The sequence below is a fragment of the Falco rusticolus genome, chromosome 2, assembly GCF_015220075.1.
Source record: "Falco rusticolus isolate bFalRus1 chromosome 2, bFalRus1.pri, whole genome shotgun sequence".
In the NCBI taxonomy this organism is placed as follows: domain Eukaryota; kingdom Metazoa; phylum Chordata; class Aves; order Falconiformes; family Falconidae; genus Falco; species Falco rusticolus.
In genome coordinates, this window is record NC_051188.1 from 78096939 (window position 1) to 78168316 (window position 71378).

At 42.9% G+C, this 71378-nt stretch overlaps 2 protein-coding genes across 7 annotated transcripts; both read left to right on the forward strand.

Moving 5' to 3' along the window:
- The first annotated feature begins 294 nt into the window (after positions 1 to 294).
- Positions 295 to 15684, forward strand: B3GALT5 (beta-1,3-galactosyltransferase 5). 4 transcript variants are annotated; one of them, XM_037378145.1, is made up of 4 exons: positions 525 to 1124; positions 6299 to 6449; positions 9842 to 10031; positions 10505 to 15684. In XM_037378145.1, exons 3-4 carry the CDS (start codon positions 9861 to 9863, stop codon positions 11456 to 11458), a joined length of 1125 nt encoding a protein of 374 aa, XP_037234042.1. In that variant the 5' UTR covers positions 525 to 1124; positions 6299 to 6449; positions 9842 to 9860; the 3' UTR covers positions 11459 to 15684. The 4 variants fall into 4 exon arrangements, with proteins under 4 accessions (XP_037234044.1, XP_037234042.1, XP_037234045.1 ...); XM_037378147.1 differs by lacking the exons at positions 525 to 1124; positions 6299 to 6449 and adding an exon at positions 295 to 517; XM_037378148.1 differs by lacking the exon at positions 6299 to 6449.
- A 9156-nt stretch (positions 15685 to 24840) lies between these two features.
- Positions 24841 to 59155, forward strand: IGSF5 (immunoglobulin superfamily member 5). 3 transcript variants are annotated; one of them, XM_037376792.1, is made up of 9 exons: positions 24843 to 25125; positions 27854 to 28053; positions 35937 to 36257; positions 37308 to 37616; positions 42698 to 42829; positions 43346 to 43370; positions 46488 to 46600; positions 48488 to 48564; positions 57443 to 59155. In XM_037376792.1, exons 2-9 carry the CDS (start codon positions 27996 to 27998, stop codon positions 57509 to 57511), a joined length of 1104 nt encoding a protein of 367 aa, XP_037232689.1. In that variant the 5' UTR covers positions 24843 to 25125; positions 27854 to 27995; the 3' UTR covers positions 57512 to 59155. The 3 variants fall into 3 exon arrangements, with proteins under 3 accessions (XP_037232690.1, XP_037232689.1, XP_037232691.1); XM_037376793.1 differs by lacking the exon at positions 43346 to 43370 and having other exon boundaries at positions 24841 to 25125; XM_037376794.1 differs by lacking the exon at positions 42698 to 42829.
- The last annotated feature ends 12223 nt before the right edge of the window (positions 59156 to 71378 follow it).

Here is a 71378-nt window from a genome sequence, read left to right on the forward strand (position 1 = left end):
AACTGGGAGCGCGGAGCCGGACCGTCCCAGCGCTGGAAGGGCTGGCTCTGCGCTGACGCTTTCCAGCCCCACGAGCACCGCTCCGGCGCCTGGGAGGCCATTGCCTCCCCCCTGCCAGCCAAAATATCCAAAATAAACCATCTGCGGGCAGTTCCTAACCTTGCCTTCCCTGCCGACGGAGCTTGCCGCGGTACAGTCGGTCCGTTACCTATGGGAGAGAGGGAGGGAGGAGGGAGAGGGAGGGAGGGAGGGAGGAGGAGGAGGAGGAGGAGGGAGAGAGGGAAGGCGGCAGGAGCTCCGGTTACCGCTGCCGCAGCGCTGCCGTCCCTCGCTTCTGGCCCCGGAGGCACAGGCGATCGCGCTGCGCCTCGCTCGGGGTGGCTGGGCTGCGGGGGGACCCGGGGAGACTTCGCAAACTGCAGCCGGCGCCCCGCTCCCGGGGGAAGGGCCGCCCGCCCGCTGCAGCCCCCGCCCAGCACGGCCGGAGCCGCCGGGGGATGCGCCGCGGCCGCCTGAGGTGAGGAGCTGCCCCTGCCCCCAGCTCCAGCGGCAGGTATGGCCGGGGGCACGGGGGTCCCCGCACCTACGGCTGCACCCCTGGACCTGCGCCCCCGGCTTTCTGAGAGTCGCCAGCCGCCGCGGCGGGGTAGGGAGAGTAGGACAATAAAGCGTGGCGGATGCCACCACAGTTGGGAGATGGGATCAAAGTCCAGGGAAGCCGCTCGCCCGGGCCGAGCATCCGGTGGCCCCGTGGCATGTGGGGCTCAGCCGAGGGCTCCGGACCGCAGCGCCCGTCCTCCGGTAAAGCGGGCAGTGATGTGCATCACGGGCGGTGATGTGCATCACGGGCGGTGAGGTGCATCAGGCTATTTGGCGTGAGCGGGGAACACTGATTTGGTGGTAAGAAAGTAGCAAGCAATCTTCTTGTTTGCCGGAGGATTTAGTGTGTGCTATTTAGTGTGTCTTTTAACACAAGGAAATCGTTTGGCAGCCAGCGAACCTGTCCCCAGATAAAAACCAGGATCACTTAGGACAACTACAGGGCAATGTTCTCCTGGCTGTCCAGTGTGTTTGCTGAGACCTTGGATAAGATGCTTAAAAAGAAGAAGATCCGTGCGGTACAGGTAAGTAATTAAAAAGCAGCCCTTGGGCCTGATCCTACAGACATCGCTGTGTATAATCAGCACTTTTAAAGCCAAGTAGTTATTTACAAAGGATTTGCCAGCATGAGGGCCGTGGTACGATTACTGTTCCTCTGCTTTCTGCCTTAGCCTTGCTAATGCAAAGAGGAGCCGGACACCGTCCCTCCCGGTTAGCATTTGGCACAGGGCTGCGGCGGTGCGGGGAGCCTGAGTGGCTGTCCTGGGCTTCCCTGCCCTGGGTGGAAACTGTGTGATGCCCAGTCAATGTTATCCTCCAAAAGTACCAGATTGCTTCTTTCGCAGACATGTAAAGGCAAAGATTTAGTTCAAGTGCTGGGTTGATAGGGGAAGAATAAAGCTCCAAACACTGAAAAATGACTGTGCCAAGAGGCAGCATGAAACAAAAGGGCACAGAATGGCAGGAGCACTGGGCTCACCTACTCTGTGCAAAGTGCTGCCCCGGCTTAAAATAGGAGCAAAAACCATCTGAAAGGTACCATCCTGATAAGTCCTCATCCTACAGTGATATTGTCAGGGCTGAGCAGCACTCTGTTTATGAAAGATTTAGGAGTGATGTTGGAATATCATTATTGGTAATTTTCCCCATTTTGAACATTTATTGTACAATCTGCATGGCTAGCTCTTCTCTGCAGTGCTCTTTTACTTCTTACTTTGTGTATCTTGACATTGCTTCCGAGGGAGACACAGAGGACCCTCATTCTGTCTGAAATACCATTTTCATGTTTATTTTTTTCATTAAGATAAAAAATCCAACATACAGCACTAACTGTAAATGAGGGTGATACTTGATTTGTTTGGGGGAACAACAGACATGTACATACACTTTTTGAAGAATCGTGCTTCTATAGCTCAGAGAACCAGGCTCTTGGAGTACTAGCATTGACAGCAAGAGCTTAAAGAAGAAATTTTGCCATTGCTTTTTTTGTTTATGAAGATAAGAAAGTGGCTGTGAGCTGGATTTTGTTCCTGTTCAGCACAATGAACCACATGGGTTTATACAGGGTAAGGTTGCTCTGATTCATCCCATTGTGGACAATTACTTGTCTTTGGTGAGATCTGCAGTTTAGAACATAGCAATTAAAATAGTTATTGTAATAAATTTGCTGATTCATGAGGCAATTTTTAAAAAAAGTGAAATATGCTCATTAGCATCAGTGATAAATGGAAGATGGGAGTATTGTAGGAACAGAGGGAGCATTTGAAGAAGCAAGTCTATTAGCATTGAAGAGAAACCTGGAAAGGGACATTTGGTACAAGAGGGCAAAGGAAAGAGAGAGAGAATTGGAAGAGTTTTAGTCTGAATGTTTGGAAAAAATGATTACTAAGATGAGAAAAGGTCCGGAGTACCCCAGAGGCGCTGCTGTTTTCTCTGCCTGCAAGAAAGGATGCCTCGTTGCTCATTGCCTGCCAGCTGTGTTTGGATTGACTGTGGAAGTGGATTAAATTAAAACTGTCCAAATATACTCCTGAAAAGTACAAAGAATACCTACACCAGGGGCTGCACTGTAATGGCTGTCCTGCACAGTTTCTCTGCATTGATAGTCTGAAATTTGCAACAGGTTGCTTAACAGCTCATATTGCAGCCTCCACTGTAACATCTCTCTCCTTCCTGGAAAAGGGATCTGGCCTTACTAAATATCCCGGCTGACATTTTGGTGGGCTTTTTAGGGCCAGGATTCACGAGGAGAATTTTGCAGGCAGCTTGGAAAAGCAAAATGATATTTTAAAACAGAAGTAAGCTTTCCTGACTTGGCTAAAGTCCCTGGAAATAAATTTTGTTTTGACTCTTCAGATGCAGCACTTCTTTCCTGTGACATTTATGGGAGCAGCTCCACCTCCTGCCAAACTTTCTGCTGGTTTTGAGAGAAAACCTGCCATTTTGTTCTGAGGCTCTTTGGCTTTTCCAAATGAATGTCATGAGTGACTAGCCATGGTAATGTGGATGAGTTCAAGATGCATCAAGAGCTAATAGCTCTTAATGTTTGGTTGTTTTTTTTTTTAAATAAAGAGGAAGATGTAGCCTCTGGGTCAGAAGATCCCTGTGCCATAAATGCCTTCCTTCTGTGAGAATACACTCACCATGATCTTTGTTCTACTTTAGGCATCAGTTGCCTGGGTAGTTTCAGAGGCAGAACCCAGAGACCACATAGACTTCTGGTCTGGACCAGTGCAACCATTGAGTAATGGAAATTTTCACACCTGAGGTGACACTTCCATATCTGAACTGGAAAGGCTGTGTTTTTGAGTGGATGACACCCTTGTAATAATAAAGTTGTACCTTTTTAATAGGTGAGTGTTGCATGCAAAGCTCCTATGCCTATTCGTTGCCTCTGAGAGAGCTGCTGTGTCAGTTTATATGCGTACGCTGGCATTGTGGTTAACCACCAGTTCATTACCCTCTGTAGTACAAAATCCATGATCTGGAGGAGGAAATGGTGGAAATCTTTCTTTGAAGAGATAAGGTTAAGGAATTACAGTGGGTCAGATGGCTCTTCTGAAACTGTCTCTGTCGTAGCACAGCGGGAAGAGACCTGGGGGGCGGAGGTGAAACTTTCAGGGACTCTTACTCAGTTACTGAATTCTAACCAATTTATGTTTTAAAGTCTACATTTTTTGGTCAGATTTTTTCTTTGATTGCTGGGAAAAAAGTTTCTTTGCCTGTTATAACTGTACCATTGTTTAGGCTGTGTTGGTCATTCTGCTAAAAACAATACACTTGTATGCATATATCTGTATACATCTGTATTATGTATATATGCATGGAATTTCATTGTGATTAATATTAATCTAAAATTTAAGACATCACTCTAATATGTGGGGTTTTTTCCCCTAGAACCATTAAATTAAAAACATGACTTGTTTCTACTCTACATCTTTTTTTTTTTTCCTTATTCTTTTTCTTTTCTTATTAAAACCCAAAGTGGCAAATAAAACCAGTCCAACCTTCTACAAAGAACATTCAATTTCCTGTTAAAGTTACAGGCTCAATCAGCTAAAAGGGTATTAGTGACATAACAACAGAGTATAAGCCAGGCGACATGGTAGGATTTGAAAATTAGTGCCAACAGTGCTCCTTTTCTATCTGTTGTCTAATTGATTGCTTAGGGTTTGGAGATCAGGACTCCTGCCATGGGTCTGTGACCATGGGTGAATGGCTCACCCATTGCCCAGCATTAGCTCCCTGGCTGTAAAACTTCATGGCCTTTCTGGAGAGCCAGGGGCTTATTTTAGGCATCAAAAGCACCCACCCCTCAGAGCCCCTCTCCCCATGCACACCCCATCACAGCAGGCCAACCGTAGTGCAGAGGTGCCTGGAGAGGAGCTGGGAAAGCTAACCCTACTCAGTAGCACTGCAAAAAAAGTGACAAGAAAACCAGAGAAGAAAAAAAAAAAAAAAAAAAAAGGAAAAAAAGAAAGAAAAAAGGGAGAGGATTTGACTGTAAATAAAGTGCCTAGCAACTCAGGGCTTAAATGATAGAAGCTGGTATGTATGAAGCAGAGGAACAATATCTTGCTTTGAGTCACTGATGGGCTGACAAGGAAAGAAATCCTGACAGCAGAAGCTGGTGAGAGGTAGCAGAGGGAAAAAGGTTTTCCATGGTCTGACAGTAAGGGCGGCAGAAGGAGTTTTTCCCTTGTCCTGCACCCTTTCCAGGTTGTCATCCTTCTTGCCTGCCAGTCTTGACATTTGCTTTGGGTGAGGGCATTGTTAATACATGTTGCTGTAAAAACCTCCCTCTGAAAAGTGGCATTTTAAAGTGCCAGGAAGGAGACATTTAGCCTCATCACCTTGGTGGCGCAGTTCTTTTGGTTGGAAGCAGCATCACCGGCTTGGGAGGTTCAGTGGGATGCTGCTATCAAACGCATGGGGCAGGAGAAGCCAGCCAGCGCTCCCAGGGGATGAGGCAGGGTAGTCTGTCCCCATGCAACCCTTTATTTAGGGTAGAGGTTCACCACCACTAGTTTTGGTAGTCCTGTGTGGGACATGAGTAGGCACTGCTGTTCCTGAGAAGGTCTGGTCGGTGTCGGGCCACTTCCCGCTCTGGCAGTGGGGGGACAGCTGAAAACTACTGGGCCAGAGGCAATCCCTCCCCAACTTCAGAGCTTGGGCTACAGGAGAAACCCAGCTACGTGCCTACCTGTAACGGTGGCCAGGCCACTGCTGAACCCACTGCCTTGCCAGAGACATCGTCTTTGAGAGTTCCAGGCTGTCCCCTGCTCCTCTGAAATGCTTGCGCTTAGAAAAAAAAAATAAATGTTTCCTGCTGTATGTGACATTTTCTTATTATCTGTGAATGTTCAATCCCTCCCTGTGTCCTGCTGAGCTTCTGAGAAAGCAATTTAAAGGTTTTATTCTGAGGAAAATCAAAAGTTAGCGGGTATTATTAGTACTTATACCAGGGCACATGTTCTGATTATTAGGGAAGAAAAATGGGAATATTGCTGCTGACTTGAACTGTGCAGTATGTGAGGTCATTAACTCCTGCTTATGCACTTAAATCACGCCAATGCTTTTAGGTCTGCGTTGTCACAGCTGCTTGTGTTTCTGTTTACAAAGCGAGGACTCTTGCAGATAGTCAAAGCACTTCAGCCTTTTGCGGTGCGGGTCGTTCGCTGGCTGGTGTGTGTGACCTCAACACAAAGCTAACACCCATCGTCCACTGAACTCAGTGGCCTGACCGTAGCTTTGCCCCAGAAAAAACTGAGAAAACTTTATTTCTTTAAATTGGTATTTTGAATCTGTTTCTCAGGGGGACACTAGACCTACTTACCTCTCTCTGCCTCGGCCAGATTTCTTTTCCTGATCTATGTGGCAGATAGTCTTGATCTCTTGGTGACGTTTACATAATTATACTCATTAACAGAACTAAAGGAGGTGTCAGATTAATTTTGATGGAATAACTAGACTTTGTCACAAGAGTTACCACGGCCTTATCACTGTGCAACATGAAGGAGTTACACAGGGGTCAGCAGTGTGGACAGAGACCCTAAAGCCAAACTGCCTGCTGCAGCAGAACGCAGGAGGAAGCTCTTGCCGCTGGTGGAAATAGGTACTTGCAAAGTAGAGGGCTGCAGTTTGACTGATTTGGATCACAGACCTTGACTACCTTCTTTTCTCCACGAGCTTGTTTCAGGTGTGTGCGAGAGGAGCACTGGGCTGCAGGCTCCTGTAGTGCGCGTTGCTTGGGTGCCAGGCTGTTGTGCAAACCTCATTTGGATCTGTGCAGAGCCGTGAAACGCTGTGCCAGTCAGTTTTAACAAACCGCTGTTTAGGACGCGAAGCAGGTAATTTTTTGGCAGTGCCCTACATAAAATATTGTGTAGTTGAAACAACAGGAGATAGAAAAAGCTTTGACATAATTACAAAGTGCAATTTCTGACTCAGATCAGAGAGAAAACCCAAGTATAATGTCATGCAAAAAGATTTTCTAGAAAACTGGAAAGATTGGTTTTGATGCAAAAGTACTGGATGCTGTTCAAAATGACCTCTAGAAAAGAGGTTGGCTGCTAATAGGTCTCCATTGCTTTCTGGACCACCTCCTGTAGACTTATTGTTCCTTTCATACTAACATCTCCAGGACTGTTCCACAGAGGTATGTGCATGCAGGCTGGAAATCTTGAATCACAGACTGTACTATTTGTCGGACGCAGGCAAAGGAGGAAAGATACAGTGACAGAGACAGCTTAGAAACCACAAGGTGTTGTCACACCTAACCCACACTCATATCTCTGCTGTAGAGCAAGGTACTTTAGGTTGGGTGGTGATTGTTTTGTTAAATGTGGTGACAGCCATGCTGTCCTGTTGAAACATCACAGAAGCCATTTTTTCCCCATGTGTTCTTCACACGTAGCTGTTCTCTCAGGCAGTGGGGGAGATGGAGCATTTGCTTCACCCAGGAACATAAACCTGCTGTTTGCAAGTGGGATCAGGACGGGATGGGGACCCAGCATCCCAGGGCTAAGGAGCCAATACTAAGGTGATTTAATTCCCTGATAGGCAACTTAAGTGGTCCAAGGAACTGACCTGCCTGTATTAATACAAAATTATTTTAACTTTCAAAATTTTCCCTGTTCACCCAAAACCAAGAGTGAAATCGAAGGTTTTAAAAGAAAAACAGCCTCAGAGACAGGAAGCTGGTCATCTCTGTCACCCTTTCCCTTGGTACTCTTTCAGTAATGCCAACCTTGTAACCAATTGCCAAGCTTGGGTCCTTGGGACACCAAAGCTGTACCTCTGCAAATGTATCTTTTCCAACAGCCCCACCGTTGCATCACAGGCTCCCACTGGCCTTGCGGGCATCTGGGGCAACTCATCCCTTCTTGAGCATCAAGGGGGACAAATTAAAGGTAGGGCTGTCAGGTGAGACACCTGTGTGCACTCTCATCTGTTTGCTGAGTTCACCTGGCGAGGGAAGTTTGGGCAACTGGTGTTATAATGGGGAAAGAATATTGCAAGAGTGAAACAGAGGAAATGGGATTGCAACAAAAATCCTGTATGGACAGGGAGGCTGAGACTCCTCTACTGCATCTGGTCCAGGGGCTTTCGTGGCTCTGCAGGGCTGGGTGTCCCAGTGAGGAGCCGCAGCTCGGGTGAATCCCCAGAGTGGGGTCCAACGTGTTATCTGGATGGCTCCCTCCTACACATGGCTGGGGAGGCAGAGAGAACTGGGACACCAGCCTGGGAGCACCCAAGGTGCTACTGGTGTGATCTGGGCCCTTGCAAGCCCTCTCCCCAGTCCACTCCACAAATATCTCTGTGGGTAACGGCAAACGTTTCATTTGAGGAAAAAAGAACAGCATTCCTACTAGTTCCAGGTAAGCCCAAATTTCCTTTTGGTGATTAAACCAATGGCAAAAACTAGTATTTTCCAGATTTCACATAGTTAGAACCAAATGAGACTTTGCTCCAGGAAGCGTTTATTATCAAGGCCACTGCCTACCCATTGGTGGTGGTCAGTCACCTGCTGTGAAACGATATGTGTACATATGTGTGATCTGCAAAATTTATAAAATATGTTTTACAATGTACATACATTTACAAATGTTTGCATTGCCTCTGTGTGTGTGTGCGTGTGTTTATATAGCTGTATAAGGTATGTTGCTTCATACATGCACTGAAAAGGGAAGACAGCCTGGCTCTGGATAGGCAGTATGGTAAATACATGCCAGAACATACGTTGGGAGGCTGCTCTCCCAGCTGTCCAGAACAGGGACCTTTTTAATTTTTTTCTTGAGATCTGTTACCAGTGCCCAAACATGGAAACAAGAAGTAAATATGGTCAAATCACATTTGTCTGATTCTATTGCAGTCTGGTAAAATTAGTATGTTATATTATGGTTTCTTGCTCTTGAGTATTTCTAAAATACTTCTGAAAGTATTTTAATGGGTTTTAATAGAAAATGGCTCTCAATTACTTTCTTTATTCAGTATTTGAAGGACTTTTGTTTGTACATGTTCTGGAATTCCTGTGACAGAGAAATGTCAAAAACTCTCAGACAGTCTCGTGAGAGCAGGTGACAGGAGCAAACCTCTTCTGCAGCCCTGTTGTCGACCTCAGAACATCATCCTTTCCTAAAAACACTATTTTCAGAATATTAATGTGCTTCCTCCCAGGCCACTGAAGAACATGAGAACAAATGCAGAGCAGATTTTCTTATAATCTTGTGTGTGTGTTTGTGCATATATATATTCTCATACAATTTTACATAAGTATTTAATTAAAGCAATTTTTAAGTTAATCACAAGACTGCTGTGAGCTATACATGCAAGAAAAAACAGATCCAAGGAACACTCTATTTAAAGATAAAGTTAATTTAAATGTAAGTGGCAGAAGAAATGTGAACTTTTGAAATATTTTCAAAATTCATTAGTGAATCATTGCAAAAATGCATTTCACTGTGGGAGGAATTTCAGTAAACCAGGACTCCAGTTCTGCTTGTTTCGTGCTTCTGAGAATACTGACTGAAGTGAATGGGACTGTTCTTATGAGTAAAATGAGCTGGATTTGGTCCCAGGAACACCTGGCTGGACTTTAAGATGAACTTATAACTGCAACGCAAAACCTCTTTTGCTGCTTGGAAAGGGGAATTTGAACAAAAGAGGGCACTGACGTGGTTTTGGGGAGTCTGGGCAGAACATTCCTGATTGGAAGGCAGAGATCAAACTTCTATGAAATCTATAGCTCTGGGGATTGTACATTAGTTTGCTGTACTTTTAGGTGAGATGCCATATCCAATTCCTTGTTAAGAAGCAGGGAAGCAGAAGGGAATGCCCTTCCCCCAGTAAAATTTCCCCCACCCTAGTGCTCTAAAATAGTAACTGGTGGGCCTGCGGCTTAATAGAATGAGCAATTGAAGCATTATACTCTTCTCACCAGGTTAATTTATGGTGATGCATAATTTTTTTGACACTGTGACCTTTTTGGGTTTGCTTAGATAACTTTTCTTTCTCTCGGAATTTATACTAGAATTGTAATCAGATATGCAGCACATTAATCTGTAATAAGAATGAATGAATGAACATTGATGTTATTGTTTTGGATCTCTTTCACCTTGAAAGGAGAAGGAAGTACAGATAACCTCTTCTCACCTCAGCGTGCCCTAGTGAGTTACCTAAACTCTGCAAAAGCTGAAACATCCAAATAACCTGACCCACTGTTGGTTTTTTTTCTGAGCAGGTGACCCGACTTCAAATACATGACTCATGGTCCCTCCAGCAAAAAGATCAGGAGCAGTTTCTGGGTGGGTGCAAGAGCCCCACAGGATGCAAGGAAGCTGAAGATAGGAGGAACCTGGCTGGGTCTACCCACTGGACAGCACTTGCTGGCTCTGGGATACAGGCACTTTACAAACAAATGGAGAAACATGGTATGTAAACCGCTACCCCCCCCCCCCCCCCCCCATCCTTCCCCCCCTTACTGTTGTTATTCTTTCTCACCTGGCATGGGCCCATACCTGCTACTTCTCCACTCTTTGGCTTGTGAGGGCCCCGGTGGGTCTAGGTCATGGTTTGTAAGATGTCAAAGATGGGGAGGAGGTCTGAACAATTAGGCAGGGTAACCTGCTGTCAGTGGACATGCTTGTGTGGATTTCTGAGGAGATGCTGGCTTGGAGGGAGGGAATATTCAAGTAAGCACAAGTGTGAATTTGATTGCCAGCAGGCATCTTGGGGGAACGATACTGAAGGAAATGCATGTGGGCGAGTGCTCTGAAATAGGTAGCTTTCAATTAGAGATGACCTGGCTTTAAATCCCTATGCAGGGACTGGTATACAGCACTAGAAGGAACTAGGTTCTTTTTTTTTCTTTCTTTAATGTGCTGATCCTTCTTGTTTCTTTCAGATGGATTTTGGAAAATTCAGGCTGTTTGTTTGCCTTGTAGGGCTCAGCTGTGCTAGCTTCTGGGTTTTTTACAACAACTTGACTGAATTCTGTATGTTCTGTGAAAACAGCCCAGATTACATATTCCCCATAGAGACTTTTAGGAGGATCGGAGGAAATTTCTTGCAGCTCCCAGATATAGACTGCCATAAGAACCCTCCTTTCCTCGTCCTGCTTGTGACATCCTCGTACCACCAGGTCGATGCCAGAATGGCCATCCGGCAAACCTGGGGGAAGGAGAGAACAGTTGCCGGCAAGCGCCTGGTGACATATTTCCTGCTGGGAAGCACTGTGAATCTCAGCCAGCAGGCTGATATCGCTGCTGAAAGCCAAAAGTACAGAGACATTATTCAAAAGAATTTTACAGACACGTATTACAATTTGACTTTGAAGACCATGATGGGAATTGAATGGATTCACAGATTTTGTTACCAGTCCAGCTTTGTGATGAAAACGGACACAGATGTGTTTGTCAATGTCTTTTACCTCACTGAGCTTCTTCTAAGGAAAAAAAGGACCACTGGATTCTTCACAGGTTTTTTAAAACTGCATGAGTATCCCATACGGAGAAGAGGGAGTAAGTGGTATGTAAGTAGAGAAGAGTATCCAGCAAAGACCTACCCACCATTTTGTTCTGGGACTGGTTATGTTTTATCCACTGACATTGCTAGTCAGATCTATAATGTTTCAGAGAGTGTTTCGTTCATTAAACTGGAAGATGTATTCATAGGATTGTGCCTTGCCAAATTAAAAATTCGTCTGGAGGAGCTTCATTCAGAGCAGACGTTTTTTCCAGAAAGGATTAGGTTCTCTGTTTCTCGCTTTAAGAAAATCGTGATGTGTCATGAAGTAGAACCATCTGAGCAGCTGAGCTACTGGAATCACTTAGCGACAGAAAATCACGGAGTGCTCTAGCACCTTCCCTGCTCGAATTAACAAGATGAAACCCTCTGCATTTACAGGGCTACTCTTGACTCCAGCAGAACTCCCAATTAACTCTAAATGCATCATGTTAAGGACTTTTTAAATGGTTATTTCTGCCCAAGAACATGCAAACCTCTTTCTCTCCCACTCACTCTTACCTCTTTGCATCCCTTCTCTACACAAGTTACAATTATTATTTTTTCCTGAAAGATGCAGGACTGCAAACTTGCCCTCCAAATCTTGCTGCTACAAGACTGGCAACATTTCTGCAGTGCCAAACTAAAAGTCAAAGTACTTTTGTTCAGAGAAGAAATCTGCGCCCTCTTGCTGGTCTGCCTTGATAGATTACTTCATTTGCACCCATCTGTGTAGGCATTTAAGAAAAGGTGTTTGCATTCCCTTCCTGGTATAGGGCGCTGCAGCCCTGCCCTTCCAGCCAGCTCTGTGTGGGAAGAACTGTGTAGTGGCACAGATCACTCCTTCAGTTCTACAGACTTTTTGCAGAGATGGAAGAATTTGCCTATGCAGGGCACTTGGGGCAACCTTAGGTACTGCAGGTCACCTGGTGAATGTGTAAGGCTAGTGCATCTCTTTCCTATACATGTCTCCTGCCGAAAATAATATGTCATAGAGCCAGATCCGTGGTCAGTGGGGAGTGGCCTGATCTTTCTACTAAAATAGACCCTGGAGACATCTTCCACATTTCTGTCTTATTTTGATTGCTTGAAACCTACTGTGAATGGTTTGCCAAGGCTGAACTAGAGTCACTTACAGTGAGCTAAACAGTATGTCTGATTTAGACATTTTTCCCGATGAGAAACTGGGTGTGTAAGGGAGAAGACAGGAGGATTTTTCTCATTTAAACAAGACCTAGTGCGAAGATGTGCCCAAGTAATCATTCAGGCTAGGAGCCTCATTTCTTATTTTGTTACCAAGCAAAGATTCATTAAATCACTAAGATGTTTGTAGGTTTCAGAGATAAAGAATTGGATCTTTACGGTAGATGCTGTGAAAAATACATTTGGGCTATGGGGAGGAGAAAGGAGTTAATAAAATCACTCCTTATGCAGTATTCCTATTTTTATTTACTTTCATGCAAAAAAAAGTTTTACCAGCAAGGAAGTATCATATGCCTATATTCTGTGTGAAATTTTTTTTTTTCAGAGAGCAGTAAAAGTGGGGCTGCTCCCTAGGAGAAGATGAGCCAGCAGCTAAGGGGGTCCAACAGCTGGCAGGGCTCAGCCCTACACACCCATGCCAGGGAGCAGGACAGACCCACAGACAGTGGCCAGGTCCAACCGAGAGTGCCGATCGTAAGGCAGGATCACGGTGATGAGGTAGGTCTGAGGTCAAGCCAGTAACGGCTGGGCCCTGGTGATGACAGGCGCGGGTCAGGAACACTGCCCCAGGATGGCAGGGCAGGGCCCTGGGGATGGGGACGTATACTGAGTGTGGTGAGAAGCATGGAGGAAATACAGGGAAAGGTATTTTACTACTTAGGGATTATATATTTTTATTGTTTCTTTTTTTTTTTTTTTACTGAAGTTTGTGAGGACTGTCTCTTTTTTACTTGCTTGTGCCTGAAGAGCAGGATAAATATTTTCAGCAGGAGTATGCCCCATCCTGAAAAGTGTTTAATAATGATAATAATATATTATTTATTTCCCTCTGATCTAGACTAACTTGAGCTCATGTACTTATTATTGACAATTGATGATGAAATAAATAATGTTTATTTATTTGGTAGAAGAATGATTTTCTTTGTTTTAAGTTTCCTATTCAGAAAATATCTGCATATACAGTGTTTGCAGGGATATGTCTGCCCACGTGGTCAGGTGGGTGACCAGGGAGGTGTTTGCCTTTCCCTAGTGCATACCCTGTGCCAGGGGATGGGCAGCCCAGCTCTGGGTTGAACCACACCTCTCTGCCTCCCATCCCAACTTTGCAGGTGTATCTGCCCTTAAACTCAAAGCCCTGTTGTAGCACATCTAATTTTGCTGCTGCCTTCAGTAGGTGTGACGAGTCAGACTGATAAAGCCTAGCAACAGCATTTCAATCACTATTCTTTCCATGTAACCTGCAGAAATGTCTTTTTGCCATTCATTGCTATTGTACCCAAGGTGTAAGCTGCTATTGCTTTAATTTATGGAAAAATGTTGAGCATAAAGGAGCACTACCTGGCCTCTCCTAGCTCCCTTTCTTGTGTGGTAAAGGGTCTGTGAGCTGGGACAGAACAATGCAGCCAAGTGTTCACCCTGGCCTCTTCTTGTTCTCAGACAAATAATCCTGCAGTCCCTTGAGGGTGTCACTTGCACTTTTGTGCCTGGTGCCAACCTTATCCCAGCTGGCACGACCAGTCCAACTGGGCGGTCCCAAGGACCCTGTATCTCAGCAGAATAACTATTAGTTTACATAAGGATGTGTTGACTTCACCTCCACTAGGTGTTGAGATCCGAGAAGTACGGTGGCACCCGGCTCCTGGGATGGTGGTGCTGCTGCTGGTGGTCTTCTGTAAGGCTGAGTTCATGGCCAAAGGGTAAAATCTCCTGTTAGGAGACAGTATTTTGGGTTGCTTCCCTGAATTTGTGATGCTTGTGAGTGGCATTAAAATATGTCTTACCTGAGCAGTTTGTGGCTTTGTGTCATCATAAAAAAAAGTTACACTTGAGGGCCAAGTTCTGCTAGGCTTCTTGATGGTGGCTTTTATTTCAGTTCAGGAGTTTTCCAAATTACTTGAATATAGCTGCTAACTGGGAAGATGGTGCTATTCTCCATTAATTGCACTTTCAGATGCTAACATTATATTCTGGGGGCTAAATTCATAGCTACCATGCTGTTTGGAATAAGGTCCTTAGGCATGTTTTAAGAAACCAACCCATTCTGCATACTGTTTCCAGGGAGTCTATTTGTAATTTTGAGTGACCCGTGCAAGATGCCCCTCCTTATTACTGCATTTGAAATATTTTGTCCCCGCTGAATATATATTGTTAAGCATCTAATGGCCTGCCTATCTGACACATTTAGCTTATCACTGATGAGGAACAAATGAGTACAGGTTGAAATATTATGGTTTCAGATAGCCTGTTACTCTCCCTTTTGCAAAGTAGCTTCCCAAGCAAATGCTTTAGGTTGCTGTACTTTATTTTCCTCAACATACAATTTTCTTTGTGCTTGCATAAATTAGAAACTGATTTCATAATTCTCTCTATTCAGTATGCTGCTTTGGATAAGAATAGAGTAAATGAATTATTAATTACTTAAAATATAAGGCTATCCTGCTGAAAAAGGTGATTTAAGAAAAGTAGATGATTGCATGTAAGGCAAACTTTTTAAACAAAGTCGCTGGGCTAGTCAGTTTATAAGTATCAGCTAAATGAAGTTAGCTTTTGCAGCATAGGCCTCAGATCATGATTTTTAACACAATCAAAACAGTGTTAGTGGCCTTTTGCCAATTTATGTTTATTTCCCTATGAAACAGCATCACAAAAAGATCAGAAATATAACTAGAACTGTAAATACAATTCTGCAGTGTACATACGCTTATTTTTTAGATTTTGTATAGGCTAATAAAAGAATTTAGACAATTTTGGGGCAGTTTATCTGTAAAAGTAGTGTGCTATCCTAACATTTTTATGCTTTCTGGGTCAGATGATTATTTTATCAGTTTTTTATGAATAGTTTTGAAAAGTTACTCTGAAAAGTTACTCCATTGCTTCTCATTTAGTAGGAAGGAGTGTAAAAATCAGCTGAGCTCATAGTGTCTAAAAGTTGTTTAGATCTGTGCATTTCAGCATACTCTATTTCTTCAAACACAAGGTCAGTTTTTGAATACAGAAAAATGAGTAAGTTATTCACAACTCTTATGTCACAAGTCATAGTTCTTAGTTTAAGTTAGGATTTTCAAAAGTGTCCATGAAGGATTTGGTCACACATCTCATCTCCTTCAGTATTTCTGAAGAGGTATAACCCTTCTAGGCACTTCTGAGAATACAAAGTAAATTTTTGTAATGAAACATTTGCCTTACGTAAAAGCTGAATGGAACAGAAGAGATAACTGTCTGTAATGGATCTGACAGGAATGCTGCTCTTCTTGGATGTGTGGGGGTTACTATATAATGTTAATATACAATGTGTGACAATGTTTGCATTATTTGTATAGAACATGAGAACATTGAGCTAACTATTCAATGTATGATATTTTAGTAAAATATTTTGTTACCACAGTTTTGTGTGTTCACTTATCTTTTCAGTTGTGTATGTATTAACATTTTGGGGTGTAGTGAGGTTAGGAGGCTTGCTCTTTTTCCAGTTAAAACAAATGGAATTGTAGAATCGTTTAGGTTAGAAAAGACCTTTAAGATCATCAAGTCCAACCATTAACTTAGCACTGCCAAATCCACCACTAAACCATGTCCCTGAGCGCCATGTCTACGTCTTTTAAATAACTCCTGGGACTGTGACTCCACCACTTCCCTGGGCAGCCCGTTTCAATGTTTGACCACCCTTTCAGTAAAGGAATTTTTCCTAATATCCAACCTAAACCTTCCCTGGTGCAGCTTGAGGCCGTTTCCTCTTGCCCTATTGCTTGTTACTTGGCAAAGAGACTGACCCCCACCTCACCACAGCCTCCTGCCAGGCAGTTGTAGGGAGCAGTAAGGTCTCCCCTGAGCCTCCTTCTCTCCAGGCTAAACAACCCCAGTTCCCTCAACCGCTCCTCTTAAGACTCGTGCTCTAGACCCTTCACCAGCTTCATTGCCCTTCTCTTGACACGCTCCAGCACTTCAGTCTTTCTCATAGTGAGGGGCCCAACTCTGAACACAGCATTCGAGGTGCGGCCTCGCCCATGCCAAGTACAGGGGGACGATCCCTTCCCTAGTCCTGGTGTCCACCCTGTTTCTGATACAAGCCAGGATGCTGTTGGCCTTCTTGGCCACCTGGGCACACTGCTGGCTCATGTTCAGCCGGCTGTCAGCCAGCACCCCCAGGTCCTTTCCCACCAGGCAGCTTCCCAGCCACTCTGCCCCAGGTCTGTAGTGCTGCGTGGGGTTGTTGTGACCCAAGTGCAGGACTCGGCACTTGGTCTTGTTGAATCTGAACCTGAATCTGTTGAATTTTCTCCCCTTCTCTAAAATGCCTTAATATGTACATACTAAAATAATGGTTTGGTTCCTCTTCCTAAGGCAAATACATAATTCCCATAAAAGAGAAAAAGATTAAGAAATGGAGTGCTTTCCCAAGTATTAAGCATGTCACATCAGCCATTCTTGCCATTAAAGGTCTACAGATGATAAACCTTAAAGTCAAAGGCACCTTAAACCAAAACCTTATATACAGGCTATGATCTGAATTCAGAACATTTTTTCCAAATGATAAGAGTGTAAAGTGCACGATTGTTAAAAACGTAGCAAGGGAATTGATAAAAGACAATTTTAACCACAGCTGGTACCTTTTGGAACACCAAGATCCAGCGTGAAATCGTTTTTCCTGTTTGACGGTGGCTGACTGGCATGCTCCTTGGGACATGCTCCTGGAAGCACAGCACTGTTCCCCTATTGCTTAAAAGGGAAATGTCAAATAACTGAAGGCCATCAGATTGTTTGCCAAACACAAGCAGTTCTGAACTAAAACCCAGAACTAGAAAAGTCTCCCTTGATCCCTTTATCTTTTAGTGTATGTTTTTTCCTTGCTTACCCTTATGCTACATTTTGCTTGTTTGTTTGCAGTGGGACTTAAATTCATTAGTTCATTCCACCAACGTATTTCCAGAAGTATCTACAAATATTATCGCACTGGGTAGAGGAAAGCATCTGAGCCACAGGACTTAAGTATATGCAGTACATAGGAGATACAGACTGAAAAAACAGACTTGAATTTGCACATGTTCTCGCTGAGCAAATAGTTTTTTTCAAAGCCTAGTAATAGAGTGGTTTTAAGGCTCTCCTGGAAAGTTCACCAAGTACATTTTCACTGAAAAACGTAATTGGACAATTTCAATGATTGAAAAGTAACCTTATTGTTGCCTTATGTTTCACAAATTTGAAAATGCATTATTTTGGGGGGGAAAAAAGAAATCCAAGTCCCTTTTTAGAATCTCGCCAACTGAGCCATGTACATAACATCCCTTGCACTCAGCTACTGACCTAGCTTGACCTCGTTTAATTTAAGACTTTTCGTGCAGGGATAAAGGCCCATGTAATCAGCTTCCTATTCTTTCGTCACCAAAAGCACTCAGAAATCACAGCCGCCTTTACACTTACAAACTGTCAGCGTACAGCTGTAGGCGCAGAATGTCATAAATTAGTTATGTGGTGTGATTTACACCTCCAGCTTGTAGATCTTTCAGGCAGCTCAATTCCCTTCATGTTTAATTTAATTGTTATTGCTGGAACAGCAGTTGTAAGTAAATGTTTGACTCCAGTACATAAAGGGACGTGCAGCCTTTACATGTGCTTCTGCTAGTAAAGGTTCAATGAGGAAATTAAGAAGAGTGAGCTGAGCTGTGAGGCAGGAGTGGGAGTGAGCCGCAGTGTGCGTGAGTAACGCAGCTTGTTCCTGCTGCGGGTGAGGAGGCAGCAGAATAGCAGCACTTGTTGGTGGCAGGGAGAGCTCAGTGCTGAGGGCAAAGATATGCAATGCACCTCTGTTCTCACCCCCCCTCCCCCCAGCCCATTTTGGGGATGCCACCCCCTTATGCTGAGGCCAAACCCTGCATGTCTTGCACGTGTAACTCAAGTGGCAGGAGATTTGCTGCTGGAGGCCGCTGTAACTGGGCATTACTGCCTTCTCCAACTTTGCTGAAGGAATGGATATGTATGGGATAGGGGAGAATAGGGGACTGGAAACCTTACCCTGCAAACATAGCAGTCTTTACTATACTCTTGAGATCTTTCAGTGCTCACCAGTTCCCTAAGCTTTTAGGAAATCTTATTTTATACAGAAGCGTTGCAAAGGAAATGGCCAAATATCAAAGTAAAGTTTACTGCTCCTCTCTAAGGGAAAGCCAAAGTACAGCAGTGATCATGAACACTTCCATTACTCTGCCACATAAAGAGAAACTGAGTATCTGAACCCATCTCTGCCAGGGACTTATGTTCTCTTACTGCAAAAGGGCAGCTTTCAGTCACAGACTCGGTGTCACAGATACAGTGCATAGGAGACATTTCTTTCTAAGAAAAAAGCTCTGCCATTTCTACTTGGTGATCTTAACTGAATGCCCAAAGGGAGCAGTACGATGTCAGTCAAAAGGATGTATTTCATGAAAATGCAAAAAAGACCCAGATCTTCCAATATAATGCCTACTTCTACGGTGATAATCTGCTCTCTCATCATTGCAGTGTCAGTTTGGATCATGCCTGCAGGTCATTTAGGGAATATTCATTAATATTCTATTTTCAGAGGTGTAAGTATTAACCTTCCTTATAACTGGCAATCTTGCAAATTCATCAGGAAAGAAAGAAAAGGAATATGATTTCATAGTCCCATGGTAGTTTTCCTGGCTTTACCAGGGAAGTCCTGTGGGATTTGGAGCCCTGGGCATAGTGCTTGTGTGCGCATATCACTGACCAGGCTTGTGCATTGTTCATCTGACATGTCCAGAGCTGGACTTACCATACACTGGCTGGTAACTGTTGAGCACAAAGGTAAAGGAGCTCTGATAGATTTGCACTTTGCCTGAACTCCTTGAAGAATCTGGCTGTGCACATAAAGCTCAGGAGGGAGTCTAAAATCATCACCCTAAGCAATAATGAAAAATGTAATAGTGATTATAATGAGTGTAGGGAGTGATGTTTACACTTTCTTGGCACGCTATCATACATTGCAAAGTTCCTTAGAATAAAGTGAATGATAACCACATCAATTAAGCTGTTTGGACCAGGAACAAAACATTTCTAAAGCTAAAGAAAATGTTGCCAGGGGAACTGATGTATTAGAGAGCACTAAAAATTTCCTTCTTAGATTTACACTCTTCCTAACAGCACCAAAGCTGCCATCTTCTTTCATTCTGTCATAAACTTTCTTACTTACCTATTTTTGCCTGGACTTCATGATGAATGTGTTCATCTATGTTCCCTGAATTATGACATTTTTATTTTACTACCAGCTACAACTCATCACTGATTTCAGTGCTGGGGAGGAGGAATGCACCTGCCAAAGGGGAAACATGGAATGCAGTTCAGAAGGAGCGCTGGCAGGAAAGTACTGGACAACTACATTACAGTTAGTCAAATTTATTAAGTCCAAATAAAAACTGCAAGGATATTAATGCTAATAAAGTGTTTAATCCTGTGGCCTCCTGTGTGTGAAAGTCTGGAAGATTATATCCAAACATTCCTTCATTAAGGGCCCACAGCAATTCTTCATAGAGCTATGTCTTTATAAAATCAGCAAGAAAAAAACCCCACTAAATGAAATAATCAGATGAGCTATATTGGTGTTACAAGGTTTTTGAGGATTTACCCAGCACCACTTCATGAAACTTTAAGTCAAGAAAAAGATGACCTGCCTTCCTAGGTAAGAGATAAAACAGGATTCCTCAGATCAACGAGAAGCATCCTCTGGTGGTGGGATTGGCCTCAACTAGCTTTTGCAGCCTAAACCAGCATGTCCAGTCTAACCCAGTCTTTCAGACTACTCTGTAGTTAAAATAATGAGGCAGGCCTTACCAAAGGGTGACATATCTTGCCTGCCTTAGACTCCTGTATCAAGATAGGTGAAGCATCATTTGGCAGTGCCTTTATAACTTCAATGACAACAGAAAAAACTCTTGATAAATAGTTTAGGACAGGTGCCTGTGGCTTAGCTGGCTAGCAACAGCTGAGGATGGGGCCCTGCATCTGTGTATAGTTACCGGTATTCATAAGGATTGTAGCTTCTCTGGAAGTGCTCGCACAACGCCACTTCATATCGCATCAACTATTCCATGGGGATGTCACAGGAAGCAGTATCTTTCAGATAGTTAATATCTGTCTGTCCATTAATTCTTGTTTGGTCACTCAGCAAACCATCTTTTACAAACTGAGGTTTCATTTAAAATGGACAGAAATATTACAACATTTTTTGTGCGACATGGGTTAGGCACATTTGAAGTATCCTAATTTTTCACATAAATAATATCTATGTAGAAGACAGCAAGGATCCCAGACTGCACTGAGTCTTTGCCATGCTTGATAATGAAAGAAGAAAGGGGTGTCCAGAGCTCTCATACCCCACAAAGTGGCAACAATGTGGGGAAAAATGCATCTGAACATTCACATAAATAATACAAAAAGGAAATGGCACAGCCCTGTTATTTCTGGAGCTTTTGCCCTAGGGTTCTGATTAAAGAAAAATGCAAATCAAAGCTTAAAACTGTGATGAGTCTTCATTATATTAACAGATTAATTAAAAGATTTTAAAAACTAAAGCTTGTGAGTGAAGGAGAGAGGCCTGTGTCTCACTTAGACTTCTATAGCTAACGCTAATAAAATCTGTTTTGAATGAGAAACATGCCTTTCAGAGCACCAAGTATTTTGGCAAACAGTTGAGGAAAGGAGTAAGGGCATAGAAAGAGACGGAAAAAAGGAGGTGGAGTTGGCTTAGCGTCTCTTTGGCCTGACTGGCTACTAGAGAGAAACATCCTGCAGGCATCAAGAGACATCAAATTCAGTCACTAGGTCAGACTGTCTCCTGCCTTAGTTTTTTCTAGACATTTCAATTTTCTGTTCTTTACTAGAGAAAAGAACATTTATTTTTTAATAGGCAGCCATTTCTCAAAATCTTTGTAATGTTCAGATCACTTTTCAAGCGGAAATAAAAAATTTTATTCCTGTTTCTAGCACTGACCTCAAATCAGCTTTAACGTTGTTTTTGTCAGTGCCTTTTCTCTTCTATTGCAATGCTTGCATCATCTGATCATGTTTTTTCTTTGACTCAGCTAAATAAGATAATGTACAGCGTGGAAGTTTAGGGACTGGTGATTTCCTCTGCTGTGTTTTTACTTATTAGAAGTAATCTACAAATGAAGGTGTCTAAATGTTCTTCATTTTCCATCATGACAATTTGTCCAATTCTCCCATAAGAAAAAAATAAATAAATGACACTGACAGCCACAATGACAATTACAGAATGTTTCACTACACCACTCTCAGAAAGTCCATTTCACTTGGAACTTCTTGCGTGGGTTTGCACAGCAAGCTGTATAGACATATGTTCCAGACTAACACACCTCAGAACAAAAATTACTGAGACCTGCTCTAGCAGTTTACACAGTCTACACACCAGACAGAAGAAATTATATGGTGTGCAAAAATGAGTTTGGTAGTGTTTTTGGGGAAACAAAAAGGGGCAAAAATCCTCCTACTCATGGGCAGAAGAAAAAGGAAGAACTGGAAAGAAGCGCCTAGAGAAAATGGGAGTGGGAGGTAGGAATCTGCCTGGTATGCAGGCTGATGATTCACAAAATGATTTTCCATTTGCATCAGATCTTAGGACCTGTTCTTTTGAGTAGTCATGAACATGGATAACCTTGCACATGCACGTTGTTCTCAGCAGTTGGGGATTCGGACACTTTGTCATGCTATGTAATGTCTTATCCCATGCACATCCTAAGCTATGCCAAAGGTAGTATTCATCACGATATCGCAGTTCATTAGGAAAGTCAAATTAAGGAAGGAACTAACAAAGGCAGTAATAAGTAATTAATAAAATATTAATACATGTGTTGGCTGCTGAAGCAGCCACAGGGAAAGAAAAGGACATTTGAATCCAGTTGCTGTGCACCAGATTCACCCGGGAGGATTTCAGCTGATGAAGCCAAGCCAGCGAACGTATGAGTGGAGGTGCCAAGTGCTCTCCTGATCTGATCCGGGGTCAGATCCCGAGCAGGTTGTAAACATGGTGGATGCTCAAGTCCACAACACACCTCGTTGTGGCCTTCAACTTGTCCTCTCTGTGCTGAAGGGATGGGAATGAAATGTCTGTGATGGGGGCCAGCAGAGTGGTGTACGCATCTTTATGTGCGTACACGTTTAAGGATGTGGCTAATCTAGAGACCATGACAGACTGCAGTGTGGTAAAGTGACAGCTGATTACCCTGTGCAGCAGGGTGCACCATAGGTGCAGCAATATGACATCCAAAGAAACCTTTATTAAGTCTGAGGACTGGGCCAACAGAAACATCATGAAATCCAGCATGAAGAAGCATGAAGTCCTGCACATGAGGCACAACAACCTCGAGGTATAGGCTGCAGTGGTACCACCTGAGTGACAGTGAATAGAAATCTTGATGAAGAGAGCTGGGTGAAATGTACACCAGGGTGAATACAAGCCAACAACGCCCTCTCGTTGCAAATATGGTACTAGGGAACATTCGGAGAAGTGTTGCCAGCAAATTCAGAGAAACTGAAATTCTCCTCTAGCAGAAACATCTGGAAATCTGTGTGTGGTTTTGTGCACCTCATTTAAAAAAGGATGTAGAGAAGCCAGAGAGGGTCCGGTGGCAGGACATCAAGTGGACAAGGGTCTAGAGCACACCACTGGCGAGGAGGTGCTGAGGGAGCAAGGCTTTATTCTGGCAGAGAAGAGATTAAGGGGTGATCTAATAGCAACTTAAATCTACCTGAAGAGCAACTACAAAGATAATAGAGCCGATCTTTTGTCAGTAGTGCCAGATAGTAGTTTTGTATAAGTTTTAAAAGCAGCTATTACCCTTTCCAAAGCATTTTTATGAAGATATCTTTATTAATTCAAGCTGAAATAATTATTAATTCAAGCTGAAATCCCAGTCAATCCATGTAAACTTTCTGCACTTTTCCTACTTGGGCAACCAGAGATGGAATTTCCTTATTAGATGTCATCACTTTTCTTCCTCTAGCTACATTTGGACATAACTATATAGAAGGTATTTCAAGAATACTGTTACGAAAGCAGGGATGTTGGTGGGACGAGAGTGAGATTTTAGACTTAAAAAAAAAAAAAAAGATATGTTTGTAAAAGCAAGCAAGCAGAAAGAAAAACTTTTAACTGGTCAAAAAAACTTCCTGCAGATTTCATTGCTTTCTTTTTTTAACAAGTTAGGGCAATATTTTTTCTAATAAAGCAAAGTTTTTGAAATTTAATTTTGGAAACTGATCAAAATGCCCCAAACAGAATGTTTCATTTCCCTTTGCAAAACTGAACCTTTTCATTTTGAGCCAGTGTGGCATTAAGTTCTACTTGCTAGAACTGTTACTGTGCTTTGTAGGAGATAGAGTCCAGGAAACTTATGTCCCTTCTTTATGATTTAAGCTTCCTGGCAGATGGACTCATCATAAAAACCTCCTGATGTGTCACATCAGTTCAACTCCCTGACCAACGCTGGCCTAATGCAAAGGGTGTAGTTCAGCTCTCAGAGGAAGACGAAGGCTGCAGCCATTGAAAGAGCATCTCTCATGAGGCAACGCGGCAGCTTCGGTGAACACACACAATTGCCAAAGTGGCAGGAAATGGTGTGATTTAACAGAGCAAATGGATACAAAATGTTACAGAATTGAATGAAATGCTTTAACAAACATTTTCTTGATATAGCATAAAAAATGCCTCAAAATAAAAAATGAAGGGAGGTAAGGGACTACAAAAATAGAGGGGGTGTGTGGAATTTCTTGGTGCCTGTGTATTCCATTAAAAGATGTAAAACCAATTCAGTTTTCTGACCAGCTGTTTATAAAGGGCCCATTTTGCTGAGGCCCTGAGGGCACCAGTGGGGCTGTCCCTCCCTTGGCAGCCCCCCGGGGCTCCCCCACCTGCCCGGGGCTCCCCCACCTGCCCGGGGCCCCGTGTCAGCCCCACAGCCCCACAGGGCCACCAGCCCCTGCCCCACGAATGCCACAGCCTGCCCTGTCCCTGCCTCTGACCTTGTCCCTGCCTCTGACCTTGTCCCCTGGATGGGCCCCTGGCACCGCCCTGTCCCTGTCCCTATCTCCTTCAGCTCCTGACTGGTCCCCCCGGGGCGGTCCCTGGCCCTGGCTCAGCCCCTCACCCTGACAGGGGCTGCGGCCGGACCCCAACGCCCCCGGCTGTGGGTGGCAGCACCCTGCTGGCGCCGGGCCCACCCGTGGGTGCTGTGCTGTGCTGCCTGCACTGCTCTAACAGCGGGGCCAGCTCCCCCGTTGGTGCCAGCCGCGGCCACCTGCGCCGTTACAAACTGGGGAAACGATCGCGGCTCCTCCCGCCGTGCCGCGGGGCCATCCCGGCCGGGCAGGGGCCGCCCTCTGCCGAGGGACCGGGCGGCAGCGCCCAGCCAGCTTCTTGGGTCGGGACTGCGGGAAGTTTGCTCCCGCCGGCGTGTCACCGGCCGTGCCTCGCTTCCTCCTGCGCGGCCGGTTAAATATTAACACGGCGATAGGCGCCTTGGGGCGGGGGTAAGGCAGCCCTTACCTCACCGCGCCACGGGGACAGTGTCAGGGCTGGCCTGTGCCCCGCGGCCCGGCAGCCGGGTGCTCCCTCCCCGCAGCGCCTCGGGCAGCCGCCCCGCCGCCGGGGGGAGGTTTCCTTGGGGCGAGAAGGCGCGGGCTGGCCGGGGCTCCTCGCTTGAACGCCGCCGGCCTCCTCCTGCGCCTGCCGGGCCGAGGGTGCGAGCAGGGCCCGTCGCCAAAAGGAAAGCAGTGGGAGACACCCTCTCGGCGCCTGGGGAAGAGATCCAGGTAACCCCTCCGGAGCCATTATCCGCAGCAGAAGGAGCTGGCAGCTGAAAGATAATTTAACCCTCTCCCCTGCTGCCGCCTCAGCGGGGAAGCCCACCCCAGGCCGGGTTACCGCTGTCCCCTGCCGTGCTTCCCGGCCTTGGGGCAGGTGTGCGCCTCCTCAGGGGCAGCCCAAAGCACCCGAGGCCTGCGCTGTGCCCGGCCAGGTCCCGCCGCTGCTCCTTTAGGGCGGTGTTATCTATATTAGCCCCTTACCTCTGGCCTGGATGCAGGAGGGAGTAAGCTCAGAGCCTCGCACGGCAGGGCTGGCAATGCACGTTACCCCGCACACCTGCGGGGAAGGTGAAAAGCAGCTCAGGCCAAGCCCCAGGTATTTAATTCATCATCAGCCAAAATATCCTGTTTCATCTGGGGATCGGGTTATATTTCCTGGCCCTTTCAAAGTCCATTTTGAAACTAAATAAAACAAAATGTTATAGATCCCTGCCTCTCTCATCTCGCTTTACGTCACCCCAAACTATTTACTGATTTTGGCCTGAATTTGGATGTAAGATTCGAACAAGTTTATTCTTCTCCATAAAAGTTTGCTCACCTCAGCTAGCATCGGAGCAGCCAGATTTGTAAGTGGAGGCTTGAAGGCTGCTGCCCTGGCCGCCGGGGTCCTCTCCAGGCCTGTAGATCCTGCCTGGGAACTCAGCTTCCTGGAAAAGGGCATGGCCCTGACTTTTGGATTTGTTTCCTGCTGCTTTACTTGGGTGGTTTCACTTAACAGGACAGATAATACGAACTCTTAAAAACTAGTGACTGATTTGTGTATGTGCTAAGAGCTATCACAGTGACAGAGCAAGGAGAAATCCCTCCAAACTGTTCATGGTGACCATCCCACCTCAGCTGCCGGCTGGGCACCCCTCTGCACATGAAACATGGAAGGGAGAAAAAAACTAAAACCCTTCAAAATGCCCTGAGTGAACCCAAGCCAGCCTACAAACTAGCCCCCCTCCCAACACACAGGTGAAGAAATCAGCCCACAGGTTCAGCTTAAAATGTTGATTAGTTGACAAAGCTGTCCCTTAAGTTTGCAAGGCAAACTGAAAGCTTGCAAAATGAGAAAATGTGGAGCAAGCTACCAGCTAAGCCAGACAGGTCGCAATTGCTGCAGTAAACTCAGCAAGACCCCCTGCTGAAAGCACCAAGCAGTGAACAGAGCTCCAATATTGCTTCATGCTGCAGCTGAACATGTTTGGAAAGACAGCAAAGATGTTTTTAATTGGTTGCAGTGATACAGCAGGCAGGGAAGTTCTGGGTACGGGGCATTCCTCCCACGTGGACATCCTGTGAAAGGCACTGCCACCCACCCCTGTTCCAGCCCTCCACTGCTGTCTTCGCAAAGGTGCTGCTCCAAATTAATATAGGGATTTTGCGCAAAACTGCAAAATTAATTGCTTGCTTAAGGGCAGCAAAACACCTGGGCCAGGGCTTTTGTGTTTTGTGTCTTGGTGTGGTTTTGGTTTTAGCAAAAGCGCAGTTTAAAAAGTATGCTTGTACAGGAGACTCAGGGTTTCTCTGTGGTGATACTAATATTTATGCATTGCACAGAGAGCCACAAAGAACACCCCTGAAATCAAAACCACTTTCCGGACAAGAAATCTGGGCTGGCCACAAAACCCACATCCTCTTGCTTGTGTCCCTTTCATGAAGGCAAGCTTCAGTTTCCCAGCTGAGAAGTTTGTAAACCAAGCAGCACAGTCAAACTCTCTCCCACATATTTTGAGGGGGAAGAGAATAATATCGCACAAATGAATCACAAACAGTGAAAAAGCAGAAAATGCAGAAATAAGGTGGTGGCTCTCATCCAAGCTCTGTATCTTATCTCAGACCATGGTGAAGAGCTGGTGGTGTTTTATTTTGAGGTGTAAGAGGTGCTTTCAGGTTCAGAGAAATAATTCTGGAGACCCTCTTTGCACTAGCAGCCTTTCTGGGTGTTCAGTCTGGGGAGCTGGGAGGAGATTTGGTGTTTCTCATCCTTGCCACAAGGCAGGTGGGAAGGAGATGCCAGGGTGGCAGGAGCCATTTCTCCTGGCTGGGGTGGCTCCTGTGTGGCAAAGGCCTGATGGGACTGCCACAGCAATGATGGTACCAGGCTTTCCCTGGAAATGTATGAGCAAGAATCCTAGTTTTGGAGTAAAGCACAGAGAAAAACATCAGACCAAACTTTTTGGGAGTAGTGGTGCATCGGGATACATTCCCACTTCCTCTCCAGAAGGCTGCCTGGTGCAGGAGGCATTAAGGTGGGGATAACAACCCCTCTGAATGGAGGTCTGTGCCCCTCCAACCTCAGCGCAGTGGCTGGCGCCCTGTGCAGTTGCCCTGCATGACAATAAGTGATGGAGCACAGTGTTCATCAGCCTGCCAGGTTGTCACTGGTGACACGGATGGCGCATTCACAATACACATCCAGTTGCAGCCAGCTTACAGAATTATTTTTCCCAGCTGCTCATGATTAACTTTAATGATGCAGATGGAGCTGCCCTGACATGGTCAATCCTGAAGCAGTTTTGTTGTAATAGCCAGGAGGGACTAAAGGCGTGAGAGATGCAAGGTCCACAGGGGGAGTTTTCTCTGCTGAAGAAAGCTCCTCTACTTCTTTGAAACAGTTGTTTTGAGAAAAGATACTGCTTTCCTTTCAAACCCTCCCTTATTTCACCTTCTCCTCTTGTTGGTAATACAGGTCACATAACGTCACATTTTATCACAGGACGCAAAGCAGCAGCTCAGCGAGTTTTTTGATAAGTTCTGCCCTTCAGCTACTTCTCAAGTATGCAGTGATCGCTGGTGGCTTTCTGCCTTAGGGACCAGGAGAGAATGCTCCAATGGAGAGGTTCCAGAAATTAATTTTACTTCCTCTCATCTTAACTACCTTGCTACCAGGTAGGACACATTCATAACCTGTGAAATGAGCCACTGTGGACAAAGTACGTGAACTAATTTTAAAGTCGTGTAAATGGCAGTTACTGGTGATATCAGACTGAACAGTCAGTCCCAGAGGGGGATTACTCAAACTGTTTGAAATGGTTAAGTTTGCATTTCAAGCCTGAATGATTTAATGGCTTAGAGTGGGCTTCTGTATGCAGGAGCGAGCAGTGGGTGGGATGGGGAAGAGATGGGGAGGCTGCCCTCTCTCACTTGTAGTGAACAGGGGTGTCCAACTTATTTCTCCTTCTCCTTCTGTCCATCTTCCTCCTGTCTGTTTGGGACTGCTGTTGATGGGGCATCTGTAGAGAACTCAGTATCAGCAGCTGATTCCAGAAATATGTGCAAATTGCAGTTTTGCTGGTTTGCCTCCAGTTTACGTTTCACATGCCAGAATTTCAAAGTGAATTCAGATACAAGGTATCTTGGTGGCAAAGCTTTAAAGAAAATGTGAATATAAAGTGACTAGTTTGGTAAGGGAGACAAGGCAGAGGTTTGGGGTTTTTTTTTTTTTATTGTTGTTGTTTAGCTGGGGTTTTAACAGGCTCTGAAATGACGGAGCTGCAGTGGATGAAAGGAAAAGTATTGTCATGGCTTAATAATTGGTGAAAGGAAACATAATGCAGGAATAAATGTGGAGTTTTCTGAGCTGAGTGGTATTCCCAGCAGAGTTGCACAGGGATGTACGGTATTCAACAAGCTCTTAAACAACTTAGTGAAGAGGAGTGAAATGGGAGGTGGCAGACTTTGCAGGTGGTGCAGAATTACTTAGGGCAGCCAATTCCAAAAAGAGACTAGGAAGATTTGCCAGAAAATGTCATGATGCCAAGTGAGTAAGTAATAAAGGAGCAGAAAACATTCAATGCAAAACATCACTTAACTGAAGATGTCTCGTGGGGGAATAGAGTTGGTACCTTGAAAAAAAGAGTAAATTGCTGAAAAAGAGAATTTCACTGTTTAGTGTCTTCAGCAAGGGAAACACAATGAAACCTGGAATTGCATAAATTTACAGAAAGCTTGCATCTTGAACACTGGATGTTTTGTTAGCCCCTTCATTTCAAAAAGGATATATTAGGTCTGGGAAAGGTATAAAGTGTGACAGAGGTGATCAAAGATATGAGGAGGCATTCATAAGACTGGAATATTTTTCTTTTTGTGAAAAAGAAGAAAGAGTAAATATTTATTAAAATAATTAATTATATGGGAGTGAATGGTGAAATGGTTATTCATAGTTTCTCATAACAAAAAGAACTAGTGGCAACCAGTAAAACTAGCCGAAAGAAGATTTAAGGTAAACCAAAGAATGTACTTTTCCTCACAGTATGTAATTAAATAGTAAAGCTCATGGTTGCTGGATATGGGGGATACCAAATTATGAATAGGCTGAAAAAAGCTAGAAATAAATGTGGAGGGTAGTTCCATATGTGAAGATGCAAGCATTGGCTCAGGAAGTCCCTAGATCTCTTATTTTTGGACACTGAGAAGTTGTAACAAGGAAGCATCAATTCTTATTTGTCCTGTTTCTTGCACTGCCTTCCTAAGCATCCAGAGCAGAGGACTGCATTGCTTTAGAGGATTTCTATTACTATTCACTGATGTAAAACATGTCTGCAGTGGGTGTTTTATTGCTCCACATGTAAGCTGTACTGGGGTAGCAGATATTGCCCACACTGTGTGGTGCAGCCATGGGAGGACACCCCAAAGCAAAGAGAAAATGTGTATTGTGAGAGGCAAGTGTTGCTCTTGAAAGAATTATTGCTGCTTTCAGGATGTCATAAGTTGCAAGGGTGGGTGGTGGAGCTAGGCTGCCGAGATGGCTGCATGGCACAGCTGAGTTGAGCATCCTCCTGGGTGGGCACAACATGCCCTTTAGCAGAGAGAACATTGCAGAACGGAGGGTCGACGTGCAGTGCAAGGTCCTAGTCTGCTGTCAGGATATTGGTGGTGGTGCTGTGGTGCTTCCAGCCTGGGGATTCTTGCTACTGGAGACAAGAGTGCAGGAGGAGAATAGTCCAGCAGCAGAGCCAAAAGAGTCTGCCAGGGACAGCTGTCAAACAGTGAAGAAGAGAAGAGATGGGAAGTCACAGCTGAGGGCTGTGGAGAGGTTTGTGTGCAAGTGGGTGGAAATATGTGTTGCTGAGTACCAGTAGATCAGTATTACTTGACAGAAACATCCTATAAGCATTTTAAAAGTCTTGTTAACATAAGCAAACAAGCTAGTCCTCTGCAGGCTTTGACAAGCTCTAACCCATTTTGTTTTTCAAAAAGCTCAGCCGCAAAGCTGTTGTTTTTTGAAACAAACTTGAGATGTGTTGAAGAAAAATCTTAACAAATCCAAAACAATCTATTACAGAGCTGTTGCTGGAACAGGGGGCCAGCGATGAGACAGGGAAGGCAGAAGACAAGGTGGGGTGAGCAAGAAACTAAAGAAAGAGTGAAATAATAAAGAGATTTAAAACAGACTGGAAGGAAAAAAACATAGATGTTCAAACAGAAACAACAGAGAAGCAAGGGAGGAAGACATAGACTAGACACAGAACCTGGAGGATAAAAGGCAGTGCTTATGGAAGGGTGTTATGGGTATAGAGGGGAAGATTATTTTGAAATACGATAATGAGGCTGAAAAAAAAAAAGTCATCATTATGGCAAAAGGATAAGCCCATCCTGTCCTTCACTATGCTGCATCCAAATAGGTCACTTACAAAAGAGGAAAGTCGGAGTCTGCAGAGGAAGGAAGGAAAAGAAGGTAGCCATGTCTCAATGCCCTTGTTGCTGGAATCTTCAGCATGAAAAAGTGGTCTTTTAGAGTTAGTTCAAGCATGGAAGAAAAAACATTGGTGACAGAGGGCAAGAGTGGTTCTTTGGCAAATGATGTTCCCTCAGTGCAGGCATCATCCAGGGAACAAGATGCGTTTTCATCTCTTCAAAACCCACAGTGATGCGACAGTGAATTTGTGTGACAGAGGAGGGAGTACACAGCTCATAAAGGAGTTGCTGTATACTTTGCACACTGTTGGGAAGGACCGAGCAACTGAAATACCATAAATACTTACCAGTTTAAGCAAACTTTCACCACTAGTGGCTGCTTTATAAATATTTAGTGTTGTACCTCAGAGAATGTGTCTTAACTCAGCTTTGTTCTTCAAGAGTCAAGGGGTAATGCAGCATCATGAAGACAGCCTAACATTTCCCTGTTGAAAAGATTATATTTGCCTGGGTGAGATTTCTATTGATTGTGTGTGGGGAAGCAGATGTTAAACCAGCTGTTAAGAGCTGAACATGTAATTCCTGTAAAGTGCAACGACAATCTAGCCTGAGGCCTTAATCTGTCTGAAAGCAACCATCTGCAAGATATTTTTTAAGCAGTACGTAAATGAAACTGGCACTAAAATTTTCATCTTAGTGCAAGAAGCGAGGTCCAGCAAAAGGACTTACAGCACTGGCTTAAGATACTGGTAAAACTGGCTTTAGATCCCATTTCTGTCATGAATGTCCTCTTTGACCTTACACAAGTTACTTTATCAGTGTTTGTACATGGGTTGGACAATGGAACGCACAGTTGGTTCAGGACCTCATGTGCTATTGCAGGATAAAGAATAAAAGCAAAAATATAGAGGCAAAGTTAAAACCATTGAAAACGTTTTGGCAGCAGGTGGAGAAGGCTTGTGAAGCTCCTGTTTTGGTTGTGCTGGGGCTTTACTGAGATCTAAATGGAGGCAAGATTGAGCTATGTCCTGCTCCTCAGTCCTCCTGCCACCCACAGGATCCCCATCCAAGGCTTATGGACATATTCCCTAGCTCACAAAAGTCAGTGAAGAGCCATCTATTGCTCCAGCAGATATGGTTGATGGAAGAAGATGTAGATTCCATCATACCTATGGACTGTTAAAAAATAATTATATTATATTATATAAATAAAGGAATAACTCATACCTACCTGCCTATACTGTCCTGACTGTCTGAAGAAAACAAAAGCAATATTAACCATGTATTTTTAGAGCTGGTGATCACTGATAATTCATGTTTAGGGATAAATTTCAAGATTATAATGGAACTCACAGCCATGATCTCGTAGCAAATGATTAATTAACAGCTAGAAGTGTAATGAAAGTCACAACATTTATTCAGATCCATGGCTCCTTAGAAAAATAAAGTGTTTGTACAGGCATGGAAATAAATGACCAATGCACAGACATCAGCTTGCTTTCAGAGGAGCTGTGTAGGTAAGTACTGCAGTTCCTGTTTCATGAGCAAGTAAATACATTTTTGTGTTAACTCTAAGGAATTTTGTTCATGGCTGTATCTATCACATGGTAGCTGGAATGCACTTCATCAGTGCACATTGATTAGAAAACCCAGAGCTCTGTAAATGATACCATCCACAGAGGTGGCCAATCCCTAACGTTCAGAAAGTGACAAACAGGAAAGAGAGGAAATGGCTTTTAAGCATTTTGTTGGGTTAACTGTTTGTAAAGCAATATATTAAACTATGCACATAGATTCAGTTACTGAGTTTGTCTTCAAGTTGCTTCATGTTTTAAAGCATTTCAGTTTTCCTTTACAAGTCTGAAGAGAACTTTGAATAAATACTGCTGGAAAAAATGAGCCATTTAATTTGAACAGAAATATGTTTTACTGTATCTTATCTGGCTCTTTTAACTATCAGTGGAAGTTGAGTTTGCTTTTCATTTAATGTTTATGGCTCACACACAGATATACTTTGGAGAACGAGGTGCATGGTAGAGGTAACATAACCCAGGAAGGTGGAAATTTTTTGTAAAATTTTTTTCTAAACATGAGAGAACTCAGTGTCAATCATACAAAGTACCAGGAAAGCTAGGTTTGTATAATCCTGCAAAACAAAGAATGAAAAGGCTCTTGTCTGTAAGTTCATGTGGTGGGAGGAAAGAGAGGAGCTGTTTATATTAAAGAACAATTCTTGGCACAAACCTGGTTAGATATACACTGCCTAGGATTAAATGTGATCTCGGAATTAGAAAATGATGTTGACATTGGAGCAATGAGATTACAGACCCTATGCCCTGAGTGCGTTCACTGAGGCTCTGGTTGCATTGTCGTAACTGAGATTGGGCTCTGGTTCCATTTATACAACTATCAAATATCTCTTTTGTGTGAAACAATAGAGCATATTCTCAGCTATTGACTGAATGAAAAATGAATTTTTCAATAATTTATCATGAATCCATTTGTTGTGGTTTAACTGCAGCCAGCAGCTAAGTACCACACAGCTGATGGGGGGGAGAATTGGAAAAACGTATACCCCATGGGTTGAGATAAGAACAATTTAAAAACTGAAGTTAATGATAATAATGATGATGATGATGACGAAAAGGGAGGTAACAAAAAGAGAGAAAGGAATGAAACCCAGGAGAAAAAAAGTGATGCACGATACAATTGCTCACCACCTGCTGACCGATGCCCTGCCAGTCCCTGAGCAGCAATCTGCCCCTCCCAGCCAACACCCTCCAGTTTATACACTGAGCATGACGTTCTGGGGTATGGAATATCCCTTTGGCTAGTTCAGGTCAGCTGTCCTGGCTCTGCTTCCTCCTGCCTTCTTGTGCACCTCCTCACTGGCAGAGCATGGGAGACTGAAAAGCCCTTGCCTTAGAGTAAGCACTACTTAGCAACAACTAAACCATCAGTGTGCTATCAACATTATTTTTACACTAAATCCAAAGCACAGCACTGTACCAGCTACTAGGAAGAAAATCAACTCTATCCCAACTGAAACTAGGACACCATTAATGAATACACTGCCTAAGATGTACAAAACCTGGGTTGACTGAAACCTTTAAAAATCACTTCGTTGATTTGTCCTGAATACTCTTAGCAAGGGACCAATGGCCATTTCAGAGTTTCTCCAGGAAAATAATTGAACAGTTATTCTCAGGCCAAATTTGCAGACACGGGTTTTTAATTAGACTGCTATAGACTGTAGTATCTAATTGCTGTAATTATGCAGACTAGAGGCTGAATCGTTAGGAGTAACACTGGCGGTCCTGGTGCTTCCTCAGCATGAATGTTTCCCATTAAGTGACGAAAAACTCACTGGTGAGGTACATCTCACTGGCAGGTCTGCAGGGAGCTTGTGAAATCTCTATCCTTGGAGATACCCAGAATTTGATTTGATGAGGCCCTGTGCAAATGGCCTAACTGTGGAGTTAGCTCTGCTGGGAGCAGAGGCTTGGACTAGAGAGTTCCTGAGGCCCCTTGCCACCAAAACCTTCCAACGCCTCCATCAAAGAACAACTCCATCACAGTGAGGTGCAGGTGAGAACTAGGGCAAAAGGGAGCAGACCTGAGCTTAGAGGCAGGTGAACAGACGATAGCAGCTGTGGGGGATAAGGAGGAGCTGTGCCTGGTGCATGCAGAGCATGGCAGGCCCGGGGTGAAGCTTGGTGACAGCACGGCTTGCAATGGCAGTCCCTTCCCTTCTCCCCCGCTCCACCTGCAGCCACGAAGGCTCTGGGTAGCAGTGACTTACTGAAGTGACTGGCTTATGTGGGCGTACCATTTTGAGCTCCCCGATACAGGAGAGACATTGGTAAGCTGCTCTTTCAAGTCCCTAAGACACCAACGAAATAATTTGGGATGTTCTTACAGTGTGAAGGTTTGTCCCTCATGAAGACTAGAGTATACTGTGTTCCTTCTTTGAGCAATGCTTTAAGATTTGCCCACCTGCAAAATGGCACCATTTCCCCTGGCTGTTTCAGGGACTGAAGTCACAGCTGCTGCTTTGAAAAAGAGGGTCTCTGCCCTCGTCGTTCCTTCACTTTGTGCTTGATAGAAGCGAGTGCTTCCAACTTCCCACATGCAGGGGATCCACCATCTGCCTGGGCAACTGCTGCACCTTCATTCCACTGAGGGCAATGGGAGGCCCTGGGTTTATTGAGGAAGAAAGGAAAACAAAATGCCTTCATTAGAAAGGAGCTTTCAGTTTTGAAAAATAGTAGCCATAATTCATACCACCTTTTAAGGAAGAAAACCTCATGAATTACAGCAGCTTTGGTTAACAGAAAGCCTGAAAATGTGGGTCAGTATGTATGTGATATATGTATGAGAAATAAGGGAAAAGGCAGATGAATAGGGGATAGAACATAGAAGGATATATGCTGGGATTGCAAAAAATCAGTGGCCATCCAAGGTATGCAGAGGGGACCAGTTTCATATGCCTTTATTTATTTGAAGTCTAGAGAACTCATGTCTTTTCCTATTTAAAAGTGGATCTTTCTTTCAGCAAAATGACAAGTCGGCTTTTTAGTGAATCACTGAAGAGACAGGCGATTTTGGAGTGGGAGAAGTAGGTACAAAAAATCAAATGCATCTTTAAAGAAAACCATTTAATTGAAGCTAGAGCTGAAAGATTAGATTGTACATCTTAATCTCTGAATTAGTTAAGATCTTTTGAACTATATAAAAACATACTTCTTTTAATGATTGGCTTGGGGATCCATTATAACAATATAGCATTTGACCACTGCTTACTGTTGTGGGTTTAACATTACTTGGTTGTAATTTCAATTCACCATACGTATCTTTAACTACTTACTGACAGGCATTATAGAAAATGAGACAAGAATCTTTTCCTGAAAGTATCAGGTACTGATGACTGTCAGAGGTGAAGTTCAGCTGAATCAGCAGCCTTTCCTGATACGTAGCTAAGTGCTTAATGTCCCAGGGCTCCTAGTAAGTAATACTATTTGAACCTGGGTTCGTGGCTTTTTAGCCTTAAATTGCTGGCAGTAAAAATTAAGTCAAAGGCCTTTGGTGGTGGTGTGTATATTTGTTTACAGACTGTGTTTTATAATTCCTTTCAGGTCTTGGCTTTTGTTACTCTATTATAAATGGCCCCACTAATGCAACAGTCCTTGCTGGTTCAGAAGCCCGATTTAATTGCACTGTGTCAGTAGGATGGGTAATTCTCATTTGGCTGGCCAATGGAAATCCTGTCCTCACTGTCCTCAGTTCTCAAGGAGCTGTTGAAACATCAGACCGCTTCACCTCTCAAAATTATACCAGTAGCAATGGATTTACCTCGGAGCTGATCATCCACAACACCCAGCTGAGTGACTCTGGAAAAATTGAATGCAGTACTCAGCAACCTAGTGAGAGCAGATTTGCATTTCTTTCTGTTCAAGGTGCGTATAGACACCAATAGAAAGCTATTTTATTATACTGCACTTAAAGGAATCCTCTGATGAATTGCTCAAATTATCCCTGTGAAGGACTACATGCTGTCATTTACCATCTTCTGCCTCCTGTCATCTTTGTCTTAATTTTACTGTCAAAGCAGATTTTAGAATCACTAGAATCACATGCAGAGGGCCATTAACAAAGGTTGTAACTGCCCTTGTTTTCTCCTGTTACATCTCTTATTCTTTATTGGATTTCATCAAAATGCCTGAAGGCTGTATCAGGCCCACCAGCAGCCAGTCAAAAATTATCTTTTGTCTAGAAACAGTATGGATTACCCCTAAGTACATCTTTGTACATGAACCATCTGCTGCCTTTAGGGCAGATCTCACTTCTGCTTTCTGACTCAGGAATCAGTCTGTATCCAGCTTATTTGGGTTTGATTTAATGGCATGTAGAAGCAAAGCCCTTGAGACACAAGGCGATACTCTTCATATGATTGCTGCTGCAAGCTACCATTTCCAAGGAACAAAAAGTTCCTGCATATCAAGCCCATGTATATGAGTTCTCTTCCCCCACTCTGAACATCAGGAGTGACAGGGTGAAGCCAGTACAGCAAGATCTAGCCACCAGACACTATCCATTTGTCAAAGCGGTGCTTCATGCAGTAACATCTCATCATCTACCCATAAGCCTTTCCTGATAAAACCCAAGCATACTTAAAACTTAGAAAGAAACACTGTTATTTCATTATGTTGTCCTTCAGCTGGAAATACATCAGGATGGCTAAAGAACATAATTTCCTGCTTTTTATTGGAAAGGTACTGGAAGCTGAAACTTGTGCTTTAGATATTTTGGACAACACGTCCATGAAGTTGCAATATCTGCACGTTTATATCATGCATAAGGTATATCTGTGTTAATAATGATTGGTTTTGACTTCATATCTTGAGGCACAGCTATTTCTGGGTAGCGAGATAAGATTTAAAACTATCAGCAGGAAAGCAATACAGCCAAATATTCTGAAGGAACAAAACATCTTTTCCCTCCTACAGTTAATGGATCTTTATTCATCAAAAATAGCACCTTAACAATAAAAGAGAATGAAACAGTTGAAATTGTTTGTGAAGCCTTAGGATGGGCTCCAGCTCCAGACATTACCTGGATGACAAATGACTCTTTCATTGATAAGTCGAGGTATGTTACCCAGCAAAGTCAAGGATCTAATGGCCTCCACAATGCCCTGAGCATCCTAACTTTGACTCCGATGGACACTGAGATTTTGACTTGTTTAGCTGACATAGAAGCACTCCCTAACCCTCAGAATGCAACAGTAACTGTTATTTTTGTCAACTCTACTATAGGTAAGTGAATGTTTGTTGTACTTTGCCTATACTGTAGTGCCTATTATCAGAACTGTGCTTTTTGTTTCATTTTGCTTTGCTTTATTTTGAAAAAAGTAGTCAGTTTGCAAATAAAATGCAATGGCATGTGCAAAGGTGATAGAATTAAGACCCGGTACCACAACCTGATACAGAGGTAGGGTTAAATTCATATTTTTGAGAGGACTGGTACAAGTCTAATGAACCACAAAGTCCAATTTAGGACTGAACAAGACAAACAAAGCAGTACATCTGCCACTGACTCCTACTATAGATTCACTGCTAAGAAAACCAGCCTTTGCTCCTTGACCAAGTAAACATCTAATGAATTTAGATCTTAAATATCCTTGACTAGGCCATGCTTGCCTTATTAACATAATTTGTTAGACCTCGCTTACTCATTTCCTCAAAGCCAAACCCTCAGGTGAAATTGTTCTGCATAATATGCAATACCAGCTTTACCACTGACTTGGGAAAAACCCTGGATTTTACTCCCAGTTTCCACACATAATACAGAATAGATTTGGCACTAGCACTTTAGGTGCAATTAGGAAGTTCTCCATATGAGCAGTGACCAGATGTGATAGAGTTGTAGTATGGTGGTAACGTCCCCAGGGCTGGACAGAGCACCTAATTGCAGATGATAGCATTTATATGTAGGAACTTCTGTATTGTATACCTATCACCAATCTGCTACGAGAAAGTCTTTGTATGTGGTGTGTTCACCCATTACAGAACAAGAGAAGCTGCATATTCATGGACCTTATCCCAAAGTCTACTTTGATCAAATAGCCATTGGGCCTGCTTTTTTCTCTTCATTGCATGTTCTCTCACATCTTCGAAGAAGGTAAAACATGTCCTGCAACAAACATACGTGGAATTCTTCGGATCGTGCATTTTGTTGCTTTTTCTTGCTTTTAAGGAAAGTCAGGGTCACTCCAAACATGGATGTTGGGCAAATCTCTCAAGAACAGTTAGCAAGACTTTGATAACCCTAAATATTTTCAGTAAGGTTGTCAGCATTTACATAATTTAACACATTCACAGTACTAGGAGGTTCATCAGGAAAAGGGTGATTTTTATCAGGTCTGTGCTGCCAGTGTGGAACAAAGCAAGTGAGACTATCACTACAGATCTGCCTCACAATCTAACAAAATCCTATGAAAAATATTTTTCTTTTCCAAACCCTAACACAATAAGAGCAAGTAAGAAAAAGTATCTCCCTGTGCGTTAGCAGTGTTTAATGCAGACGAGGGAGACAATACCAAACCTTCCTTAAGAGCATTTCTCTTTTGGGACTAGCCAAGTGTCTCAACTACCAGGTAGAGGAGTCTCAAGGCAAACTAAACTTGAAGCGCTAATTTGCATGTCAGGGAGCTGAGGTTACTGGGTATAGGTACGCTGCCTCCCATGGTGACATAGTCCACCCTACAGTGACTTCCCCTTTATTAGCCTTATCCTGTGGTATGGGAAATGCATAGATTATATGGAGTTTTTTGCAGTGGGTCTATGCACCCATATCTGTCTTCTGTATAGAGCAGGGCCTCAAATCTACCTTTCTTTCTATGATGTGGTGAGCATCATGAACTTCTATAGTCAAAGTGACAGCTTCTCTTGATGAACGGGTTTTTCTTCTGTAATGGGTGAATGCAGCACATACAAAGGCATTCTTATAGTGGATTGATGAGGGGTTTGGTATAGAAGTTTCGACACATAAACAACTGAGGAGGCTGAGTAACTATGCCTTTTATTTTAAGTATGAGTCACTATTAGCAAGTCTTTTTCAGAAGTAATTGCTTTGTAATGTAATTGAAAAAAGTAATTTCACCATTCTTAATGTGACTTTTTTCTAGTCACATTGATCCTAATTACTGACTAAGCAAAATAGAACTATCCTGAGGAAATTAATAAATTCCCCTACCTGCTCATTTGTGAAGTACTGAGGCATCCACCCTCAGTTTCCATAGTTACTCATTGTAAATCAGAAAAGGAGAAAAACAAATGTCATGAAGTACAATTATCAGTGTATAATTAGAGATTGTATAGGACCATTATTCATTTCTCTTTGGAAAAATAATTGTACAGCAGCAGACACTCAAAATTTGTCAGGATATGAAAATATGAAGTCGTTAAAATATTAGAATAAAATAAAGACATGGAATTTTTGACAGGGGAAGATACATAATGTGTATATATCACACTTGAAATCTTAGAGCTTGTTTGACTTTTCATATATAGAGTCAGCCTTAGCTAGCTGTTGTCAGGAAATAATACAACTAGCTTCAGACATTTAACGAGTCCTTCCCAAAACTACTGTAATATCAATTTCAGCCTTCACTTAAAAGCTTGAGCAATCAAATTCCTCCATCTTCCTCACAAACAAGACCTGTCCATTCACAAGAAGTACAACCAAAACTCTGAGCTCTCTTCAGCCAGCCGTCTCCTGGTCAATGAATGTCCTACCTTCCTGCATCTCTAGAGCAGTCTAATCTCAGACTTTCCATACAAGGTGATGCATTTTTATGTCTGACACTCCTCCTCCAGAGTTACCTCAGTCACAGTGGTGTTTGGGTGAGCCCCAGATTTGGAAACTCCTAGGGAGTTTTCCTAGCAGATGCATTCGCAGAGCTCTTATTGGGAAATGGGGTCCATGGCAGAGTGCCTTAGCTGGTCCCAAGCTCTCTTTGGATTCAGTGCTGACTTCACATGGCCTTTGACCTGCAGAAGATGAAGATAGGGAATGTGCCATGAGCCTGATCTTCCTTTGCTTTTTACGTTAGTCAGAAAGCTCCAAAGTATCCAAGAAGTGATGTGCAGCTTTCTCCAGTCTCTCATTTCTCCTTGGTCACCAGCATGTGCCATGGAAAATCCCCTTTTCTGCAGATACTCAGCCCAAGTAAATTTTTGGGCAGCTTTGGGAGGAGCCATAGGTCTGGAGAGCAGCAAAGGATGGGCCCTGTGGAACGGGGAAGGGGCTTTGTCCATACTAAGCACCTCATATGTAACTTGGTGGGGATTTACTAAGGGATCTAAACAGGGTTTAATGCCCTCATGCCTTAGTTCCCCTCTCTTGCACCCTACCTCCACGTTGAGCTGGCAGCTCCTGCATTTATATCTGCTGGTCACAGCTCACATTTCTTTCTGGATCCTCCAAAGTGGAGGAGAAACCACAATGCTGGAGGGCTGGGAGTGTTTGTGTTCTATCCTGCCCTTCTCACTTCAGCGCCCATAGATCCTCTTTTGGCATGTTACCTGAACCTGACAGGGAGTGAGATTCCTTGGTGTGGCAGCCAACCTGGGCCAGTGCAGGTGTGTTTAGCTCCTCCCTGCACACTAAGGTTAAGATTTCCCCTATAGCTAAATAGCTGTCTTTTATATTTCAGGCATCTTGAAATCTCTATAGCGTACTTTATGGAACAAAATATGATAAAATATAGATATTTGTTGCAGTACTTCTAGGTAAAAATATTATGAACAAGTTCATCATCAATTGTAATCACAACTGATTACAGCCTATAGAATTAACTACTAGTTTGCAGGTTACTGAGTGCTTGTTTTCTCTAACAGTCAGAAGAAATTCAAGACATGCTGACTGAGCATTAGGATTAGAGAAGACTGGAACAAATTGCTTAATCATAATGACCTGAGCTTTGGAGAATGCAGACTCCTAACAGAAGTTCAAGCTTTGTAGGAGGCTCTGTTCTTGTATCTTTGTAGTCTGAAACCTCCAAACCCCAAACATCTGGCCAGGGAAATTTGTAGCTAGAAAGGATTTTATTCCCTGCCATAGGTAAACCAGCAGATACTCTGGTTCACACCTCAGGACACTAGTCCTGACACCATGCAACTACCAATCACCTACATTGCTGTGGTACCTTTTCCAGAGGCTGTCAGCTAAATGTGGCCATGCAGTCGTTAACTGGGACCTCTAATGAGGAAAGGACAATCGTAAACCCAGTGCAACAGAATGGGTTTTGTCAGGTTTGAATGTGTCTCACACCTGTATTGGAAGCTTGTTTCTAAACAACTGTCAATGTTATTTTGGGGCTCCTTTTCAAAGGATATCTGAATTAGAGGTGCTCCTGAAATGTTTGGTTAAAACCAAACCATAGGGCAGGATGATGTGACAGTCAGAACCAACACATTGTGCGTCTAGCTATGCAAGAAATATGAGGTATTTTTAAAATTCTGTGCACATAGGGGCTCTGTAGGAAAACTGTTTGGTCATGGAAACTAATTTCAGTGAGACACTGAGTTATCTTTAAATCACCTCACTTAACTCCGTGGATTACAACAAAGACAAAGGAATAAGTTCATGTGAGAATGCCAGTAGAGAAAATGGGTTAGTAGCTGCATATTCCCAAATGGTGCTGCTCTCTACAGGTTTTGTTCTTCACTGCTCTTTAAGTGGATAACAGATGCCCTATCAAGTAAGTCCCAAAATCAAACACCTGCTGAAATTAGTGAGAGAAATCCCAAGTTGGAATTCGTTAGAAAATCACATCTGCAGGCTAGAGAGCTCTATATGTACTAGTCACCTAAGACTATGGCTGTGGTCTGTGGGGAGAAATGGGTGCTTATTGAGAGCTGTTCATCATATTGAAAGGGACACCCCCCCCCACATTTGGCCAGATGAATTGTAACCCAAAGTATCTATTTTCTCTCCACTGACAAAAGCAAGCTAGGTAAGATGCTTAATATCTGCAGTACAGACATCTAAATTGGATCTTAACCTCTCTCCTCAACCCCAAATGTCTCCAAAGGGTGCTAGGAGGTCCAGCATATCTACAAAATATAGGTTGGAAGACTGCAACCCTATGCTTTTCAGAAGAGAAGTAGCAGTGGGAAAAGTTAAAATTGCAATAAAGAATTTGCATACGGAAACATTTTAAATACTTGAGCACCATTGATAAAGTGGATAAAATCATAAAAAATTAGTCCATCATTTGGAAAACACAGACTCCTTGTTAAATAATCAACAAGCATGTAATAGCTTCTCACAGAAAAGGTAAATATTCTGAAAAGGCTCTGATAGTACAATATTTCTTGATTTAATTTAACAGAAAATTATTACAGTGAAGACAGCAGAAGCACGTGGGTTATTGTACTTGCAGTTGTGCTTTCACTTGTTGGTATTATTCTTCTGATCATTATTATTGCTGTTGTTGTACGTTGCTGCTGCCTAAAGAAGAAAGGTAAGTGAACCTTCACAATTTGTCTATACGTTAAAAAAGTACCTTCAATTAGATATAAATCTCCTAGTTGTGTCAGCTCTGGTGCTGTGCAAAGACCTGTAAGCAGAAGTGTGAGCAGACAGATCCTGCTCTTAACCATGACCTGGTTAAGATGCTCCTTATTTTGACCTTGCTGTTCTCTTATAAATTGGTTCCAGAGGAATCAGTGTCAGACATTCTCCTTAACTACACGGAAGTGGTGTTTTTTAGGAGTATGTTCACTTTCAATGACGTTTAATTTGTATGCCGAGGTTCTTTGTTGAAACATACGTTCAGTGCTGTATGCCTAATTTCCAGTTTCTGTGTAAGGCGTTCTACAGGGACGTTGCACAATTTTGTGAACAGGGAGGAGGGATGCCCCTGTGGTAGCTGGAACACGGTGCATGCTCAGAGAGGAGCTCTACAGTAGGTCACATTTTAGTTTCCTGAGTTTTAAACACTTTTTTTTTTTCTTTTTTTTTCCTCCTTCTTTCTTAGGATCAACATATCAAAATGAAATAAGGTAAGCCGGATGAGGTGGGAGAATTTTTCCTTTTAACCAAACTCTTTCAGGTTGCTGTGGGATGGTGAGAGGGGTGTGCCAGCTTCCATGCCCCACTACCCAGCACTCCCAGGACACTCTGTGACCAGGCCAGTTTCTGTGTGTGCAGCAGGGGAAGGGACTGACCTTAAAGGCGAAAAAGCGAGGGCCGCCACTTGCAGCAGGTTAACTCTGTTCCCACAATAAACTAGGTGAAAAGAAGCAAAATCTGCAAACGCCCCCTCTCTGATTTAGCAAGCACAGAAATTACAAACTGAAAATGCACTCCTACTGAAGCTGATGGGCAAAGCAGAGCCTTAAAAGCTGGCTGTGCCCCGGGGAAGGCCGGGGAGGAGCCCTGCCCGCAGCAGGCTGGCTTCCCGCACCGGGCTGGCTGCCCGCGCTGCCCTCACTGTCCGCACCGGGCTGGCTGCCCACACTGTCCGCACCGGGCTGGCTGCCTGCGCTGCCCGCACCTGGCTGGCTGCCTGCTGCCATCCTCGCCGCTGCCACAGGAGGGCGCTGCGAGCCCGGCAGCGGGGCCGGGAGCCTCGCCGCTGGCTGCCTGGGATAGATCGGCAGGCAAGGGACACCGGCTGCCCGGCTCTTTCAAGGTTCGGTAGCGTTCGACTGATAAAAACTTAATAAAACTGTCCCAGTGATGGGCGTCGGCACTTACGTGATTATCAGACGTGGCTGAGTACACAGCTGTTGGTACATTATCGCGTTGAGTTGGAAAACCTTAGAAATCAGCTGGCGGTTATCAGCACTGAGAATAGGATATTCATCGGTGCCGGTGCGACGGTGACAGCAACGTCAGTGGGGTTATTTGGAGTTATTTTTGCTAAGCTTCTAGGGAGCATTGTAAATTCATACTCTGCCTACGCTTGTGGGGCTTTTAACTCCCGCTCTCTTAATGAGCTTACAAAACGTTACACCAGGCTGCCTCGCGCTTCAGTAATACCATTAACGGCCTCTTGTGGGGAAATTTTGTGAAGGTCTGCTGACAGGCTACCATTTATAGAGCACTTTATTGATATGAAACAAAATATGGAAATTAGGTAAACACTATTTTCTCCTGAGGAAATGATGCTAATTATGCCATGCCATACCAGTTAACTTCCACATGATTTCTTAGTTTGTGATGCTAAATTGATTATTTTACCAAGTGCAGGTATATAAATAGGGCAGGACTAAATCAGCAGGGAATGGGTTGTCAAAAGCAGCTACAACTTGCGTATTGGGTTTGCTATGAAAAAAGTCCTACAAAGCCTTTTTGCTTGCATTCTGACTTGGTTCTGCCAAAAGCTTCCTTCAAGGGTCAACCCTGCTAAGGCAAGATCAATTGTACCTGCAGGGAAGCATCTGTCCAGCAGCGGGGACCGGTACAGCCAGGTCTGTGTCCTTCTCAGGGCCTTGCCTTGCTGATGTGGGTCTGCACAGTGCTTTCTTTCAGACAACATGAACAGCTCCAGAACAGGGCATAACGTTACTTTCCCTCTATGTCTTAGGATATCGTCTTGGCAAATACAGTTCAATCTTCATGACAGAATGTGTGGGTTTAGATCTCAGTGCAGTAAAGTTCCTATTTTCCCATTAACTTCAAACATGAGTTGTTGTACTGAGTTCATAAATGTTGCTTACACTTTGAAAGCTGAGCAAACACTTAAGCAAATACTTAAGCACTGGGCTGAGTCCAGGCTCTATGGCTCAGCTTGGACTTAGAAATGCAGTGTTGACAGTTCTGCAAAGTTTTAGCATGTGTAAGCAATGACACTGCAATTGCAGGAATTATTTACAATCACGTACAGATTGTGTAGGTTCAGTGTTGTTTTTTTTTTTTTCCTAGGGGGGAATCTACCTGCAGTAAAAAAAAAATAAAATATGATTGTCCAGATTTTGGGAGCTGCATTGTAGTAGTAGTGAAGAAGTGGTGAGACCAAAGATATATTGGTTTACTTCCCACATTTGTTTTTAACTTGGTTGGCTATCTTTCTGTACCTCCCACACTTTTCTGTAACTGCTTTCAATTTGGCTATTACACCGAGTTTGTTCAGATCTAAGGATCAGATAAAATAGACAGTACAGTATCATATAACATGTGGAGGTGGTATTCCTAAACAATTTCTCTTGTCTTCTGGCAACCACGACAGATTTCTTAGTGGTTTCTAATGTTTATCTCCTAAACCAGCCGCATAGCTGACTTGTCATATTTACATGTGCATCAGTAGTGCTCATCTGAAGCTCTATGGGCCTGCAAAGTAATTCCTAGTAAATATAAAAAAGCAAATGCAGCAGTTTCCACAAATATTGCTATCGGATAATATTTCCTCCTTCTCCAATATATCTCTGGGCTGTCATAGTCCTGCCAGCAATTTGTGCTTGCCACACCAGGAATCTAGGCAAAGATGGACCTGAGACTATCCCGAGAGGAGTCCATGGTAGGAACAGATGAATAGTAGCATGTCTTCTGGCATAAGAACTTTGAGTAAAAAGGCACCCTTTTCTTAGTGTGTAGCTATGCAGCTCACTGTTTTGCAAATTCAGATGTGTAACTTTAACGAAGGAAGTCATGTCAACTTCAATGTGGCTACACTCACTTGTGAAGTAAATTTCAAAGTGAAAGATTAACTTTGGAGTGTACACATGAATCACTTGGAGCTAACTGTGGTGATGTGAGATAACATGCTTTGATTTTGCGACTGGGAGGGCTCAAATCACAAAAATGATGGGCTGTCATATAAGTGAGCTCGCTGGCATTCCATTATTGGGCCACTAAATGCCCTGTAATTAAGAATTGGAGATCAAAATTAATTTCCTACAAAACCTGTGATCTGGAACACATTCTTCACTCTTTGAAGATTGCGCATGCTATTTTTCTGCTTCCTGATAATGCAGCTAATGGAAACTTTCTAAACAGAATTTCACAGGTAATACTTCTATGGGACAAGATTTTTACTAGCTAATTGCTTGGAAGGGCCAGATATGCTTTGCACCAATTTTTTCAGAAGTGAGACATATTCTTTTTACTCTGTAGCCTACTACGCAAGAGTTCTTTTACCATAATGAAGTTATAATGATAGGACTTTTTGTTTCTAGAAAAGTTTCAGCTGAGAAGAAAAAAAATGGTGATTCGGAAAACAGGCAAAGGCATGGTAGCGAAAATCAGGGATACATTCCAGAGGAACGGTGGAACACAGAACAAAGCCCAAGTAAGTGTAAGCTGGTGAATCACATATTGTCAAACTGCTTCTCAACATAGGCCCTTTGGGCAACATGTCAAGCAATTACATTACAAGATTTCATAACACTTTGTGAAGGACTTGTGCTTGGTCTGAACCTCTTCAGAACACTGGATTTTCTGGAGTCTGGTCCTTCAGAAGTATTGAGTAAACATCAGAGTTCTTTGCAGTTGAATTTAGTTTTAGCCCTTGGTTTGTTTTTTTAAATGCCTTTGTTCTTCCAAATATCTTCTGAGGCCGGAGGTGGGAGTACTGGATTCCCTTATGATAGTCACCTTAGGCAATATTTTGCAGTTGGTCTGCAAAAACAAAAAAAATCCACCACCACCAAAAAAGAGCACAGAAAAGGAAAAAAGAAAGTAGAAAAAAAAGAAAAAGGCAGTTAGTGAACTATGATTTTACTGGTAAATGACTAAGACATTATAAATTCTAGTCTTTAAGCACAAAGACTCTTCAAAAGCAAATGTAAATTTCCACCAAATCGTTACCAACCACATTATTATCAAAACGTTTAATCAAACACTTAATGACATAAAATTATTGTGCAGTCTATAATCCAGGCATACATCCTTTTCTCTCTAACAAATAAATTGTGAAGAAATAAGTGCAGTGGAAAGATTTCAAGAGTATATGGTGTTGTAAAATGAAGTTATTAAAAAAAAAAAAGGGAAAACTAAGTAAACCTGGACAAAGTCCTTTCATATTTGTTAGTGTGCTGCGTTGACCTTGGTTGGCCACAGAGTGCTCACTAAGTCATTCTACCACTCCCCCTTCTCAACAGGATGGAGGAAGAAGACAAGATGGAAAAGCTCATGGGTCAAGACAGGGAGGGGAGATCACTCACCAATTACTGTCACTGGCAAAGCAGACTCCACTTGTGGAAGATTAATTTAATCTATTGCCAATTAATAACAGAGTAAGACAGTGATAAAAGCACTTCTCCCACCTCCACTTCATCCAAGGCTCTTCTTAGCTCATCTACCTCCTCCCTACAAGTAGCGCAGGGGGATGGGGAATGGTTGTGGTGGTCAGTCCATAATACCTTCTCTATGGCACTTGTTCCTCCTCACACTCTTCCCCTGCTCCAGTGTGAGTTCTTCCTACAGGAAGCAGTCCTTCATGAACTCCTCCAGCATGGGGCCTTCCTGCTCCAGTGTGGGTCCTTTCCATGGTACAGGCCTTCAGGAAAGGAGTGCTTCAGTGTAGGCCCCCACGGGGTCACAGTTCGTGCCAGAAAACCTGCTTCTGCATGAGCTCCTCTCCATGGGGGCAGAGGTCCTTCCAGGAGCCACAGGCTACAGGTTCCCTCAGGGCACATCCACCTGCTGTGACATGGGGTCCTCCATGGACTGCAGGTGTATATCTGCTCCACCGTGATCCTCCATGGGCTGCAGGGTGACCTGTTTCACCATATTCTTCTCCGCAGGCTACAGGGGAATCTCTTCTCTGGCACCTTGACCATGTCCTCATCTTCCTTCTTCACTGACCTTGGTGGCTGCAGGATCAGTCCTTTTTCTCAGCTCTTGTTGCACAGTGTTGTTTACCCTTTGTTAAATACGTTATCACAGGCGTGCTATCAGTGTTGCTGATGGGCTCAGCTCTGCCAGCAGCAGGACTGTCTTGGAGCCACCTGGAACTGGCTCTGTCTGACATGGGGGAAGCTCCTGGTGTCTTCTCACTCACAGAAATCACCCCTGCAAGTTCCCCCAACTACAAAACCCCAAACTATTTAACCCAACAAGTTAGCTAGAGTTTGGCTCACAATATTAAAGGCTATTTATCTCTGTTGCTGAATGGCTTATGGTTCATGCTGTGATGGACACTGAATAACAGTAATCTTGTCTATTCTTGTTACAGGAATTACTTCTCTTCCCCCAATGTCTTCAAAGTTCACTGTCCCTACTGCAGATTTACATACCAGTTCTGTACCAAAGGTAATTGCAATGCTGATATCTTGACCTTTTTTTTTTTTTTTTAGTTCACACAGTCTGTATCGTGCTATATTCAAACAGATTTTGGGTGGAGGTAGACATTTATAAGTCAATTACAGCTGTAATTGGGTAAGTGGAATGTCCCGTCAGCATTCCTGAAAGTTTGATTTACAAGGGTAAGTGCCCCGGGTGTTAGCCTTGGATTTAGATTAATTTTGGGGAGGGAGATGAGAAGGAAACAACCACCTCTGGATATTTGGAAGAAAAGTCTAATAAAGCTATTGTCACACCTGTTCCCCTCAGCACCCTGCTACATCTTCCTCCCCACCTCCCAGGCTAAAGTTACGAAGTCAGAGACTTCCCCTCATAGAATCTTAGAATATCTCAGGTTGTAAGGGACCCATAAAGATCACCAAGTCCAATTCCTTGCTCCTCATGGGACTACCTAAAACTAAACCATGTGACTAAGAGCGTTGTCTGGATGCTCCTTGAACTCTGACAGGTGTTCAGTGTCTACCCTTTCCTTGCCATTGCTTTTCATATCTTTCCTCCTCCAAATGTCAGCTAGGCCTTTCTGCTGGCCAGCATGATGGGTAGCCCTCGCTGGGACAGACTTCCCATAAGTAAAGCCAATTGTCCTTCCATCATTCCTGGAATTAAAAAGTCCCCTCTCCCTCCACAAACCTACTTATTGCTATTAATCTTTTCAGCCTTGACAGCTGGAGTAACTCTGGCTTGGTTTTTGAGAATTCACCTCTGTGTATGTTACACGTAAACCCATTATAATGTGGAGGTTTGCTTTGCTCTGGACATGTAATGATTCTGGACAGCTGTTCTGTATGTGCCTTTGCCAAAGAGGAGGTCTGCAATGCTTTTGCTGTTCTTCCCAGTTTCCAGACTGGAGGAGATGTGGATACAAGATGGAGACACTGTTGAAGGTGCAGATTGAGGTTCCTTTGCAAACAAAATCCAGTACAGATACAGTAAATAAATCTGCATTTTCTCTGGATTGTTTCTTGATTGTATTTTCCAATTTCACTTCCACATTGCAGAGTTGCTTCGGTCAGGAACTTTACACTGATCTTAGAGACCTTTGGTATTTCAGCAGTAAATGATGGAAGGGAAAACACACAGCTAACACCCAATCCACCCTAGAGCTTTGACCCCTTTCCATGTGGCTAGCATGTAAAGAAGTAGATCTGTGTTTATTCCTCTGCTTGTTCTGTTCTCAGCTACCTCTGTTCTGAAGAGTGGTGCTGGGCTCTCTTAGCTTCTAGCACAACAGCAACGTGGATCTTAATTTATGCCATATATTTGTGAAATACATTTAGCACCTTCATGATGTTTTTTGCCAATATTCTCTTGGGAAAGTGGCAGTGATATGGTACCGAGTTCACTCCTCAACATAGTGATAGCTCATTTATTTCTGAAGAGCTGTTCCAGCATGTACACTGCAGAGATCTGTCTTGGGAGGACATTGCATAAAAATCATAGCAGAGTGTGTCTAGTTCTTTTGGCACACAGTGAAATTTAGGAAGTAATCAATGATTAAAACAATGATCAAAATAATAACAGTAAAAATAATAGCAATAGTGCTGATGTATCTGTGTCTGGTAGTTATGATGTTTGACATTAATTACTTGTCAAACCAAATACTATTAAAACAAAGCTGAAAAGCATGTACAATACCGCGGAGGGTTCTGTCTGGATCTGTAACCCTGAGCAACAGATTCAGACAGTGTTTGATATGCTTATGAACAGGGCTGTAAGGTACTGGCTGTGTTTACATGCACAAGGCATGTGGCACGTTACGGTCTGCCCTCAGAAGTGAAAGAGCTTGTGCTGAGGACCCTGTATCCACCCTGTGCACATTTCAGGGGGAGGTGATAACTTCAGTTGGCTGTAGCCGTTCCCCAGTGCTCATTGATGGCTGATGTGCAGTAGCTGTCCACTGCGGGGGATGGCATTAAGCCATTTGGTGTTACTGAAAGGTAACCAGTTTGGTGGCTCTCGGACAGCTCTGCGGTGAGAATGATAGTGTTGTGAGTGGGGACCATCAGGAGACTAGGTTCACAAGCGTTAGGTTCATGCCCCTGGTTCAAACGGAAACTGCAGCCTCCATGTCAAATCCTAGATTAGTTGGCCTAGGGGGTCCCGTGCTGCCCAGCAGCTAGGGAAACATTGAAATCCATCACAGGCACACAGCATAAAGTTGAACCATTTCTGTTAAACCAGTTGTCCTTGGACAATATTTGGTACAAGTCTGTTACGGTGGCTTCTAGCTGCATCAGTAACTGCACACACATTTTTGAAAGATACCAAGAGTTAATCTAGAGGTGAAATCTATTTAGCATGTTTAGTAATCTAAAAATGGCTTGTGAAGACAATTTCTCCGTTTGAACAGGATTTCTCAGTATATTGTGATGGCCCCATCTTGTATATGCCAGAGTTGATAAAGGTTGATGAAGACTTAAATTGTGGATTTGAAGTCCATTGTTTAAATTTATGGCATCATATACAAACATAGTAAAACATTTCCCAGACAAAAAAAAAGTGAGGTTTTTTACATTCATAACCTTCCCTATTAGCTGCATAATAGAGGTTTTCTGACAAAAGTGTTACTGAATGCATTCTAATAAAGTTCAATCGCCACTGTTGCCAACACATTGCATAATAAACGTTGTGATGCTTTTCCATTATATTACTTGTGAAGTAGGAGAAATCAGATGGCAAGCTGTTTAACCATTTGCTGATTACTCCTGAATCAAAAAATTTCTTCAGAAACCACCTGCTGTCCTGCCACTGAGTTTTCTAAGTACAGAAAGTTGTGTTTCTCATTTGGCTTTCCCTGCCTGGATACAGGAAACATTACGAAAGGTTTTTCATCTTTTTTATTCTGGACCTTTTTATGAGAAATATGGAGTGAAAGAAAAGGAGAAAAAGAAGTCATCCAGAGATTTTTTTCCAAAGTGAAGTAGCTCATAAAGGGGTGGACTCCAGCAAACTGACTCTCTCCCTGGATAAGAAAAATGAGCAAATGTCCTTGCAGTGCTTCTATGGAGGTCAAGAAGATGGAGTGAAGAACCTAAGTCCTCCCTCAGGAGCAGGGTGGGGAAGGAATGAAGAGCCTATCTCCTGATGGAAAGAGTCACAGAGTCTGAAGACCTAAAGCCTTGTCTCTCCATGTCTGCAAGGTGAAAGCAGTTAAGATTTCGTGGCTGGCTTTGTTGTCACCTTATGGGATCAGGAGTAACCACAGCAACAAGGCCAGAAAAGAGGCCCATATGGGCAAAGTTTGAATGGAGAGTTTTAAAATTAAAAGAAGGTCGTGGATGTGAGGGTGAGGTGAAAAGCAGGGCAATTGAAGTGCAAGAAGATTTTTCAAGTTAGCATTTTGACTGGACAGAGGCAATCATACCTGCTGCACAGCCCATTCCTCCCACTCCTAGGAGAAAACTGGATGGAAAATTTCAGCACAGCTCAGAGGCATTAGGCAGTCTTCCTGCGTCTCTGAGGGTGTCAGCTTCAAATTTGATCCCTTTTGTTCCCTATGTAAAAAGTTCAAACTTTAAATTATTTGAGAGATTAAGGGAGACTTTGTATCACAGGTTTATTTCCGCAGAAGTCCTTACCCGTGGACCCAACCAGGTACAAAGCCTGAAATACCTGGTGGATCTCATTGTAGAAGGTGACAACAGAAAATCACTTAAGTCAGCTATTGGCCATTCAAACTCCTTGAATCAGAAACTAATGCAAAATGTTCACAGAAGATAAATGTTGCCCAGCTATTGCACTGATCAATTCACAACATGAACAAAAGAACTGGCAAATCATCTTAGGGAAAAGTAATACCTCAGCGAAGAAGAAGGGGGAAAAAAACGGTGTGTGAGACATTTAAAAAATGATGAATATCGAACTGAATTAATGAGCTGAGGAAAAAAATTACCAACCCCTGGAAGAGGAGGCCAGCAGCATCAGTCAGGGGTGTTGGAAGGTCTTCATTCTGATTACATTAGCCAAGAAAAGGTCAAATGGAGAGTAGAGTTACAGGCTTCCATTTAATTGCATATTTTGTTACTGTCAGCGATGGGATGGGAGGAGAGAGATCCTTACTCCTAGTCCCAGGGCTGAGCTGCAGGCCAAATGGGTGTCAGGGACCAAGGTCCCATCTGAGGGGCCATTTCTTGTGCCCTAATCCATTGCACAGAGCTCCTTCTAAAACCCAGGTGCCATGAGGGGGATCCTTTACCTTGGCTTTAGCAGATTTGGGGCAGTCCCACAGGCAGTTTAGCCTGAACAAGGGCCATAGGGCCTGTTCTGCCACATCCTGAGTGCCATTCCCAAGGAACGGCATTTTTTCAAGTCCCACTGGTACAAAAGGAGCTCTAAGGACTCAGGGCCTTGCAGGACTGAACAGTTTCCTACACAAGCTTCATAATTAGTCCATTTAATATATCATAAATGTCTCTATGATAGATCAGAAGACCATTTGATAAGAGGGATGAGTGCTCATTTTTAGTGGGCCAGATTCATCCCTGGTGTAATTCAGCTGACTTCAGCACAGCTACAGGAGGTTTGCATTTGCCACCACAACCACACTCCTCCTCTCCAATCCAGAGTGAGTCATGGCTCCATTAATGGGGAAGAATCTATTTTTCTTCTTAACTACTCCAAATGACACTCTATAAACTGGAAATATCATTTAGTTGTGGTTGTGGTTTTATACTGGGAAGGAAATGAATGATGAATTGTAGCTCCATTTAATGCACTCTATATAACTGCTTTGACTCTGAGGATTGTTTGAAAAGAAAAATTAAGCTATCAAAATCAAATTAAAAGGTCAATAAATAGAAATACAAACAAATGACAGCAAATAATTTTACCCCTACTGGGGTACTATAGAGTAGGTCATGTTATGATGTTCATTGGTCAGCATATCTTGATTAAGAGAGTAATAAATATTGATGACACAGATACAGAAAAGGCAGGTACAGTTTATAGTATGATGTCCCCAGTGTTTGTGGAAGAAGGGGAGGAATGAAGTTATGTGGGTGGGATTAACCCACAAAGAAATGAGAAGGAATTTCCAGGCTGTCTGCCTATTGATGGACAGGGAAATGTGCATGAGTGTATGAAAAGTTGACGGGATGGAACTGGTTTGCTAGTTGAAGCAATAGTGTTCTGAATTATTTTGAGGGTCTCCGGTACTTTTGGATGGGTGTTTTCCTATAAATGAAGTGAATTTGGAATGAAAATTAAAAACAAAGGGCAAGGGGGAAAATAACCTTCAGAAACAGAAAGCTGTGCCTCCCTGATTTTTTGTTAACAGCCAAATGTGTGATGCGTGCAGACACATTTGGAAGTACTCCTACCACATTAATTTCAGCAATTTGTTCTAATGCAGTTAGATTTGGATTTTTTTTTGGTTGGCTAATAGCAGGCAAAGCCTTCAGTTTATCACACATTTCCACAGCATTGTCTGAGGAGCTGCCATGTGTCAAATCAATTTAAAGATCAGAGCCCTGTTTCATAATGCCAGATGTGTGTTCACCATTCATATCACTGATGTCATACGGGTTACAGAAATGACTACAACATGTTTGTAATAGCAGAAGTCCTTCTTTCATTGATTGAAGATCAGTATTCAAAACATCACTGAAGGATTCAGCCCTGAAATCAGCTGAATTCACACTATTTTACCTTCTTATTCATCCAAGCATTTCTACCTCTCTTTTTTTTTTTTTTTTTTTTTTTTTTTTTTTTGTCTGGCTGAAGAGCTTGAACACCTGGAAAGATTTGGACATCTGTCTCCCCAGCCAAACCAACAAACTATGCAAAGCTTTTCCCAGTATAATAGATCCTTTATAGTTATCCCTATAAAAAAGCATCCAGGGCAGATGATAAGTCAACAGGCAGGCTTTGAAACGTGTGACTGTCAAATATCCATGGTTAACTAGATGCCAAGCTGACAGTACGAAAAGATTTAAAATTTTGTTAAAGAAACGCTGACGATATTGCAGCCTTACTGATACAGGGGACCACCTTAGAAACTCAGTCCTGTAATGCTGGGCTGTGCAGTGAACCACTAGAGCTGTCTTTTTTTTTCCTTCAGTGTGTAGGATGTAATGAATAATGAATCTATTTTTTCTCAGACTAGGACTGACAGGACTAGTAGAGTGCTGAATTAATCTGAAGAAGAAACAACTTTGAAATCAAAACCAAGCAGAGGCACTAGCAGCTGTAGCATATCAGGGTCTAAATACAAAATTGTTGTGGTCCTACTCCTCTGCATTTTGTATTTGTTATGTGTTGTATGAGGTCTTCTACAGCATCAGAAAATGGGGTTTAGGTGACTGATCAGCAGCCAGCAGCCTCCATTTCAGTGAGCTACAACCTCAGTAAGGCTGTGCTACTTCAGAGAAAGCTGCACAGAAAATGGGCCAGTACACAGCATGAGTTGAATGAAATTCATGGAATTATTCATTAATTGCTATCAGAGCACAGTAAGAATAAAATATAAGTAACCCAGGGCATTTATTCTAAAGCAAATAACTATGAAAGATGCAGCAGGGCAAACCATTGTGGGCACCAGGAGCGAACTTGCTGCCCTGTTCCTCCTCTGGTGGTGAGGAGAAATGTTGTGACAAAGCAGGGGCTAGATGGCTTATTCTTGCAGGTGACATTTTTAAAGCAAAAGAGGCATGCTTAGGTTACATTTTCCCCAGTGCTGTCAGGGAAGGATCGGGCAGTCAATCCAGTTGGTGCAAGTCCCCTGGCTCCCTCCTATTCATAATCACATGCAAACCAAACTCTTCTGTAGTATTGCCTACTGATGGCCATAAACACTGCCTCTTTCAACATTACTTGATGAACTTTCTGTGTAATATCTTTCTTCCTTTTGTGAATTGGGGTGCAATATAGCATTTTTGTGCCACAAGCTCTGGGCAATATTCCCACCCCAGTATTTTCCTAAACATGGGATTCAAATAATGACCTATTTCAGGAATTTTCAGAGACAGTGTTCAGTGAGGTGGTCTTGGACACCCTCTGAAACTTTCTGGTTACTCAGTATGCTGACTAGTTCAGTATACTTTATACTCAAAGGACATTCCACAGTATCTGGGAATACTTGCTTTCCACAAACATAACACTTGCCTTCAACTTTTTTTCAGATTTTTTTTTTCCATTCTACTTGTAAATTTGTTATTTTTGTGGGGGAGTAGCAGTAGAGAGCTTCTCAAAACCTCTGTCCTAGTGAGAAAGCCTGCCATAACAGACCTGTAACTGAATAATCAGGAAATGCCAAATAACTGTTCTGCCATAAATGGAGCAAATGTCATCATATATTAATCTCCAGGGTAACACAGACCAGAGGAAACTTCTGATGTGCTCTGGAAATCAGCGAGTGATGTCTCTGCTGAGCACCAGTAAGGTCTTTGGGCTGAACTGCAAGAAATTAAATGCAGCAGAGAGATCTTGGCAAAGGTCTCTTGAGCAGAGACAGGCAGTCCTGTTACTTCCCAGAGCACCTCTCCTCTCTGCAGAAATAAACAGTAAAGAAGGGTAAATTTAGAAAACAGCAGTATGTTCAAGCAACAAAAAGGGATGGGGCAGGGAGGGGGGGGAGAAAGAGTTGTGTTTAAAACAGAAGGCAGCTGTCTTATGAAATGTTTCTAGGATAGTTACATTTATCCCATGGTTTTCCTTTAGGTGCTGGGACTCATTAAATACCAGAGACATGTTGTCCACATTTGTTGTTTAACATTTTCCTCTATGGCTTATTCAATAATGCATATGTACAAAATGCATTATTTAAGATGTTTAATACTGGAAGAATACCAAGGCATTACAGACTGTACATGATTAAAGCTCCAGAAACAAACCACAAGATTGGTCAATAGCAACAAGCTCAGGCTTGATAAAAAATTCCACTGGGAAGAACAGTGAAATTTCCATTAATTTCCAAGAGCTTGAGACCAGCTGGGGAAGTGGCAAGGAACAGTAGCCAGCAGATAGCATCTACTTGGAGGCAGATAAAACCAACTCTGGGGATGGCCACAGCAAACCATTCAACCCTGGTGTTTCATTTAGGAAGCTATGTGAAAATACATGTTTGTAACTTTGGAAGAAATTTTCATTCCTTTGAGATACTTTGTAATTACCTATCTGAGGTCTCGCTACTACATTTAAATATCCGAAGTGTATGTTTCTTGGATGCATTTGAGAATACTTTGTCTTTTCCTCTGCAATGATATCTTGTAAAAGTGCATAAATAATTAGGACTGGAAATCCGCTGTACTGATTTCAAATGAAGATAGGGGTTTCAAAACTTCTGAACATTTGCCCTGCACTGATCCCACTGGGGTCAGTTTGAAAACAGGCTGCTGCGATGGAAAGGGAACTTTAAAAAAAGCCTGCCTTGAATAAACACTGACATGTTGAGATCGGTCTTTCAGATACATGAAATACTGGCATGCTTATTTTTGCAATTTCAAATATATTTGGAAAGGAATGTCAGATGTTAAGTTTTTCTTACAGCTTAACATGTAGTTTCTTTAAGAGAACCAGAGGAGTAACGCCCAACATCATGTTTTTCTTAAAAGAATACAGACTGCAGGGACCACAAGAAGTTCACAGGTAGCATAAGATCAGTTAATGAATTCCCAGAACTGCCATCAGTGTGTTGCCTGTGAAGCTTGTATTTTGTTATGCTGTTCATCATTTCCTTTGTATCTAGATTTTGAGTGGGTTGCTGATGATAGATTTCACTTTGGTATAATGCTTCGGGGTGAGGATTTGGCAAGTAACTTTCTGAGGACCCTTGTGGGACTGCTTTTCTAGGTTTTCTTTTAGTTCTATAACTGCTTTTACTCTCCCATAGGTGCGACCTCAAAGACGTACTGATTATCTGATCAACCCAAAGAAAATTAGAAATGTGACACTTGTTTAGGATGCACTTCTCCAGGAAATTTCTGTATCGATCAGTTGCATTTTGCACATTTGGATGGCTTCCTGCAACGGTTCTGTCAGTTTAAGCTATTTTTCTTTTTTTCCTCATGTGATGAAATAATATTGCAACCTTTATAATGTAACATATGATATTTCAGCAAAATAATGGACATAAATGACAGCCTTAATTTCAGAGACAGGGAATCTGATGGAACTCTACAAGAACAAGAATCCATGCTTTGGGTCCAAAGGAAATCAACAAAATTCCTATCAGACAGAAATGTTCGGTTATTCACAGCAAGATCAAGGATGGGAACTGCGAAACATTTATTAATTCAGAAGAACTAGTTAATAATACTACTGGTTAATACAACATCTACTGCTATTTTTATGTACTTTATGTACAGCTGATCATCTTCAGCTTACAGATCAACAATTTTCGATTTCTGTTCTGTAATAAAATCAAGGGGAGTTTTCATGAGAGCTATTTCAAAATGTCTAAAAAACCCTATCTTTGGATCAAAGATGAATTTTTTTCATTTCAATGCATCCTTTTCTTAAAGGTATTTTTCTTAAATCTGATGTTCCGGTTTTAAATAAAAAAATGTCACCCACACGGCAAAAATATCTTATTTTGATTGAAATGCAAAAATCTTAAGCTGCAAAATGTAGATTTGAAACTCCTGGCTTTTAAGAGTTGTTGCTCAAATGCTTTATGTCTCTGTTCTACTTGTGGGCCAAGTTTGGCAGCCGGATGACTTGGGTCACAGCAAATGGTGGCTGCTGGTATTCGTGCTGGACAATGTTGTTTCATCAGGGACAGAGTTGATAATGATCATGGAAAAGGTACTTTAGCTAGGCAGCCTTGTCAGTAGGGCAGATCTGGCACATGGACCCTATAGGTGCCTTCCCAATATAAAAATTATGATTTCTAGCTGAAATATTTTGTCTGAAATTTTGTATTTGATAATAAAAAGTTCAAGCCTGTTAGTTTTTAACCAAAAGGCAAACTTTTCCCAGAAAAATTATTTTCAGGGTACTTGTCTTTCTACCCACTCAAAGCATTCTGAATTATTCAGTGTTTTGCACATTAATCTTTTGGATGAACCACTGCAGGTGCTGTTTGAGTGCTGAAAGAAGTCACTAAAGAGAATTACTTGCAACGATAATCTGTGCAGCAAAAATAAGTAATTTGAAACCTGATCTCAGGAAAAAGAAGTTGTTTTGCATGTTTAGCATTTGGCATCTCACTCACTTGTGACGGATTTTGCACTGCTAGTTGCATTTTCAGTCTGCCAGAACAAGTGCTGAGACCATGGTCTGCCATGTGCAGTTGTATACAAAGCTGTTTCAGATTCTGACCATCTATACTTTTTCTGTCTTGTTTGATTAAGGAAGAGCTTTGAAATGCATTCTCATTGAATGCAACTGTACCAACAGTATGATATGTAAATAGCTGTAGTTTTATGCCGGGTCAATATAAGCAATTTACATTGTGGAATATCTGTGGTTTTTCGTTGAAATAACTGTGCACTGAGAGAAACATCTACCTTATTCTGATACAAGTATTGCTATTGCTGACATCTCCTAGTTACTACTATAGCTTAATGCAACTGAAACACAAATAAAAATTCACTTTATTAGAGGGATGTCCATTGTGTGAGAGACATAGGCCCAGGGTAACACCGGCCTGTGACTTCAGGGATAAAACCCATGGACCTTGGGCTTTCTATGCATGTGCATGTTAAGCAAGTCTGCTGGTTGTCAGAAATGTATCACTGCAGTACAAAAATTAAACTGCACGGAGGCAGTAGTTTCCTAGCAGAAAATGTTGATTCATTTGAATGTGTTTTGAAAAGGAATCAAACTACACTGTGGTGTTTTATCTCAAAGCCTTGATTTCAAGCTTATTTTCGATATTATTTGGTATCATATCAAAGCAGCCGACCTAGAACTGAAGAAAACATTTTCTCCAATTAATATATAGCCTTCCATATTAATCACAAACGCTGTTGTGTTGAGGCCACGGGCAAGAGGACACATGCTGTGAGCCAAAAGATGGACTCCTGTGCCAGCAATATGGTGCCTTCCATGCTGGGGAGTCCCCGCTGCGATGTCAGCGCTGTGCTACCTGATGCTTGAGGCTCTTCAGAGGACACCAGCAGCATTTCCCAAATTGGTTTTCAGGCTGTGGCTGGGCAAAAACACCTCCTGGCACTGCTGTTGAATCAATAGGCTGATGTGATACCTCTAATCCGGGAATGGTGTGGGAGCCCCCTTCCCTGCTGATAGCTCCAAGCTGTCACAGTCGGATATCAGGGGTGTGCAGACAGGTCACCCTCCAGCTGTGCATCTTGCCTGGGAGCTGGGAAGTGCTTCAGCATGCCACGCTTGCCTCAGGGACCACTTGTCAGTAAGTGATTGCCAGTGAACAACACACTGCAGCAACAGGAATTACACCCCACTGACTGCAAATCCCACTGACTGCAAATCCCACTGACTCGATGAAAAGAACATTTTTTGCACAAATAGGTACCACAGCCATGGAAACGTGCACATTAACCAGCATCTGGAGCTATTTTCCTTCCTTGCAGCTACAAGAATGCATCCCACACAGCTACAGTATAATATTAACAGCACTAGCATGAGGTTAAAAATTCTGATGGTGTCCTTGAAATTTATAGTTGGGGGCACCTGTATGCTTCCAGATTTGTTTTCTTCAGGCATGTTATACAGTCTGTATATTATTTCCAGTACTAGCTGTTACTTCTGTTTGCAAATAGAGCTCCACAAATAACAATACATAAAATATAGAGACAATTTTTAGCACACAGGGAACATAAAATATGCAGGCATTTTCAGAAGACACAGTAGACTAAAAATATTGAATTTAAGGCACTTTATGGAGGCACCAATCTTTTGTACACATGCATATTGATTTATAATTATGACTTGAGGGGCATTTTAGTAATTTAGAAGTATCTAGTTTTTTACTGCTGACAGACTGTGCACAGTTTGATGGTATAAAACCATTCCATGTTTCCTCACAAAATGCTCTGGTTTGAATTCCATATATGTATATGTGGGAAAAAATGCATTGGAGATAAACAGTATTACATTCTACACTAAGGTTTCCCAAACACTGTCTCATCAGTTTTATATTTGACAGAAAATTCAGGCTATCTTTAATACAAAGCCACTTAAAAACAACACTGGCTTCATGTGGAGGTTTCTTTTAACAATAAAAAAGGACATCAGGTTTGTGTGGGCTGGGCAGAATCAACCGATGAACTCTTACTGAAGGGTACTCACAATGTTGACTAAACATTTGGTTTCTTACTGATCTGATTGAATAGAACTTCTATTTTTAATATTTATTTGGTAGAATATATAATATGTGGTGCTGCTAACCTAACCCACACAATTCTCAAGTATTTGGGCCTCCCAGTGACAGAAAGGGGAACTCTTCTGTTACTGGCCTTACTGTTTCTTTCCTCAAAAGGATATGCGTGAGGTAGGAAGGACACAGCTTCCTACAAGCTTCCCCAGCAGAAGCTCCTGGAAAACCAGAGGATGGTGCCCTCAAAGTGTTGCAGATAATTTATTACCCTTCCCTCTCCACCCAAATAGATCTTATCCATCTAAAATGGGGCCCACTCCCAACTCTCCCTCCTGAATTTCTCTAAATCCCATATTCACATCCCCAGAAATACAACAAAATTAATCCTGTTGGCTCATGGTAACTGTGTAAGTGAAATTAAGCAATCAGTATAGACCAAAATGGTCTCATATGGTCAAGTGGTAATAAAAAAACCCAACCCTGCCAACAGGAGAACACTGCTTTCAAAACACCTTTGGCATCTTCGTATTCTTTTTCCTGAACAGACTCCAAAACCCCTTCTAAAGATGAGGTTAAGAATTGAAATTCATAAAGCCACTTGATATGGAGGAGCACACTCTCAGTAGATGTGACTTTCATGATTAGACTTTCCTCCTACTCACCACGATCCACTCTTGTTCCCCAGGCTATAAACTACCTGTCTCTCTTCCCCCAGGTGACAAGCTGCTTCATTTAAGTGTAACTTTCTCTGCCATCCTACCTTTCTCTACCATCCTGTCTTCTCCACAGATACCAAATACCTTTTCTTTAAACAAAGGCCTAATTGATACATAACTGATTAACAACTGAACATTTGTTCTCAGCTTGTATTTAGCTCTGAAAATTGCTGCTTCTATTTCAGACCTGAACAATGGTTTGCATACCTGAAAGTTTGTCTGATATTTCCAGCAATACCAGCTGATCCAATAAAACATACTACCTCTACTACAAACTTTCTCCAGCCTACGCACACACACTGATAGCTGTGTATTTCTGTCATCCCACCTACTGGGACTTCAGGAGGACAGTATGCAAATCCTAGCTGACCTTCCTGAACTGCTGTTGGGAAAAACTGGAGAAAGAAAGAGAAGCCAAGCTGAGCCCACACGAACATGTCTGCACCACAGCTCCACAGCTAGTGGAAAAGATTGCCGTGTTGCTGTGACGGTGGGATTTGACAGGAGTGCTCTGAATTGCTGCAGTCTGTAGCTGTGCAAGAGATTCCTGCACTCCTGCCCTGGGAAATTCAGTTTTCTCTTATCCGTTCCTCATCCGGCTCCAGATCTGTTCTTTGGGAGGCGCAGGTTGGTAACAACTCCTTTACGTTATCCTAAAAATCATGGATTATTTATGATAGATTAGCACAGATAGTTATTGAAATGAATACGGATATTGGCTGGCTCAGAGGAATATTGCAGTAGGCTATTCCTCTTCAGCTCAGAGAATTAATGTCTGGGAGCTTCCAGTATCATTTGGCATTAGCTATCATAGCAGAACTCACGTCACACAGATGTTATTTATATTGTTTATTTTCTACTGTGGTATGATCACTCCCTCAAATGAGGCTTACTCTAAGTGCCTTTAAAAAAAAATCATGTTCCAGCAAAACAGTTTGTTTTTATTTGGGGAAAGAATGCCAGAATCCAGGGAAGACAATGCTAAGATGTTTTTATTAGAGAAGCCAACCAGATCCATCTCAGTTCTGCCTCTATCTCATTACCTTCCCATCACAAAAAGCCCAGAGGCTGCTCTGACCTTGGATCAGCTCATCTGTGCTATTGATCCCCTTAGTCCCAATGACTTTCCAGTCAGATACTGATGCTGTGGTCTCAGCTCTGCTCACTTGGACCACGTGTTCATGCACCCTGGGTCTCTCTGCTGCAAACATCAGTGTTGCTACCACCCATTTTAGACCTACTGTGAAAGGACAAAGGGACACTCATGGTCAAACCACCTGCCCTATGGCTGACAGTCTTCAGAGAAGGTAGCAGACTGCATTTTTCTTTCCCAGTGAAGTGCTACAAGCTACCAGATCCTGGGACTGTTCCATACCACTCTCCAGAGACACAGTTTCATCTAGATGTCACCCTACTGCCCTTCCCAACGACAGGCAGCAACCCCCCCAATGAGGCAATACATTTATTTGGTTTTACTATGAAGCCATATAATTTGTTAAAATTAACATTATGCCCTTTGAGTTTGTCTTAGCACTTTCCTTGCATGTTGCAGCACCTATGCAGAAGACAATATTCTTCATGATGATTGCTGGTCCACACTGAAGGAGTGGTGGGGCAGCAATCCCTGCTTGAAAATTAGCCTTATGTACTCTGGATTGTGTTATTTTTCGGTATAGGGCAGTTAAGATACACTCAAACCATGCAAAACAGAGACTGTTCTGTTAAAATACAAGCAAATTTAGCAGCCATTTTTGTGGAGATCTGCATATTGGAAATTTGAAAGGCTGCTCTCTGATCCTTGTTAAGATCTACATTATCCACCAGGCCCTTTGGTGCTGTTTGTGAGGAGGTGGTACCTCGGCCTGAGCTCAGAAAAGACCTGAAATCTGATCACTGCTTCATAGTTTCCATTTGTGAAATGAACAAATGAAAGCAGAGAAAGAGAGAGGCAGCGTCTATGCCAAGCCGTCAAAATTCACTGGGGAAGCATCCGAGCTGGCAGAGGAACTGTTACTTTCCCGTACCTCTCTTACCCATTGCCAGAGGAGGGGACAAACAGAGGGGAGTGACAAGGATGGGACTGCTGATCACCAGGAGTCCTCACACCCACTAGCAGGACAATGTGCTTCTCCCTGCATGGAACCGAGCAATATACTTTGAAGAATAGCTGTAACTGCAACACAGGTTAAAATAAAATTAACCCTTTTTTCCTAAAATGATAATGTGGTTGTTATACCATGGATTCTGTCATACTGGGGCTATATCTGAATTATGTAATGCTTTAAAACATGAGGCAAGGTTTTTGCTATGGCACTGTGCTCCTGTGGTGCAGCGTCATAGTGTTTTGGTGAAAAAGCATCACCTGAGTATAACCTACTGAAATATCAGCAATATGAACATAAGACCTAATTATTGATTCCCTTTCACCTTAAGATCCTGAAAAGAACTGTGACATTCTATATTGTATTGTGCAACCAAATTTGAGGAAATTTTATAAATTTGCATTAAATCACAAGTCAAGATTCTGTTCCCTTTGTTCATGCAACATCTTTGCTGATTTCAGTGGGGTAAGTCTATTTTAAAATTAAAAGGAATTTCTTATTTGGTATTACTGTCCAGAGTTACAAATAAACATATTCCTTCCAAGGCTGCCATATTTTACATTTTTTTTTCCAGATTAGCTGTGTGTATTAAATGTGTTTATAAGATGCATATACTAAAGAGGATGGAACATTGGGAGGTGCAAGGGCTGGAAAGTACAAGGTAAAGGAGGAGGAAGATGCTGTGGCAGCACACACATATTTCCACTGCTCTGAGCTGATACCTAATAGCTGAGGTCTTGGGAGATCTAATGAAATGGCTTAGCTTCCATATGCAATTTTGATAGCATTCTTAAGAAGCTTGTCAGCGCCCTGAGTATGCCAACAGCCTCCATAGCCATCTCTGTAATCCTCCTCTGCAGCCTCTTCCACCCCACGCATCTAAGGGTTGAGCTGCCTGTGTTTGAGGTCTGCTCAAATATGGTGATGCTGGGTAACCTTCCATCACGCTTCTGTGAAAACAGCTAAACTGTGGGAAAGAGCAGTAAGAAGCCTCATCGCGGGCCTCTGCTCGTGTACCCTGTGCCCTCTGGCTTGGGAACTCAGTTACCCACCCTGCAAACAGGCACACTGCCCAGACCTTGCACCTCACTGGCCCTGCCCTGGCTTCACTTGGTGGCTGGAGCTTGAATCTGCCTGCTGCTACGGCCCTGTGTGGTCACCAGGACTTTTGGCTGACCTAGTGATGGTCCCTGGAGCTGCTCTGCTCTTTTCCCTGTGTCCCATGGAGATGGGTTCTCAAGGCAAGGGTCACTGTCTGCTGGAGCAGCCCCACACTGCTGCTGCCAGTGCGGTGCACTGCTGCTGGGCCCTTTCTGAGCTGCATAGAAGTTCTCAGTCTCCTGGTAAACAGCTGTAGGGATTCCTCAGGTTGTAAAAAAGATTATTTTGAGAGCAGATTTAGGAAGTTGTTTTTACAGACATCACAAACTAAGCAGCTAGTACACCTTCTGCAGTTTCCCACTGGTTGCACGTTATGCCGAGGAGCCCCTGTTCACACATTCAGGAACAGAGTTACTTCCAGATAGAAGTGCAGTCCTGCCATGAGGCAGTGAGGCACAGCGTGGCCCTTGGTCGGTCCTGCCGCTGAGGCTCTTTCTGCAATGACCACAGCACTGCCGATGCCCTGCGCCATTCCCAGGGCACAGGTCCTTTACTCAAACGGAGGAGCCAGGCAGCTGCTCACTTTGCCACATAACATGGGCACACAAAGAGTCCATCGAGTGGTCATACAGGGAAGAAGGAGACAAGCCATTTGTCCTCATTAACCTGGGCCCACTGAGCAACCTGTGTGTATTGGTACAGGAAGGCCAGAGCCACTCAGTCCTGTCGCACTGTGGTACTGCCCCTAATCTTTAGATGCCTAAAGAAAATTGCTTCTGTGTCCAGAAACCTTTCCAGTGCAACTGCTTTCCTGCTGAGTAGCTGCGGCAAAGTCACCTCTGAACTACGCATACCCAAGCTGCGCCACTGCAGCATGCTTTATTTCCCTCCAGAAAAGTTTTCATTTCCCCCTTTTTTTTGCAGATGCTTCTTTTCTCCCCCTCTGCCCTCAGTTTGTTGTCACCTCATAGCTTTACTTGTTTAATGAGGAACCCAAATGCCTCAGAGCAATTACCTTGACTCCTCAGCTGGCTGTGAAGCTCTGTGAGCAGCTGCATGGCACTGCAGAAATAATAAGGAATTCTATATCCCTTGGACCTCAGTGGCCAGACTGCTGACAAATTTTGCCCTGCATTGCAGATGTGATTCAGTTATTGCAATGAACCCAATCAGAAATAATTAATGCAGACTTTCTAATGCATATTGTTAAGATTATCCACCAAACCAGCGAGGTTTTCTTTTCTCTCTTGCTATATTGCTACCCTCAGCAGCTTCATAGCTAATAAGTTACAAAGCCTTGGTTTCCTTAATTTCAACTGCTAATCCCTTTTGATAGGGCAGAGGTAGATACAATTAATGTCAGATGATTATGAAGTCATTAATGGTGCTCTGAAATGGAAACTGTAAGAAGAGCCATGAGCTATGGTTACCAGTGTTACATTACTTAAGTCACTCCTTTGCTTGTATTTGTTAATTTTGCCACTGGGTAAGATTTGCCCAGACACCTATGTCCTTTGTGCTCTTTGCAGCTGCTTCATGATAAAAGTTCACAGTGGGCAAGTGAATGACAGTGTGTGTCATCTCTCATTTTCTGCGTGTTTATCTTCCAGGGAAGCACTGCCTTCAGACACACTCGTGGGTCATTGACCAAGTTAATTCAAAACGTCAACTGAACCGCCTGTAATTGCAACGATTTACATGTAAGTGCTAGGCTGTAGCTATACTGGTTTTCCTACCGCAGGTGCACAGTGCAGAGTATTCAGCTCACGCTGCCTGAGTTGATGTTATGCTGGAGACCTCATAGGTAAGAGTTCACTGAACTCAGTTTGCTCCATTTGCTGTGTTTTCTGCTTCGCAAACACAGTTGTCGAAGGAATGTAACTGCTTGCACAGGGTTGTTGGTTTTTCACTGTCAAGGAGCAAGAGGACTTTATGAAGGTTTAAAGATCTAACTAAAAGGTCAATTGGTATAATCAACAATTCTAGTAATAAATCTACTATCATGCTTTCATTTCATTACCAAATTAATGATTCCTTCCCCTGGGTTAGAGTTGGCATTTCAGTGTGCAGGGCATGGTGATTCTCAATAGCCAGGTACATTTTTTAATGCACTTTATGGCCAAGATCATTTATAACACAAAAACTCCAAAGGACATAATGGTTACTTTGTTCTGAAGGCATCAGTCATGACCTCCTTTTAGAAATGTGTACAATGGAACAAGGGGAATAAACATCTAATATGGAAATAGGCTTGAGTTGGGATGTTTATGTGCTTGCACATCTTTTTGCATATTAACTGAAACTAGCAGGAAATACATTCTGTCAATGCTTTTGGTCACAGTCCAAAATAGTTGTCCCTCTTTTGCAGCAGTGAGGGAGGAGGGAGAACAGGGACAGGGAGGGAAAGACACACTTCAGCAGCAGAAAGCAGAAAGAAGCTGATTCTTATGTCTTTTCTGCTGTTGTAAACCAAACCTCATTCATTTGAAATTATTTTGTTTAAAGACGCTACATTAAAGATTCTATGGAATGACTGAGACAAGATACTGGCCTGTTGTGCTAACAGCTCTCCCAAGGCTCAAATCATACACTACTTGTTTTCCAGTTTTGTGCTAATCGTAATTGCCTTTTCCCACTGAACCCCGGGTATTGCTGATATATGGTGCATAGGTTAGGGACAGTATTTTGCCACTGCTTTTTAATACTGAATGTAAATGTAGTCTAAGCAGATAAGTAGCAAACTGTTTACAGATGCAGTACCAAGAGGGTAATTAACCATCCTGCTTAATGAGGTATTAGTGAGTATTACTCAAGAGCTTGAGGATATGCATACAATAGGCTTTCACCTACTTCTCACTCCTTGCCCTGATCAGTGCCTCATCAAACAGAGCTCTCAAGAACAAACCAACAGAAAGTCCCATTAGGAAGGAAAGCATCAGAATTCATTAAAGATTCCCCAGACATCCATACAGACTAGTGCAGGACTGGCAGGGTTTTCCTCCTGCATCAGGGTAAGGAGGTCCAACATGAGGCAGCCCTTGCCCTCAGGCCTTGTATTTGGAGGTTTTCTGCCTCCCAGGAGGGCTGGGCATACCTCAAAGCCCAAGCAGTGCTGTGGCCCCTGGAGAAGCACCACCAAGAGACATGTGCAGGGGCAGATTGGCACAGCCATGTTCTGATATAACTCTACAGCCAAGTAACTACATAGGCTGGCTCTGTACCCAAGGAACAGCAGCAGGAACCCTCACAGTGTGTATTAGGACTGCTGAAATATTACTGCAAATACAGAAAAAGTGGTAGAGATCGGAACTACAGGGAGTTTGTTGTACACATTGAAGCCCTCTTTACTCATCTGAAATTTGTATGAAAATAGTTTCACATATGTAATTCCTTGCTACCTGGCAACATAATAATATATTATTGACAAAGCTAATACACACAAAACAAACAAAAAAATTCCAGACTCTTCAGAATCCCTTACACATGGTGTCCAGAAGTTTGTATCAAATGGTTACACTACATTTCCTTATGTGGGCTGTATTTCATTGCTGTTGCTGGGGCAACATAAGGATCTCACTGATGCTGGCCCTGCACTGAGCTGGGGAACCTGACAACCTCCAGAGGTCCCTCCTGACCTAAATTATTCTTTGACTCTATGAAACTGTTTGAAATATGAAGCAAGGTAGATGAATGCTCAACAAAATGGCAACATCTTCTGTAAAAGGAGCTAGAAAGTTTTTGGCCTTTCCTGGGTAAGAGCTATGTTATTTAATACCCTTCCCTTCCTCAATATCAGGTGAACTCATCTGTTTACAGTTGCATAACATCATTAAAGTTTCAGCTTCTGAAACTTTAAGTACAAAGAGATGATAAACTAAATATTTAAGAGAACCTGGGTTTAGATTACACTGACCTTCAAAAAGTCCTTAGAGTATTTTATGTGAATGAACATACTTATTATTCATAAAACCAAAATGCCTGAAAAAAAGTTAATCTATGACTACTACTGAATTTTGCAGCTGAGATCAGAGCTCGTTAGTCCATTAGAGCCATAGCCAGTGCTCCATCATGCTGCCAAGGCCACTGTAGTGCCTGAACTGCTTCTAATTGGCTCAAAACCATTTTCTTTCTGATCATTTGAGGGAGTAACTTGCATTTTAAAGAGGGAAGATAAAAAAAAGTTGTAGAAGCACATAGTGCCAGACACTCAGCCTGTGAATTTGGAATTGGGGGATCACAAAACTTGACCTTGTTACACCACCACAACCACCACCACCACCCCACCTTGCCATCCATAGAAGACTATAATCTTTTAGGGGAAGGGTTTCTGTGCCAGCCTTTAAGGATATATCTGCAATGGCTAAAAAATAGCATCGGGTGCTTTCCCTAATCTAACAAGAAAGCTAAAGAAGAGGGAGGAGGGGAGAGAGAAAGATGCTCTGCTAGGACACAAATCAGGGTGGTCAGTTATGTCCTGAAATTCCCTCAGGGGAAACTTGTCCTTTCATGGTCCACAGAGAGAACCCTAAGAGCCCAGCCCTTCCAAGCTCACCTTCTGATGGTGGTTTGGAAATATGGCCACGGAAAACTCTGTGCTGAATAAAACAGCACTGCAGTGAGTCAGGACAGAGAACCAAGTCTCTTTTGTGTTCGTGAATCTATTTTAGAGTTTTGTTGACCTTTACAAGAACCTTTACTTAATAACACCTCAATTAAAGATAATGGGTCAAAGAGGGAGCACTTTCTAGCAAGGATATAGGGTGGGCAGGGACCTCAGAAAAGTCATCAACTATTAAGCTGAAATGTCACTGTTAAACCATAGGAAATAGCTAAATGAGGTGTTATTATTTGTAACACAGACATTGTAGACGAAAGATGAAGGAAACAGAACTAAGCATTTTTTTCTGTTAAAACTGAGGTGCTTTTAATGAGGGGTCATCCATTCCCATCAGTCAGCTGAGAGCTGCTTTTATTTCCATCTCCATTTTATCATTTCTTAACAAAAAATATGCAAATAATTTCATTTTAAAAGATTCTGCCAAATTAGCCATACCTATTCATCAGCTTAGGCTCTTATATGCTGAACACAATTAGCTGTTTTTTTTCCTTGCATACTTTATGTGTCCTTTCTTTTCCATGCCGCATACTCCTCTTGGCAAACTAACCATTGCTAAAAGGAGAGATTTAACTCAGTGTCACAGAATGGGCTGTGCTAAAGTGGCTGGTTTGGGGTCTCAGCACGCCCATTACTAAGTGGGTATTTCTAGAAGCCAGCACAATCTGTCTCAGTCTGTTGTTGCGCTTCATGGCTCAGAAATTAAAAAGTGCTGATCTCATGTTTTCCTTAACAAAAGAGACCAGCTTAATTGAATTGACAAGTTCAGTTTCTGAATGTTAAGTAAATACCTTTACCTTGATAAGTAGAAGAGATCCCAGTTTGTGAATAAACTAAATGTAGGAAATAGGCCTAGAAGGGCCCTCTGGAAGTATTAGTATATATTGTGCTTCCTACGTCCAGCCAACATTGTATGTAATGCTAATTCTAACCAGCTTCATTTAAAAACCAGGTAGGTAAGAGTCAAAAGTCCCCAGAACCTGAGGCTGAGAACTCCAAAGCTTCACGGATCAATCCATAAATATATGTTAAACAAGAAATTTAGCAATAGAGACAAATCCTCCTTTTTATTGACCTTTCTGTGTGTTAGTCCTAACATTTATTGACCTTTCTATGTGTTAGTCCTAACATTGATAAGCTTTTCCCTCTCCAGCTAACTGCTTGGTCTTGATCCGTGCCCTAACTTAGTCCACCCTGCACAGCAGAGGCAGGCTTCTGCCCTCTGGGAAACTGGAGAGCCCCAACATGCATTTTCATGAGGGAAGAGCAGAAATGAAGTTTGTTCACACTGGTGTCCTCATTTTGGCAGCTGCTAATTACAGATCGCTTGACCTGGTGACTTTAACTTCCTTTTACTGGAATATGTTATGTGTAATTGCTATCAAGACAGCACTAAAAAGGTTGCTGGGGTAAATGGAAAAAAAGGGTCTGAATGTCTTAACTTTTTATTTTTTCCTGTAAAATGTCTGGCAAAATTTGCAGCGCTGTGACACAAAGATCAGAGGTTGTTTTGAAGCCTCTGCTCTGACTAAAGATGAAAAGCAAACAGGACAGAAACTCTTCTGAACTTCAGCCTTGTGCTGTTACAGAGACCAAGAAAAAAAAAAATCCAGCAGCTCCAGCAGTCCCAGCAGCACTGCCAGGTGGTGCACAGTGGAAGGGCTCTTATAGCACTACCCTTCGTTTTTGGTCAAACCAGCTTTCTGCAGGTGGAGTAGGAGAGAAAACTGTGATCCCTGAGTTGCGTGCAGAGGTTAATACTGGCAGTGATGTTATCTTTGCAGTACACTTCAAGCCTTTTGAAGCCGGCAGCCTTCTAGATCTAGTCTCTGAGCTGAATAAGGGATTTAGGGAGTACACAAAGGGGAAAATGCTCCCTGACCCCTGTGCAATGGTCAAGAGCTAATGAGACTCCTAGAAGTCTTATTTCACCCTGACATATGCTACACACATACATTCATACATACATACATATATATATGCAACACCTAATG

What these genes read in the sequence shown, in the direction of transcription:
- B3GALT5 (XM_037378147.1), top strand. Translation starts at nt 9,861, where the DNA reads ATGACTCATGGTCCCTCCAGCAAAAAGATCAGGAGCAGTTTCTGGGTG. An exon ending in CAAACAAATGGAGAAACATG is followed by an intron (nt 10,032 to 10,504) that starts GTATGTAAACCG and finishes TGTTTCTTTCAG; the next exon opens with ATGGATTTTGGAAAATTCAG.
- IGSF5 (XM_037376792.1), top strand. Translation starts at nt 27,996, where the DNA reads ATGGAGAGGTTCCAGAAATTAATTTTACTTCCTCTCATCTTAACTACC. An exon ending in CTTAACTACCTTGCTACCAG is followed by an intron (nt 28,054 to 35,936) that starts GTAGGACACATT and finishes AATTCCTTTCAG; the next exon opens with GTCTTGGCTTTTGTTACTCT. An exon ending in TTTTGTCAACTCTACTATAG is followed by an intron (nt 37,617 to 42,697) that starts GTAAGTGAATGT and finishes TTAATTTAACAG; the next exon opens with AAAATTATTACAGTGAAGAC.